General features: G+C 57.3%; 2 protein-coding genes across 3 annotated transcripts; both read right to left on the bottom strand.

Annotated features, from left to right (window-relative positions):
- Window positions 1-30,345: 30,345 nt before the first annotated feature.
- ACKR1 (atypical chemokine receptor 1 (Duffy blood group)) lies at window positions 30,346-33,092 on the bottom strand. Its single transcript, XM_077886918.1, has 2 exons — window positions 31,697-33,092; window positions 30,346-31,367 (listed from the first exon to the last, which is right to left on the bottom strand). The coding sequence occupies exons 1-2, from the start codon at window positions 31,718-31,720 to the stop codon at window positions 30,396-30,398; spliced, it is 996 nt and encodes a 331-aa protein (XP_077743044.1). The 5' UTR covers window positions 31,721-33,092; the 3' UTR covers window positions 30,346-30,395.
- Window positions 33,093-33,242: 150 nt separating this feature from the next.
- On the bottom strand, window positions 33,243-65,444 carry CADM3 (cell adhesion molecule 3). Of its 2 annotated transcripts, XM_077886916.1 has the most exons (10): window positions 65,293-65,392; window positions 46,081-46,182; window positions 43,978-44,118; window positions 43,383-43,535; window positions 42,607-42,744; window positions 42,138-42,308; window positions 39,948-40,038; window positions 39,364-39,533; window positions 36,843-36,968; window positions 33,243-35,462 (listed from the first exon to the last, which is right to left on the bottom strand). In XM_077886916.1, the coding sequence occupies exons 1-10, from the start codon at window positions 65,375-65,377 to the stop codon at window positions 35,344-35,346; spliced, it is 1,296 nt and encodes a 431-aa protein (XP_077743042.1). In that variant the 5' UTR covers window positions 65,378-65,392; the 3' UTR covers window positions 33,243-35,343. The 2 variants fall into 2 exon arrangements, with proteins under 2 accessions (XP_077743042.1, XP_077743043.1); XM_077886917.1 differs by lacking the exon at window positions 46,081-46,182 and having other exon boundaries at window positions 65,293-65,444.
- Between the last annotated feature and the right edge of the window lie 3,745 nt (window positions 65,445-69,189).

Raw genomic sequence — 69,189 nt, 5'->3', positions numbered from 1 at the left:
ACTTAGTAAGAGGCCCTCCTCCTGGGCGAAGCCTCCCGGGCCGGCCTCTGAAGGCCTCCTTCAGACCCCAGCAGCACCTGCACTTTGGCTTTGCTCATTCTTCTGTGCAAGGAGGCTTCGCTCCAAGCCATGCTGTCCGGCTGATTATCATGAATTGTCAATGAATGCAGCACCCACCAGCAGCAGCCGTGCTGGCATGCTTGGGTCCTGATGGGTTACAGGCGTATGTTCTTACCCTATTATGAAACTATGTCTGTGAACCTAAAAAAAAAAAAAAAAAAAAAGGAAAAGAAAGAGTACTCCTATTTTAAATGACGGCTGCCTTTGGGAGAGTGAGGGATTTTGTTAAGAATACCCTCGGGGACTGCTGGTCTTGCGCGCCCTCGCGGAGTAGAAGGCCCCTTTGCCACCTTAGTGGGTTCGCTGCCTCCCCCATGGGATGCAGACCCAAGCTCTCTCTAGTCTTCACTCTGAAACTTCCTTCTCGGGCTCACGTTTGTGGTCCCGAGCAAAGTCAAAATGTAGGAACTACTGTTCTCTCCCGGTACCCTGACCTCACAGGTGAAGCCTGACACACCTCACACCCGAGAAGCTGCATGCGGGAGCAGAGGGGCTCCCACAGGAGCGTGGGCACCTGGACGGGGCAGGAGGCTGTCGGCGCAGCCGCTACGACCGAACTCACGCTCTGGGACCAGACTCCATGTGAGACGATCAACTCCAAGAAGCCAAAGAAATGATGGGGCAAGGCGTCGTACTGCCCATAAGCGGTGAAATGGCTGTTGAGAAAATGTTTTTATTTATTGTTAATTCTTTTAAATTTTTAAGTTTTCTAAACTTTTTAAAATATTTTATTTATTTATTTGAGAGAGAGCGAGAGAGAGAGGAGCCCATGAGCTGGGGGAGGAGGGCCAGAAGGAGAAGCAGGGAGCCAGATGCAGGGGCTCAATCCCAAGACTGTAGGATCATGACTTGAGTCGACTGAGCACCCAGGTGCCCCGAGAAAACCTTTCAAAATCCAGGATCACCCCAGCTCAGTACTCGGTTATCCTACCCAAGAGTGCCCCACGTGTGTGAGTCACGGAAAAGTACAAACGGAGGCCCGCACCATCGAAATAGATATCTTATAAACCAAGTGGGAAAAATGGTAAATAAAATGATGAAGACTCACCTAGACGGATGTATCTTCGTACTATCAAAGCAAAAAATATGGAGAAGTCTGGATAAGAAATAGACACGGAATTCATAAAATATGTCTATTTCAAGAAACTTACCTTTCTTGCTTCATTTCAGAGAAGTCACTCATTATGTCCTTTTATCAACATTTCCATGTTATAGTTGTCTTATTAAGAAGCAATCCCTTGGGATCCCTGGGTGGAGCAGCGGTTTGGCGCCTGCCTTTGGCCCAGGGCGCGATCCTGGAGACCCGGGATCAAATCCCACGTCGGGCTCCCGGTGCATGGAGCCTGCTTCTCCCTCTGCCTGTGTCTCTGCCTCTCTCTCTCTCTCTCTGTGTGACTATCATAAATAAGTAAAAATTAAAAAAAAAGAAGCAATCCCAAATTACATGATTTTCCTTGAGTTGTTGCTGCTCGTACATAGTTTTTATTAATTTTAATTTCATAGAAAATTCGCTTTTCTGAGGCAGTAGCAACTGGAACCGACAAGAAAATGTATGAAGCAATATTTCCCTGGGAATGAACTATAAATTTTATGTATTATGCTCAAACATTGTGATGGGGTCAAATATAATAAATTACTATAGAGTATGTCACCAAATGTTTACATTTCCGCCTATCGATTACTATCACCTGCATCATAATTTTTTTCTTTTTTGATATCTTTTAAAGCAGTATCTAGATCCATACAGCATTACTTGGTTCTTTCAGAAACGTCAGTGCTGGAGGGGCACCTGGGGGCTCAAGGGGTCTGACTCTTGATCTCAGCTCAGGTCATGATCTCAGAGTCTTGAGATCAAGCCCCACGTCGGGCTCTGTGCTGGGCATGGAGCCTGCTTAAGATTCTCTCTCCCTCTGCTTCTCCCAAACGTCTCCCTCCTTCTCTAAAATAAATAAATAAATAAATAAATAAATAAATAAATAAATTCAAAAAATAAATAAATAAAATAAAAAGGTCAATGCTGGAATATTATTTAAAAACAACACAATGGCAATATGTAGTTATGTCTTTTAGTTGAGACTATACTATTATCATTGACAGACTTGAAATAGTCTTGATAGAGACTAATACCAGAATTTTTTATAGATGTATGTTTTCCTTCAGAGTTATGGAAATGCTTTTTATTTTTTTTTCTAATCGCTTTTATGTTGTTGGGGACATATTTCATATATGCCGTTTCTTTCGACTTAGAAAAACATTTTCTCTAAAATGTTAAGAAGTATTTCTTTACCCTTTAAAAATTACTTTTCATTACTTCTTATTAAGTAATTAATGTATTGTTTTTATTTCTTAGTTGATGTTCATAAGTTTCTTCTAACATTATTAATAGAAAGCAATATTTCTTAACAAATAACTATGTAGAACAGAAATTAAACTTAATCTTATTTTTTGTGGAAGATCATGATTTACTATTCTTAAAAAATTATTCATTTAAATTCAATTTAGTTAACATGTAGTGTATTATTAGTTTCGGGGGTAGAATTTAGTGATTCATCAGTTGCGTCCCAGTGCTCATCCCATCATGTGACCGCCTTCATGCCCATCACTCAGTTACCCTTCCCCCTACCACCCTCCCTCCCCTGCAGTGTCCCTCAGTTTCCTTGATTAAGCATCTCTTATGGTTTGCCTCCCTCTCTATTTTCATCGTATTTTTCCTTCCCTTCCCTTATGTTCATCTATTTTGTGTCTTAAATCCCACATAGGAGTGAAATCGTATGGTATTTGCCTTTCTCTGACTTATTTCACTCAGCATAATCTCCTCTAGCTCCATCCATGTCACTGTAAATGGCAAGATCTCATTCTTTCTGATGGCTGAGTGATATTCCATTCTATCTATAGACCACATCTTCTTTATCCTTCATCTGTTGGTGGACATCGTGGCTCCTCCCACAGTTTGACTCCCGTGGACTCGGCTGCTGTGAACACTGGAGTGCAGGTGCCCCTCAGATCACTGTGTCTGGATAAATCCCTAGTGGTGCAATTTCTGGGTCGTAGGGCGGCTCTATTTTCAACTTTTTGAGGACCCCCCCACACTGTTCTGCAGAGTGGGGGCACCAGCCTGCGTTCCCAGCAGCGGTGTGAGAGGGCCCCCCTTCCCTGTATCCTCACCAACAACTGCTGTTTCCAGAGTTGTTAATTTTAGCCATTCTGACTGTATGAGGTGGTAACTCGTTGTGGTTTTTTTTTTTTTTTAAATATTTTATTTATTTATTCATGAGACAGAGAGAGAGAGAGAAAGAGACAGAGGCAGAGGCACAGGCAGAGGGAGAGGCAGGCTACATGCAGCAGCCTGACGTGGGACTCGATCCCGGGACTCCAGGATCACGCCCTGGGCCAAAGGCAGACACTAAACCGCTGCGCCACCCAGGGATTCCCCTCGTTGTGGTTTTGATTTACTATTTGTTTTAGGACCTTCTTTTGTTCCCCTTAATTCTTCCGATACTTTACCTTATTTAACCTAAATGTAATTATTTTGACAGTGATCAGTAACATCCCCGTCGTGTATCCAACAGCAGTTTTAATGTCAATTTACTAGGCATTTCATCAAGATATTTCATCTTTGATCCAGAAAATATTGCATGTAATCTTTGATTTGTTCCAAAAATGTCATTTCTTTTGGCACAGTTGGGTGCATGTCTTCTAATGACATATTTAAACTATGCAATTTGTACGTCACCAAAGAAATCTTCTGAATTTTCACCTAAAATTCTGTCATAGATACATCAACTTGAATTGGATTCTGGTTTGCTCTGAATGTTCATATCGTGTCAAAATAACATAATGGCCACTTTCTAAGCTCTTCATCCAGTAAAGTGCAGGAAGGCTAGTCTTCCTCAGCTGTAACATTTGCCAATTTCACTAATGTGATTTTCCTCCTCTTCAGATGGGCAGGTCAAAATTATATCCGCTGTTTCCAAATGGTAAGTTCGAGTAATTCTCTTTTTCATTATCATTGTTTGTATTAGTAATTCAATTTTCATTCAGTAAGGGATAGAACGTTGTAGGCATTTTGTTTCACCTGTTAAAACTGTAGATTTAATAAGAATAGTTTTCGTATTTATATATATCATTTTCATAAATAATTAAATCTCTCACTAGAAATTGCAATATCATCATCAGAAATCTTATGTAGGTCACGCATGTCAGAAATGTGTTCACCTTCACTGTTTATGGTTCTAAATAGTTCGGCCTCTTTTTTTTTTTTTAGCTTTTTTAAATTTATGAGCTCAAATTTTTTTTTTCTCCTCTGGATTTATTGAGATATAGTTGACATATAATATTGTATAAATTTCAGGTGTACAGCATGTTAATTTGATACACTGACATGTTGCGAAATGATTACCACTATAGCTTATAGCTTTATTATTTTTTTTCCACTATAGCTTTAGATATCAGTTCCATCACGTCAGGTAATTACCATTTCTTTTGTGTGTGTGTGGTGAGAATATTTAAGATCTACTCTCTGAGCGCCATTCAAATATATAATACAGCATTATTAGGCATAATCTCCATGCTGTGCATTAGGTCCCCAGAACTTAGGAGGCTTGTACTCTGGCCAATATCTTCCCATTTCCCCCATTCCCAGCTCCTGGCAACCAATAAACTGTTCTCTGAGTTCTTATTTTTTTCCCATATATAATGATATCATACAACTATTTGTCTTTCTCAGCTATTTCACTTAGCCTGATGCCCTCAAGTTTCATCCATCATGTTGCAAATGACGGAATTCCCTCCTTTCTCATGGCTGAGTAATATTCCATCGTACACAAACACCACACATCTCGACCATTCATCCATTGACAGACGCTTGCAAATTTCTTAATTTTGATTTCTATCCTATTCTTGACTTCTTCTTACTGACCTAGGAATTTTTTAAATTTCTTGCTTTAAACTGTAGAGAACTTGGACATATTTTCATTAGAAATTCAAGCTTAAGTAAATGGGAAGGATTTTACCAAATAATGTATTTCTAAGAAAGTTATTTCTTTCTAAAATATTTAAGTGTATTAAAAAGTAAGTATGAATTGTAATTGATGAGTATAAAAATGATTAAGCATTATTTTAAGATGAAGGTTTTAGTCAATATTTGAAACTTTATTAGAATCATATTGAATATCAGGGCACCTGGGTGGCTCAGTTGGTTAAATATCTGCCTTCGACTCAGGTCACGATCCCGGGGTCCTGGGATCGAACCCCACATCGGGCTCCCTGCTCAGCGGCAAGTCTGCTTGTCCCTCTCCCTCTGCCCCTCCACTTTGCTCGTGCTCTCTCTCTTTCAAATAAATAAATAAATAAATAAATAAATAAATAAATAAATACATTTTAAGAATTATATTGAATATCTTTATAAAAGTAAAGATATTCAGGGGCACCTGGGTGGTTCAGTCAGCTGAGCATCCGACTCTTGATATCAGCTCAGGTCGTAATCTCTGCGTCGTGGGATAGAGCCCTGCATCAGGCCGAAAATGTTTGAGATTTTCTCTCTCCCTCCCCCTGTGCCCCCTTCCCCCACTTGCATGCATGCTCTCTCTCTCTCTCAATGAATAAAGTCTTCAAAAAATAAAAATAATAAGGGTGTTCATGATTCTAGAGTTCAATGTCTGTTTACTTGCAAATGTTGCAAATGTAAGGAATTAGCGCCGTGCTTCTCAAACGTTGGGTTAGCTATGAAGAGCTAAACGTAAGTGTAATGTGAGTTGCTTAACATCGCAAAACATTTCTCATGTGCCCGTGCTCACTAACCTGTGCTGGTTAGCGAGTCTCTGTGGAAACTACAAATTGGAATGCAAAGAGAAGCAAGAAAATGGACAATGGGCTCTATTGGGAAATGATCATCTTTTATACAAGAACTCGCTGCATTCATGTTATCGGAGAGGACAAATGTGACAAGTTAATTAATTTGTTTTGTTCTGTCCTAAGAGCCTCCGCCATTCAAAGCTCTTTTCATGCTAGACAGTATTCATCTCATAGTGCTGCAACCTACCAACTTAATGGTATTTAGACACAATTGCTTTTTATTTTGAAGACAAAGGACATGAGATGTGGAGAAGTGCTTCTCTGGGGGAGTTAAAGGTGTTAGTTATAAAAACAGATGTCAGGATCATCTGTCCCTTGGCCATTGCTGGACACTGGATCCCCAGAGCAGAAGCACTATTGTGGGTTTTTTTTTTTTTTTAAATAAATTTGCTCTTGACTGTGCTTATGATATGAGTCCCTCTAAAATCTGGGACCTGGGGGTCCCTGGGTGGCTCAGTGGTTTAACACCTGCCTTCGGCCCAGGGTGTGATCCTGGAGTCCCGGGATTGAGTCCCACGTCAGGCTCCCTGCATGGAGCCTGCTTCTCCCTCTGCCTGTGTCTCTGCTTCTCTTTATATGTATCTCTCATGAATAAATAAATAAAATCTTTAAAAAAAATAAAAATAAAATCTGGGACCTGGGTCAGGATCCCTTTTCCAGAATCAAAAAGTGTTGCTGATGTTAACAATTGTCTTATATAATTTACCTCCACTGTCAGGCGTAACATCAACAGCCTTCTATATCTTGAATTTCAATATCCTTTTCGGTTACATATGTTGGTTGTCATTTTTTTTTCCTCTTCATCTTTTTTCTTCTCTTTTGGTAACAACAACAAAAAAAATCTGCTTTTCTAGCAACAGCACCTCCTTGACTCTGGGCTGTGTTCAGGGGATGGGATTTTTCTGATTAGCAAACCTGGGTTATCTGCTTAGGACAGTCTGGGGAGAAGTGAGGTCCCACAGTCATGCTGGGCCTGTGACCCCATTGGCCCGTCAGGGTGGTTTCTGTACCCCAGACATGGCGAGCGGGTCAGAGATGGGCACAGGGCCCCAGCTGCAACATGGTTTTTCAGAGGTTGATAAAATTTCTGAGATTTCTCTACTTCAAAACTGTAAGCGCTAAGGACCACGTAAGCCTAGAGATGCCACCAACGTTTTTTGCTACAAACTAGAGAATGCCCACCTGAGGAAAAAAATAGCCCAGAAGAATAAAAGCCAGGAGATTAAGAAAAGACACCTGGTGATGTCATTTGAGCGCCTGGATCCAGCCTCATGTACTTTGGATTTTGGGTTATTTTTTTTTAATAATAAATTTATTTTTTATTGGTGTTCAATTTGTGGATTTTGGGTTATATGATCAATTACGTTCTTTTTATTCTTTTCTTTTTTCCTTATGTAATCCAGGTTGATTTTTGCATTTATAACCAAATGGTTCTGAATAACACACGACTGTCCTCCCACCTGGCTTCTGGATTTTTTTTTTCTTTTATGTACTTCCCTGTAGCAATTTCCGTGTGACTTCCCCACTCAAATCTCTATGACATTGAATAAAAGAGTGAATGAAGCTGACAACGACTTACTGATTTTTTCCCCATATATGGAAGCACTTATCAGATCCTCCACTATTTAATTAATTTCCTTGGGATGTGTATTATTCTCATGGTTACAAGTGAGGAAATAGCAGCTCACAAAATTTAGGCATCTTGCCTGAGGTCACACGGCAAGATTCGAGCCTGGAAACGCTGACTCCAAAGTCTAGACTTTCCTTCCTTCTCTTGCTCAATCTCCAAACAAACATTAAAACAAAAGCAAGAGACGTTGCTTGTTTGTTTCAGATGCCCTAGATCCAGGTATTTCTCAGTGGCTCCATGACTGTGTTCACCAGGTGTCCCCACTTACTTCTCTCCAAGAGATCCTCCTTGGTGTTTTCCTAGTTGGTTTAACAATGGACAGTTCTTACATTCCCGTTCATACCTCTTCGTGTTTTTAGATCAAATTAGACAATCCATAGAAAGTGTTTAGTGTGATGACTAGCACAACACTAGGCACTCAAAAAATGCTGTTGTTATTTTTTTTTTAAGATTTTATTTATTTATTCATGAGAGACACAGAGAGAGGCAGAGACACAGGCAGAGGGAGAAGCAGACTCCATGCAGGGAGCATGGTCATCTCTCCCATCTAGACAGGAGTTGGCTGGTGCTGTGCTTGCCAGACAGCTGAAGCTTTCTCCAACACGTGCCGTTTATCAGCGTCTCCAGGGAAATCTGGGGGTAGAAATGATGTACCTGCCAGGTTGGCATCGAGCAGGGTGATGGCTTTGGCTTCAGAATGAGGTGCGGATCCGAGAACAGGAGAGGGGAGGCGTCACCGCCTCCGTGACCCAGGGAAGCAAAGCAAATAGCTCTGGATTTGGAGTTGTGGGGGGGAGGGGAGAGCAGAAGTTGACACGGGGAGGCAGGATGGGGATGAGCATAGAGACCAGCTTTATGTGTTAGCAAATGCCGAACTGAAATCATAAAACCGTGTTTAAAATTATTCATCCAGACGTCGTCTGCATCCCGAGAGCTTCGCGTCTTGCGGTAAAGAGTCCTTGTCCTCTGAAACAGCTGCGGAGGGGGCGGAGCAGAAGTGGAGGGGAAAGGATGCGGTTCTGGGGCATGATCTTTGGAGGAACCATCCCTTTCCCCTCATGGGGTGGCGGTGGGAACGGGCTCAGAGGCAAAAGTGGCTGCAGGCCTGCTGTTTGGGGGCCGCTCTGGGCACCTACTTCGTCACGTGTTCACCAAGGATCGTGTGCCCTCTCCAGCCCAGATCGATGCCACCTGTTTCTGTGCCAACACCCTGAGCTCGTGAGCACTGAGCAGTAGCAAAGGGCTCTGTCCTGACTGAATCGTAGACGTGGGCCTGAGCCCTGCCACGGAGCTGAAAGCGTTTCCAGGTGCCCTCGGCCGTCCGTGAGGGAAGGCGCCCCCAGCCCGACACCCAGGGGCGAAACAGGTGCTCCTGTCTCTGTGGCACCCCAGGGAGGGAGCCAGGAAGCGTGCAGAGAGGGGCTCGGTCTGTTTCTGAACAAATCCTTCTCAGGCCAGGGTGTCCTGAAAATATGTAATAATTACTCAGATGAAGAGTTGATTGCTTGATTTATCAATTAACGACAACACTGCTAATAAGCTTGACTTTTGGCTTCTGTACGAAAGAGTTAGGACCATTACCCGGGCCCACCCAAAGATAAAATTCTCCTTTCTCCCAAACTTAAAGTCCTTGAGAAAATAGAATATAGTATATAGAAAACTCAGAGCTTTATGTCTCCCCATCCTGTCTCCAGGTTGTATCTAAAGACTCCCTAGGGACGCCCGGGTGGCTCAGCGGTTGAGCGTCTGCCTTTGGCTCAGGGCATGACCCTGGGGTCCCAGGATCGAGTCCTGCATCCTGCATGGAGCCCGCTTCTCCCTCTGCCTGTGTCTCTGCCTCTCTCTGTGTGTCTCTCATGAATAAATAAATAAAATCTTGAAAAAAAAAGACACCCTAAAAACAGAAAATAAAGTCAGAAGTAAAAAAAAAAAAATCATCTCATCTTTATCTGATTCCCTCAAAGGACATTGGAGAACATCCCATTCAGAATCCACAGGTCTAACATTTTCATAAAGAGCAGTTTCGCTTATGTTTTCATTAGTGGTTTCCATGTATTGTTTTATTTTACAGCCCCCTGCCCATGCTCCACCTCTCCTGGGGCACTGTCCTGCGTCCCCAAAGTCCTGTTGTGGGGGTGTCTGCTGAGGCACACATCAGAATTACCCAGAAAGGAGTTGTCAGCCAGGAACACAAGTTAAATTAGTTCACCAGGTTGGCTTCAAGCACTTCACAGAGACCTAAGCCAGAGAGCCTTGGAACCCCGTTAGTACAGAGGGTCGCCCTGGCCCCCAAGGTGAAGAGTGCTCAAAGCGAAAGCTTGGAAGAGGCTCGGATCCCATAATCAGAGACAGAAGACGAATTCCCCTGAACGACTGGAACCACCCACAGTGGCTGCAGGATCTTCCCATATACTCGGAGGAAGCAGCCACATTTAAGTGGTGTCAGTGGCAAAGCAGGTAACTTCGTGGGCTCTCTGGGCCGTAGTGAGGGGCTCTCACGCAAAGGCAACAATCGGGCGCTACCCTAAGTTGCCTTCTGCAGGAAGGATTACACGTGGAGAATGTGCGCCCCCAGCATTGACTTAGAGAAGTAGTTCAGAAATTCAGCGATGGAGCAATGGCCTTGACAAGAGGATGTCGGTTCACCTGTCAGCAGACACTGGATAGCATCATTCTGAGGAGCATCCCACCCTCTTGCTTCTCAATCCAACAATCATCGAATAATTGTGTTCTCTGCTTTCCAACTGTGTGACCTTAGGCAAGTCGCTTAAGTTGCTGGGCCTGTCTGTAAACGCTCAATGAGGGGTGCCCGGGGGCTCAGTGCCTGAGCGCCTGCCTTCGGCCCAGGGCGTGACCCCAGGATCCGGGATCGAGTCCCGCGTCGGGCTCCCTGCATGGAGCCTGCTTCTCCCTCTGCCTGGGTCTCTGCCTCTCTCTCTGGGTCTCTCATGAAGAAATAAACCTCTAAGAAAAAAATAAACACTCGATGAAAAGGCTGGGCTACATCATCCCTGTGCGACTTTCAAGGGTTAAGAGTTTGAATAAACTGGCGTCATCTGTAATTTTACCTCCTGAGCAGAGCAGCCCCCCGAGAAGCGCGGGTGAGAGGAGGCACTTTAAGTCTTAAGGTCTATGTCACGGGCGTCTTTGCCCGTACTAGCGCGCTGCCATCCGGTTTACTGCGGTGTGGACTGGCTGGCCCGGTCCACACGAACAGCACGGTGGCTCCCGTTGAGGATCATCGATGGTTTGCAAAGTGCCGTCACAGGAAGAGAAGTTAATAGGGCATCAGGACCAAAGGGTGTGGGCTTAGGGCGCATATTGCCCGGATTCGATGCCTTCACCATGTCTCCGTCACGTGATCTTGGGACGGTTAGTGGAGCCCTGTGGTGTCCCCTATACGGGACGGAATATAAGGTTACCTGCTTTGCGTGTCATTGTGAAGATGAAATCAATTAACGCATCGAAGTGCTTCGGGCGTCTGCACAACATGTGGCAAACGTCTAGGGACACCAGCTACGACGTTCACGGGGATCATCGTCCCGTCCCTCAAGCTTCATGAGACTGGACAGGCATTCCCAGTGACCGTCCCTGGAGAAGACAGGTCAGACTAGGTGCCAGGCATCCCCCAACTCGGGAGTGTCTACTGATGAGCGCGGGCCCCAGGCCTCTAGTTTCCAAGGGTGATCTCTCTACACACGGGGCTTCCCCGTAAAACCAGTGCCTGGACTTTGGCCATTGACTCTTCTGATGAACCTCAGTCCAGCAGAATCTACCTCCCGGGTCACATGGTGCAGCCCAGAGTCCCATCAACTATCATGAGGCTCAGCTTGTGAACCTGCAAACAGGGCTACTGGCTCTGTGGTTGCGGGGCAAGGAGGGGGGTGCGAACCCGTGTGTATTCCCAAGACAGCCCTGTACTCTCTTTCCATTGGAAGTAACTATCCTTTCATTTTAAAGGCCATGTCACCTCATGGGTGCTCTTCTATATGGCATCACGTAGCTCCCAGCACCCAGTGTGGAACTCTGCTCGGCTGCACCGCTCGCTCCTTGGGTAAACGGTCGCTGTCCTACTCTTTGTACCTTGTTGTGTGCTGTGACGTATTTGATGATTGGATGGATGGACAGGTGGACGGACGGACGGACGGACGGATGGATGCATGCGTGAAGTGTTGACGTATTCAAGGTCAGAACCAGGCCCCTGCAGAGAGGCATAATTTAATTCAAGCTTAAGTAAATTTTGAGCAGCGGAAATGTACCTGGCCCTGTACCAGATATTACAGGGGATCCAAAGCGTATGTCATAGTCTCTAAAAATTTTCTGGACAGGCAAGACTTATATCTATGAAGAAATTACACCTGAGGGGGAAAAAGGGAAATGATATAAGAGAGAACTGGCAGTCCTCGGATTAGAAGGCTCTTCCAAAAATTCATTTTTCGTTAGCGGTCTGAAATCTGGAGTACATTTACCTATGGAAACGTGGTCATAAATCGCGGTCTGTTCCCAATATTCACCCGCAGCGTTTCGCCGGAGAAGTCAAAGACAAAAAGGACGTCAGAATGTATCCGGTCAAAGCCTCTCATTTTATGGAAGATGCGATGTGACTTGCTCCAGCTCACCCGGTGAGTAACCTGAAGCTGGAATCTGGATCCCTTGACTTCCTATGAAGCTCTCGCTTCTGTACCGGTCAGTCCCGACGACAGAAAAGGCCATCACCCCGAGGGCGAGCTATATTTACGTAACTGTTGATCCAACACCCATCACGAGGCAAATTCTGTGAAAATGCCCCCGGTTTCAAGCACGTCCTGCAGGTTTCACGGCCCAGGCATTCCTCGGGCCGGCTCCGCTTCCCCACCCCTACCCCATTGGTCCTCATCGGGCCAATTTAGCAGCTTCCAATACGACCTCTGAAGTGATTCATCTACGACTCCTTAAAAATAAGCCAGATCATCTTATTATTGTGCTTGAAATCTTCCCATGGGTCTAAGTCGCCTCCCAGATGAAATGCATGGTCCCCAACTTGTTCTGCAAACGTCTCCGTGATCTGACTCCTCCCTCTCTATTGCTGCCCGTCTGCTACCGCCCGGCACACCTGCTCGCGTGGGGTCTCACCTCCTCCCCACTGCTGGCTGGTCCCTGGCTGCCTCCATTCTCCTCTGCCTCCAGGTTGCTTCAGTCCATCCCCTGAGCACAGGCCCTTGTGCCCCTTACCCCAGGGGCAGTGATACAAGGAAGTTCAAGACAATCCTTCCATCACCCTGGTAGGTGACCGGGAGCCTTTGCTGGGGGAGTCGAGCTGGGGGAGTCTGCGATGTTGCTGGATGCACTGCATTGACTGCAAAGCTGTGGATGACGTCCCTGGGGCAGAGCCCAGGGTGTGTGCAGCGGCTCCGGGTCCCCAGGTGACAGGTGTGTGCGGCTGGCTGGCCTTCGGGAGGACTGTCCCCAGTGTGCACTGCTGCAATGACCCTCTAGCGCAGCCAGCCCACGCGCTCTCCTCCCTGAGCCTTGGTCTTGTATCCTGGCTCTGTCAACTGCTTTCTCGGGGACTCAGGGCTCTGACACCCGTCTCCCTCATGCCCCCCTCGGGCCCCGCACATCTCCTCCAACCGTCCTTACACCGTTGGGGTGTTGGCCACTCAGGGCCCGGCCCTTTACCTGAAAGCCTATTAAGGGAGTTGCGGTCTGGGGCCAGGTCCTCCGGTACCACCTTTAAACCCAAAGATTGATCTTTTCCCCGATGAGGGAAGAGGCGGTCAGATTGGTGCCACGATGGTGTCTCTCTAATCAAAACGAAGTGGATGACACTTATTTACAACAGGGCGTGGTGCTGAGCCTGGAGACTCGGCTTGGCCTCGCCACTGCCCCGAAGCCGCTCTGAAGCCAGGGCCTCTCCCCTGCACCCGTAGCAGCGCAGCCACTGCGTGGGGCCGCGAGGCCTGCTTCCGGGCCCATTCCCAACATGCCTGAGCCTTTGAGAGCAAGGGCGATCCTCACTTGCCTTTGTGACCTAGATCCCAATGACAGTGCCCGACGCACAGTAGGTGCTCAACAGATGGTCGTTGCTGTTTCGTTGCACTTCACTGACGTCCTTTAACGCCTGGGATACAGGAGAGCGCCGACCCCGGCCCTCAAGGATCTTACAACCAATTTAACATTAATGATCACTACTATGAATAATGATCCTTTCCCGACGTGAGGGGTGGATGAGACACCAAGAATTGCTATGCAGATGGAAGACACATAGAAATATATTTAGCTAGCCAACAACTAATAGCTCGGATCAGCTGAATGGCCAGCTGTGATGATTCAGCATCAGTCAGGGGCTTCTAATAAGTCCAGCAGGAGCCCAGGTGTTCTATTTTCTCCCCAGGGTTCTGGATGAGGTCCACACGTTGTGGACGGGTGGTAAGTACTCTGACCCCACAGAGCCATAATCAGACGCCAAAGGGGGCGTTTAACAGATGCTCCTTTCAAATCAGCTCCATATCAAGGAAAAAGAATCCTCAAGTCTAGATAAGAATTGATTAAAAATAATAAATCTAGCCGAGTCTAAGGGCTGCAAGATGGTTGGTTAGAGGAGGGGAGTCTTTCGTGAACTTTCGCTCTTACAGAGGATCGGAGGCAGGCACGTGTGCAATTGGCATCTAGATATCACTCTAATCTCTTTTCTCCGAATTGCACAAATTGGCAGGGAGGTAAGATCTAGTGGCGATGAGGGACTTCCACTAGCAGGACATCTGCTGGAAGTCTCATGCAGAACATCCGATGAATTCTTGCCTCGCCCTGCTGACAGCTTAATCTCTCTGTAGGTAGAAAAAGCAGGGAGGGGGAAGCTGGCACTAGGGACTTAATATGACCAGTAAGGAAGACCTGGATGATGATGCACCTGTTACAGGACGGTGCCTGGCGTTTCCAGAAATAATAACCAATGGTAGGGTGGCCTCGTATGATCAAACATGGCAACCGTCTTGACTCCTTTTGGGAAACAGGCAATGTATGAATAAATGAATTTTTCTGATATATTTTTAATTTATTTATTCATGAGAGACACACACACACACAGAGAGAGAGAGAGAGAGAGAGGGAGAGAGGCAGTGACGCAGGCAGAGGGAGAAGCAGGCTCCATGCAGGGAGCCCGACGCGGGACTCGATCCTGGGTCTCCAGGATCACGCCCTGGACCGAAGGCGGCGCTAAACCGCCGAGCCACCCAGGGATCCCCTGAATAAACTGATTTAAATGTGCAGATCAGTGTACCCGCCCCCCCAGACACCAGGAGGACAGATTCCTAAAAGTCGAGAGCAAAGGATTATGATCTTGTGACCCACGATGCAAGATAGTAACGGAGCTCTGTTCTTTAATGGGATAGGCACTTCTAAGACATGAAATTCAAAGAAAATGATCATGAATTATCCCCATAAAGAAGAAAAGGCAGCTAACAAAACCCATGGGGCTTCTCCAAGAGCTCTTTGATGAGCTCAGATTGAATAAAGACCTGCACAGAAGTTGTAAGGAGGAAGGCGCAAGTCATGACAAATCCACAAGTTCGCGCGGTCCTGTGGGGACGCAACGCTGACGCCCAGGACTTACTGAGGACTGACCGGGTGCCAGGCACTGTTGTCAGCACTTCACTGACTCACTGATTCCTCAGAAGAGCGTGAGGAGGTCGCTGTCAATTCTATTTTATCTTCACAGATGAAGAAACTAAGGAACCAAGTGCTTAAGCCACTGGCCCAAGGTCAAAAACCAAGACAGAGCAGCCGTTGGGGTGCGAGGCCCGGAAGCCGGCTCCAGGGCGGGCCTCCCCGCAGCAGCTCCCAGGACCCCGCGGACAGGTGAGAAGAGGGAATGCGCGGGCCCTTGGCAAAATAGTGACTCCACGCGGCTTTGAGGGGGATCTTCCGTGTACCGGGGCGAGGAGGCCGACGGCGGGCTGGGTGAAGGTCACACGGTGGGAACCGGGGCCAAGGGACGGCAGCCCCTTCGGTGCTTACGTTATTGCCACGTCTCCAGAGCGAAGATATTTTGAGTTGGAGCAGATAGATGAAGCCGGGCTGTATCCTGAAGCCAAAGCAAAAAGAGAAGAATCTTCTAGTTGCTGCCAGGTAGTATCTGTCCCAGGTTCTGGGGCTGCTCGCCGGCCGGAGAGGACCCCAGAGCCACCTGTGCTGTGACTACAGGTAACGGTGCCCCAGTCGGGAGCGGCCGACGAGTGACAGTTGCAGGACACAGGATCCCGAGGACGGCCCAGTGCTGCCCTTGTCTCGTCTACTCCATGTGGTAGCTCCAATCGGGCTGGGTTCTGGACCGGACGTCTGGCAGGAACCACTCCCCACCATTCCATCCAGATCCAGAGGGGTAAACACTGTGTATGCAGACGCCCTGGTGGCCGAGGGGCTCCGCTGTCACGGCAGCTGTGACACTCGCGTGGCCCTCACACGCCTGCATCTGCGGTCCCCACTGTATTGCTCCGCGGTCGATGCCTGTCACCCGCGCGACCGAAGTCTGGAAGAGAATCCACCAGGCTTGCAGACCTGGAGCGGGACTGAGCCACAGGCTCCACTGTATGAGGGCAGTGGGTGTAGACGAGGGGTTAGACGGGCCCGGGGAGCCCTGTCGGGGAGCTGCAGGGCTGGGGCATCCCGGCGGCACAGCACACGACTCGGGGAGCACTCAGGTGGAGCCAAGGGCCGGACACGGTCCGTCACCCTCCAGGCTGCTCAGAGATGGCAGCAGCTTTCAGGTTCACTCTCCCTGAGAACACCACCGGCGGTGATAACGATAAATGGAGGGCGATGTGGGTTTAATAATCCTCCCGTCTGCCTTGGGTCAGCCTGTTAAAAAAAAAAAAAGAAAACTGGGGGCGCCTGGCTGGCTCGGTCCAGTGAGTGTCTTATTTCATTCAGCTCAGGTCCTGATCTCGGGGCCCTGGGATGGAGCCCTGGGTTGGCCGGTGGGGTGGGGGCCGGGGTGGGGGTGGGGGGTCTGCTGCTCCCTCTGCCTCTCCCCCACTCGTGCTCTCCGTCTCTCTTTAAAAAATAAATAAATAAATAGATAAAATCTTTAAGAAAAAAAGAAGAAGAAGACGGTTCAAGGCTGCAGAAAGAACAGTCTACGACCACATCGCTCCTCGTCTTTACGTCTTGCGACAGACTGATAAAACACCTGTCACAAACGGCGAGAATCCACCGGCCGTTATTTGGGAAACATTGCATTACGGGTTTTTTCAGGTTCTTTCCGATTCTGGAAGTCACCCCCAGCCCCAGAGCACGCGTTTTGGCAGCTGCCGGCGCCTGCCCTCTACGGCCCCCGGCAGCCCGGGCGCGTCCTCGGGGCCCAGCAACGGGTCGAGCCCTTTATGCACTAGACCAGGGCAGCCCCCGACAACCTGTGCGACGGGCACCTGCTAGTGCCCTCTCGGGGGAGGCTGAGCCTCAGGGATGCTCTGGGCGTGGCCCAGTTCCCGCGGCGGGGGACCCAGCCCTGGCTTCTGCCTTCAGGACTGTGTTACCCCGGCCGCTGCTCAGCACTCACACGGGGCGGGGGGGAGATCCCGGAGGGTGGAGGGGGTGCGCACCGGCTCCCGAGCTTCACGTTGGGGTCATCGCACTACGTCTGCCACAGGCAACAAAATCAGCGAGCGTTTGTTGGAGGCCTGCCCCGGGACGGTCAGGGAGCCAGGACTTGCGGACGACACGCAGAAGACACTGGCTGGTTGCCTGGTTGACCCGCAAATTCATGTCGGAGAACAGAGCATCCGAGACGTGGCTAAAACCGCTCACATTTAATTGCTGCGCTGAGTCTTCAAACCACAGGAATCGCCAGCAGAGATGAGGTTTTCTCTGACTTAACCCGAAGAAGGAAAGTCTGGACGTTTTCTTGCCTCTCGGGCTCCTCTGGGTGCCAGGGGCCCAGCCAGGGCCCAGCCTGGCCCTTCTCTCCTGTGTTCCCAACTACCCAGCCACACCTGCCAACCGTGTTGCCGCCCGGATGCCCAAGCGGGCTCCCCTCCGGCTCTTCTCGAGCCTCGGCACCATCACGCACGGCTGGGAACAGCACAGCGTGAGCCAAACCGTATGCAACGTGGTTGCAAGAAGGAGAGCCGAGGACCCTGGGGGGCAGACAGCCTGTGCCTGGCTTCCCGGCCTCTGTGTGCACAGTGCGCAGGCCGGGCCACTGTCCCGCGTGCCCGGGGGACCGGGGCGCTGCACTGCCTCGGCGACAGGGGACAGTGTGCCACTCGCCGGCCCAGCGGTGACCGAGCAGCCTGCTGTGAGGCTCCTGAGCCGCCCTCACCACCGGCCCTGCCGCCTGCCCCGGGACGCTGCTGCTACCCCCAGCACCCAGTGTTGGGGCTCAGGGCCCGTGGGCGGCGGGCGAGGAGGAAAGTGAGAAGAGCAACCTCCATCCATGACAACCCGAAGGTGGCAATAACCACAGCCACTTGAGAGTCGCCTGAGAATGAACGGCGTGTTCCTGAGCGGATATGCAAACACATGCAAATGTATGCAAATGTGCGACCCTCCTAACTATGTTCTCCATCTGGACATGGCCCCGCGGCGAGGCCAGAAGGAAGTGGGCTCCAAGGATGGATTCTGTCCAGGTCCCCCCCACCCCCTCGCCCTGCCCGGGGCTGTGGGGGTGGCCGGGGAGCACATCCTGTGCTCTGCAGGCCGCCTCGCCCCCCTCGCTGCGGTCTGGGCACGCGTGGGAGCCTGGGCAGGCTCCTATCTCTGGGTTTGAACCAGCGTGATGTGGAGACGCCGGGCCTTGGGTCCCCGAGCCCTTCCTTGTCCCAGCCCGGGCTGCGGTGGCTCCGAGCGAGGATCACAAGGACCCACCGGGGAAGCCTCCAGCTGGGAACCAAGAGGCCGGAGCCCGATTCACTTGTGGGTCCCTCCCAGAAGCTCAGAGCCGAATGTCTGGAATCTATGATGAAAAATATAGCAACAGGGCCGCGCTGCTATGACTCACCACCAGCTGGATGCAAGGGAGGAAGGAGCACACTTTCAAGTCTCCCTGGAACTCGGGCCTGGGTTCAAATCTTAGATTTCTCTGGTTCCCAAGAATGCATACTTGGACAAATTGCACGATTTCTGCTCTGAGGCCCCCGTTTTCCCCTTCAGGTACTTACCTTCTGTCCTGCATATGTCCCTGAATATGCACAGCAGACAAGCCCTGACCTAGGTTCTAGCAACTGAAAGATAAAGGGAGCAACGGACTCTGTCCTTTAAGACCCCTGCCTGGGGGTGGGGGCTGCAAACACACAAGGACAGAGGTGAAATGGCACAGGGTGACAGCTGTGATGCCCAAGATGCTTCGGGAGCCTGGAGCAGGTGCATCTAACTCAGCAACCCAGCGTGCAGGGACACAGACGATGGCTGTGGGTGAGGACACCTGAGACAGGTGTTGGAGGACAAGAAGGCACTGACCAGACAGAGGGGGGATGTACAGAGCTTCCCAGTCCCGTGGGACGGCCCCATGCAAAGGCCCAGGGCTTGACAGAAGGTGACCTACTTGGGGAACAGCCTGGGACTCCTCCTGTGTGGCCCCCAGAATGACTGGCCAGGCTGAGCGGCAGGTTCAGAGGTGGTAGGGAGGACCGTGAGTGCCCTGCTCCGGCCCGGCGTTCCTCCACCACGGTGAGAAGCCGGTGACGACTCTCAGGGGATTGACGGGCGTATTTTCGGAATCTGTGCTGCTGCAGGTGGAGTGGTCTCGGGGTGAGCCGGGCTGGGGCTAGGGAGGCCCGCCCGGAGGCTGGACATGCCCCAGGGGAGGTGGGCGTGTGCAGCCCCATCTACCATCCTGCCCTGCGAACCAGGGCTGCTGCCTGGCAACGCTGGGGGGCAGGGGAAGGCTGGCTCGGGGCCTCCACCCCGACCCGCCTCAGCTGCTTCAGTGTCTCCTGTGGGCCCTGGCCTCCTCGCAGCAACACTCCTGATAAATGAACTTGCACCAATGGTCGATTATTTAATTCCCGGTCCCCCTTAGAGGAATTCTGTGTTGAAAGGGGGACGCGGGGTGAGGGGCGGTGATTGCCAACAAGAGGCAGGCGTCTAAGGGCAGGCACCTTGGGGATCTGCAGGGTGGGGATGGGCAGCAGAGAGTGGGCTATGAGGGTTCCCCCCCCCCCCCCCGCCCACACTCACACCGCGAGGGGAGGGCGCCTCCCTCTGCCCTGACACAGCCTGCTGGGAGCAGGTCTGTGCCACCAATTGCAGTCGAAGCCGGGCCGCTGGGACCGGGACAGCGTGGCCTCTGCATAAAGGACACGGTGCCCAGACACGGAGCCTCGAAGCTGGAGACCGTGTGTGGCTGTGCACAGGGGCTCGTGTGAGCGCCCCCCTGCCCCGTGCGTGTGGTGCCTGAGCAAGAGGAGGAAGCTTGGGGTCCCCATCCCTTGGCGCTCAGCGGTGAGCGGGGAACACCTGAGGATGGGAGGTCCATGCTTCCGGGGCCGAGGGGCCGAAGAAGGAACGAGAACGTGGGGCTTTTCCTACTGCATCTAAAGTGTGTGCAGGGCCTGTCCCCGAGGCCTGGTAAGCCCTGAATTTCCAAGTTGAGTGTGGAAGGCAGGCAGGCCGGAGGCTGGAGGCCGCAGGGGCTCTGGGAGCTGGGTCTCCACCTGCGGGGGGTGGGGGGGCTCGGGATGAGGCAGCCCCGGGGCGAGCGTCCCCGCAGCGTGCAGTGCTCCTCAGGCCTCAGCGCTCACCCCAATTGCCCGGGATCCTGTTGAGGTGCAGGTTCTGATGGAGCAGCGGGGCCGGGGGACGGGGTGGGGCCCGAGAGCCTGCTTTCCCTGCTCGCGCCCGGGGCCGGCCTACACCAGGACCCCTGCCGTAGTCTGGGTGGCAGGGGCGCGGGGTGCATGTGTCACTGTGACCCCAGAGAGCCGGGGCGGCTGGCTGCCTGCCGAGTGGATGGGTTCTCCGCGCTGCTCCACGTCCCCGGGGAGCCTCTGAGGACACCGCACTCCAAAGGACGGAAGCCGCCGGCGAACAGGTGACCACACGTGTCGTCTTGGGGTCTCTGGGGCGTGGGGTCCTAAGGGCAGCCCAGGAGCGTCTGTGACACGGTCCGCGCAGCCCATGAGCTCACCCGTGGGCCAACCTGGGCACCCGGCAGCCTCCCGGAGCTTCTCGGCCCGCTCTGCTAGCCTCGGGATCCCAGGGCGAAGTGGGGCCGCGGGAAGGGGTGGGCAGCTGACCCCCCGCAGCCCAGCGCCCTGGTGGCCCAGCGCCTCGGCGGCATCCCCTGCAGGTGAGCGAGCGGCCCGAAGGCAGTGGCCGCCTTCCCAGGAGCCGGACTCCTTGCACAGCTCCGCCTCGGCCACTGGCCTCCCCTCGGGGCGGCCCTCCCTGCCTCAGCACCTGCTTCTGGCCCGGGGGTGGGAGGGGGACCTGAAGCTGGGAAAGCAACGTGACGGAGCTCACACCACCTAGACGCAGCCGCCCATGTCACCCCAGGGCCCTGAGTCAACCCCGGTCTCACGTGTACTTGCCCAGGGATCGGAGACACCCCCGAATCCCGGGCTGGGGCTGGGGCTGGGCACCCCGTGGAGTCCGTGTCCTCTGCTGAGTGGAAGGTATCCGAATTAAGGCCTTTGAGGCACGGCGACGAGGGGCGGGGGCACCGCCTCTATCTCTTTCTAAAATGCGCCTTTTGGGGCAGCCCGGGTGGCTCCGCGGTTTAGCACCTGCTTTCGGCCCAGGGTGTGACCCCGGGGTCCCGGGATCGAGTCCCACGTCGGGCTCCCTGTGTGGAGCCTGCTTCTCCCTCTGCCTGTGTCTCTGCCTCTCTCTCGGTGTCTCTCATGAATAAATAAGTAAAATCTAAAATAATAAAATAAAATAAAATAAAATAAAATAAAATAAAATAAAATAAAATAAAATAAAATAAAATAAAATAAAATAAAATAAAATAAAATAAAATAAAATATAAAAATAAAATAAAATATAAAAATAAAATAAAATATAAAAATTAAATTAAATTAAATTAAATTAATAAAATAAAATAAAAAAATTAAATTAAATTAAATTAATAAAATAAAATAAAATAAAATAAAATAAAAAATATAAAAATAAAATAAAATATAAAAATAAAATAAAATATAAAAATAAAATAAAATTAAATTAAATTAATAAAATAAAATAAAAAAATTAAATTAAATTAAATTAATAAAATAAAATAAAATAAAATAAAATAAAATAAAATAAAATAAAATAAAATAAAATAAAATAAAATAAAATAAAATAAAATAAAATGTCATTTCGGCTTCTTGGCTCTCCTTTCATGGGGACCCCTTGGTCCTGGCAGCTCACAATCTCTGGCCACACCTGGGTTTGGAGGGGAGTGGAGCTGAAGAGGCCACTCCTGGCCGCTAGAGGGACCCCAGGCACCAGCTACAGTGGGGGTTTTGTTTTGTTTGTTTGGTTGGTTTTTGTTTTGTTTTTGCAGCAATTTGGTGCCTGGGATGGTACCGACCTTCTGGGAAGATTCAGGTCAGGTGCCTATCTGGCTGAGAATCCCTTCATTGTTCTACAGACCAGGTTTGGACGAGACCAAAGTATCCCCGGGCTCTGAACCAGGGGACTCTTAATTCAAGGATCCAAGCAAAGGGATTAAAATCATCGCAGGCGGGACCCAGAGACCAGAATCAAAGAATTATGCATTTTGGTCCAGCTCTTTCATTTAACACATCATCACGGGGGTTTCAGAGGCTCCTGGCTCCAAACATTCTGATTCAGAATATCTCAAATTGAGTCAAGGGCCGTTGAAAGCCTCTCCTCGGGCGATTGGGATGCGCTGCCAGTTTGGGGAAAAAGCTGCTGGACGAGTCCTGGCGGCGTCCCAGGGCCCGGGACATCCCTCTACTGTGCTTCATGATTTGTTGCCACTCAGCCTGGGCCTGAGTCCCGTGAACTCATCCCTCAAATCAGATCCGTCCTCTTATCCTCTTGCAAGACGCCAGCTCTCGTTCTGCCGCAACCACATGTGAAAGCATGTGCGATTTATCCGGGTGTTGAGCGTCTGACCCTGACCTCTCACGTTTGTCTCCAGGCTGCACAAGGGCGAGGAGGCCTTCCCGGGAGCCAAGCACCCGGAGCAGTAGGGAGCTGTGCGTGTGCGCGCGTGCGTGTGTTCTAGGGGAATGAGAATGCCGCCGCCCGGCCCGTCACCTCTGATCCAATAGTGGAACGACTTTCTTAACATTCAGCCCAAATCAGTCTGTTCCTCCCCCCACCCCCGCCCCCAGGGTCCCGACTTGTAAAGCCACAGCTGACACTTCACGGATGCTCCCTTCGCAGGACAGCCGTTGGGTCACATGAGCCCAGTCGGGGGCCGCGGGCCTCCTCTGCTCCTTCAGCCCTCCCTGGCCACTAGGGGTGAAGGGGGGGGGTCTGTCCTTTTGTCCACTCCCCTTTAAAGGGCTCTGATCTGTTGGTGGGGTCCGCAGAGCTGGGCCCTCTGCTCCCAAACAGGCCTGAGCAGGGGCAGGAAGGAGCCCCGAGCCCCCACCCAGGCCTGAGCACCACGTCTCCACTGCAGCCTGAGTCTGCATTAGCTTTTTGGCTGCCACACACGCTACTGAATCATCTTTAGCCTGTGGCCAAGTGAAGCCTCTAAGTTGTTTTTGTTTTTTTTGTTTGTTTGTTTTGTTTTTGCAATAAAGACTTCTGTGGAGCCAGGTCTCCTCCATCCTGTTTTTGCACAATTGATTTTTTTTTTTTAAGACCTAGGTTTTGCCTTAATTTCTATTAGACCGTGTTTAATTTCTGCCATCCTCACGGATCCCAGTGGCCTGGAGATTGAAGAGGAGGAGAAGCAGGTGCACGCCTCAGAGCCCCCGCAGGCCGCCACCCAGAGAGTGTCCGGTCCTTCCTCACCTCGTCCTCGGGTCACAGGCAGAAAGGGGCCAACTGATTGGTAAAGAGCTTCCTCCTCGGCAGTTCCACAGGCGCTCCCTGTCCTCCGGGTCATCGCCCTCACTGTGTCATCCTTGCGAGACGTCCGCCTCTACATGAAGAACGCTCCTGGCCGCCACAGTGAGGCAGGACCACCCGCTGATGGGGGGCCTCCGGGATTTGCTAAGGGGGCTTTGGGTGTGAAACAGAAGCCCAGCCTGAGCAGTCGAGGTGACCAAGGGCTTTGCGAGGTTTCCGTGGGACCTGGGACCCCGGCACTTTAAGATCATCAAGGAGAGGGACAGCCTGGGTGGCTCAGTGGTTTAGCACCTGCCTTTGGCCCAGGGCATGACCCTGGGGTCCTGGGATCGAGTCCCACATCGGGCTCCCTGCATGGAGCCTGCTTCTCCCTCTGCCTGTGCCTCTGCCTTTCTCTCTGTGTCTCTCATGAATAAATAAAATCTTTAAAAAAAAAAAAAGATTATGAAAGAGAGGCCTGGGGAGGCCTGGGAAGTCCTGAGGACCGAGAATGGAAGGGGACGAGGAGGGATCAGATGGGGCCAGGGACACGCCGATGTCTAGGACTGTGCCTGAGTGGTTTCTGTGTCTCCTGGGACCTCATCCACTGCCCTGCACTTAGGAGGCACTCAATACCTCCTTTATTTTTTTATTTTTTTTTTTCAATACCTCCTTTAAATGAAATGAGCTACACACCCCTAAGTGCTTTAAAGGGTTTACCTGACCGCGTGCCCAGAGCTGCAGAGAGGATGGCTTGTCGCAGTGGGTGGGGTGAGCTACAGAAGGGTGGAGAAGGAGCCAGGGCGCAGAGGTGGGGAAGGGCTGGCGGGCCTGGGCGGGCGGGGGGTGCTGAGCGGAGCTGAAATGGAAGCGGAAGAGAAGGACCGATGACAAAGAAGCAGCCGGGAGGCCAAAGTGTCTCCCCAGGCCCACGAAGACCGTGGGCTCCCTCTCCGAGTCTGATTAAATCTGAGGAGGTGGCTGGACTCCGAATTTGATTCCGAGCCAGCGGAAGACCGCGTCCTTGAACCTCGGGGGCGTCTCTGGGGACTCACTTTTCCTCGAGGGAAGATGAAGGATGACAGCGGGTCTGGCTCTCCCCCGCTGCCCAGAGCTGTATCGCCCCAGAGGAAAGCGAGCGCCCTCCACCCTGTGGCCCCGGCCACTGTGGGGTGTCCCCGCGGCTGCAGCTGGCCCCGAGCTGACACAGAAAACACGTTCCCAGGCCAGAAATCTCTTTTTTTTCGTTCTGAGATTTTATTGAAATTGAAGTTAGTGAACACACAGTGCAATATAGGTTTTAGGAGTAGGATTCAGGGATTCATTACTGACATGTAACACCCAGTGCTCATCACAGAAAGGGCCCTCCATCAGGCCCGCGCCCCCACCCACCTCCACCCCAGGAGGACCAGTCCCTTCAGACCCAGACAGAGGACTAGGTGGCTGGGAGAGTCGCCCTGGAGGACTTGGGGGAGGAGCTCTCCCTGGCATTTGTTCTACAGGCTCCCTTCCTGCCTCTCTCAGGGGCCCGTGAGCTCACGTGGGTGGGGGGAACCCACTTTATTCCTATGAAAATAATTAAATCCCATATTCAGAACGTACTTACCACGGGCTATGTTCCAATCACAACAGAGGAAAAGCCTCTGCTTTCCTGACCCTTGTTGTGGTGGCAGAAGGGATGCGCAGGGCACCAGTCAGCTCACAACCCCTCTCTCTGGGGAGACATCACAGGTGAACTGCTGGAGGACCACCGAGTGCATGGGGCGGCCGAGGCTACATCTCCTTAGAGGTCAGGAAAGGTCAGCCTTGGAGAGGCAGAATTTGCAGTGAGACTCCAAGATTGGGAAGGGGCCCTAATCCTAACGCTAAACCTAACCCTACCACCTAACCCTAACCCTAACCCTAACCCTAACCTTAACCCCTAAACCTAACCTAACCCCTAACCCTAACCCTAGCCCTAACCCCTAACACCTAAACCTAACACTAACCCTAACCCTAACACCTAACTGTAACCCTAACCCTAACCTTGACCCTGAAACTTAACCCTAACCCCTAGCCCTAACCCCCAACCCTAACCCTACCCTAACCCCTAACCCTAACCCTAAACCTAATCTCTAACCCTAACCCTAACCCCTAACCCTAACCCTAACCTAACCATTAACCCTAACCCTAACCCCTAACCCCTAACCCTAACCTAACCCCTAACCCTAACCCTAACCCTAACCCCTAACCCTAACCCCTAACCAACCCTAACCCCTAACCCTAACCCCTAACCCCTAACCCTAACCCTAACCTTGACCCTGAAACTTAACCCTAACCCTAACACTAACCCTAACCCTAACCTTAACCCCAAAACCTAACCTAACCCCTAACCCTAACCCTAGCCTTAACCCCTAACACCTAAACCTAACACTAACCCTAACCCTAACACCTAACTGTAACCCTAACCCTAACCTTGACCCTGAAACTTAACCCTAACCCCTAGCCCTAACCCCCAACCCTAACCCTACCCTAACCCCTAACCCTAACCCTAAACCTAATCTCTAACCCTAACCCTAACCCCTAACCCTAACCCTAACCTAACCATTAACCCTAACCCTAACCCCTAACCCCTAACCCTAACCTAACCCCTAACCCTAACCCTAACCCCTAACCCTAACCCTAACCCCTAACCCTAACCCTAACCCCTAACCCTAACCCCTAACCCCTAACCCTAACCCTAACCTTGACCCTGAAACTTAACCCTAACCCCTAGCCCTAACCCCAAACCCTAACCCTACCCTAACCCCTAACCCTAACCCTAAACCTAATCTCTAACCCTAACCCTAACCCCTAACCCTAACCCTAACCTAACCATTAACCCTAACCCTAACCCCTAACCCCTAACCCTAACCTAACCCCTAACCCTAACCCTAACCCTAACCCCTAACCCTAACCCTAACCCCTAACCCTAACCCTAACCCCTAACCCTAACCCCTAACCCCTAACCCTAACCCTAACGCACAGGGAAGAGTGCTCCAGGCAGGAGAGATGCCAAGAGCAAAGCCTAGTATGGAAACGGGATTTGCCCAAAGAACAGAGAGTTCTTTAGGTCCCTGAACCTCCAGCTTCGTGAGCCGGGGGGTGGGGTGAGGTGTCCCTCTGCTCCCGGAAATTCCTGCGTTCAGTTTAACTCTGGGGGCAGTGAGGAAGGAGTCAATGCCAAATAGTGGGTGTGATATTCTCTTTTCCTCAAGAGAGATTTCATCATTTCCATGGGATCTTCCAAGAGACCTACGACCCCCCCTTCCCTGAGGGTTAGTAATCCTTGGCTTCGAGGCAGAAGAGCAGGCCCGGATCCTTCCGAGAGATGCACTTTGCAGCCACGCACAGTGTTTAATTCTTCCACAAGACGCGGGATGACTCAGGAAAAGAGTTCAAACCATCAGCCTAGAGGAGGACAAGGCTGGGCCTTGGAGCGTGGTCTGCGAATCTTAGGGAGCAGACAACTTTAAGTGTCCCCCAAAACGTGGTACAAAGAAAGGTGTCGGGACGGGGGGGTGGTTCCCAGGCACCTGGGCCGTGACTTATATAAGAAATTCAAGATTTTGCAAGGACTTCTTCCTTTCCTTTACACAAATGTGCCTAAAAGGTTTCCTAAATCTAAGTGTGACATAAAGACGGCTGAAATCCCCTATAGCTATGCCCCCCAAGCTCCCTAACCTGGCGCCCCAAGGGGCTCCCAGTCCTGGAGATCCCCTCTTCCCTGCACCAGGGAGTCGCACCAGGGAGACATGAAAGCTGACGCTCACTTTTGCTGAACTCATTTCTGGGCTGGCCCCACCCGCTGCGTGCCCCACATCCCTCCTGCCCAAATCACCCAGAAGATGTGCGGATTCGATTTGGAATGACTTGGACTTGTTAATTAACCTAAACAGTCACATTCGTCTGCAAGGTGCATTATTGTTAATTAAAGCTGCGATTCTCCTTGTGCCCAGACGGCGGGCTGCTGTTGTCAGAATAATTAGATAGCCTGCGATGGTTTTCATGCAAATCCCTGGCAATTAGAGCCGCGAGGAATTGGGTTTGAAATCCCACTGAAGTTTTCAATCAGAATCCCCCAGAGGGCCGCCTCTGGGCGAAGGCGATGACGGGGCTGGGGCGGGCGGTAGGGGACTCGGGACTGGGAGGAAGGGTGCGAGGCCGGTGCGGTTCCTCCAACCCCTGGACGGAGCCCGGCCCGGGACGAGCAAGTGCGGGCATCGCTGTGCCGCTCGGTCTTCCCCGAGCAGTGCGGGTGCCCCTCCGGGACGCGGCCTGCCCACCCGAACACGACATCCTGAAGGATTGTAGGGAACCAGGAGCTGGGTTCCTCCGGGGTTGCTGCAGAGATGCCAGAGTGAGGGAGGCCGGCGGCAGGCGGTGGCTGGGTTAGATGGCCTGGGGTGACAGCCTGGGGTGGCAGGTCCCCAGGAAAGCCTTGAAGGACCGGCGGAGGTCAGGATGAGGCCTAGAAGCCTCCCCGCCCCCCAGTGCAGTAGGCAGCGCCCACGGGGCCCTGGGGAAAGAGTGGGGCCAAGCGACAGGGCAGGGGTGGGATGGGCAGGAGATAAGCCCACGAGGCTGCCCAACCGCCGGCCTCTTATCAGCCACAGGCTTCTGCTTTGGCCTTTGCTTGGTGACAAACGCGATAGGGGGCTCTCTGGGCTTCGCTCCAGCAGAACCCCGTGGGCACTGTTTGCATCTGGGGGCCTGGGCTGGGGCTGGCGCGCAGCCGCGGGGGCCTGGGGTGCAGCCCAGAGCATCGGGGTGACCCTGGAGGGTGCAGGACGGAGAGCACCGGGCGCAACGCTCAGCCAGGCCAGCGGGCACGCAGGGGGGGTCGGGTGCCCTGGAGGATGGGAGGGGCGGGGGGCGGGGTCCCTGAGATTCACCGCCTCCCTCAGCCGGGCCAGCCGGGCATGCAGGGGCGTTGGGAGGGTCAGGGCACCAGGAGGATGGGAGGGCCGGGCGGGGGGACCGGGTCCCTGAGAGTCATCCCCCTGCCAGGCCCTCTGCACGCAGGGGGGCGATGTCAGGGCGCCCAGGAGATGGGAGGGGGCGGGGGGCGGGGTCCCTGAGGTCACCCCCCCAGGCAGGCCCTCTGCACGGAGCGGGGGTGGGGAGGGGGGCGCCCCGGAGGATGGATGGGGAGGGGCTGGGGGGGGTCCCTGAGGTCACCCCCCCAGCCAGGCCCTCTGCACGCAGAGGGTGTGGAGGGGGTGGGGGCGCCCGGGAGGATGGGAGGGGGCGGGGGCGGGGCTGGGGGCGTCCCTGGGAGTCTCACACACACTCACACTCACACACACTCACACACTCACACACACCCCCAGCCGCCCTTGCGAACCAACTGCCGTCGAGGCCTTGGCATAATTCAGGGTCGTGAATTGTCTCTTTTCCCCTGGTTCTCCCTCCTCTCCTCCGGGGCTCCCGGGGCTCCCGCGGCTCCAGGGGCCCCACATCCCGCCTTGCAGCTTGGGGCGCACCAATCAGCGGCCGCCCCGGGGTTGCTAGGAGACGGGAGGTGGGGCGGGAGGCTCCGCCCACGGGCCCTGGCCCTGCCCCAGCCCAGGGATGCACCCCCGAAGCAGCCCCACCATGCCCTTCCCGCTTCCCGAGCTGGGCTGGGGGAGGCCCCAACCCCGGGGGCGCCGGCCTGGGCACCGGAGTCGTCGGTGGGAGCAGATGTCCCCGCCGTGTCCTTCCAGCCACGACCCACCCTTGCAGAGAAAGCCTCCGGGATCACGATGCAGCCCGAGAGGCAGGGGATGTGGGGAGGAGGCACCCAGGGCAGGGGTACCCGTGGTGCCAAAGGTGGAGGGAGAGATTTGTCTCCGGGGGGAAAGGCTTGCTTCGCGAGGAGCCAGGGTTCAAAGGGGCGACTGGTAGAAGTAGAAGATGCACCAGATCGGGCCCCTCCCCTTGAAGCGCCCCAAGCCTCCCAACTCCTTGAGACTCCTTGAGTTTTCCTTCCCTGTCCGCATCCCCCCCACACACAGGGAAGACTGGGCCGGGAAAAGGAAACCTATCTGGTGAGGAGTGAGTCCTAAATCCTGAAACCACATCCTGAGAGCAAGGATGGAGAGAGGGGCAAAGCGGAGGGAGAGTCTGTGAGAGGGCACAGCCGGCTCGTAGGTGCCGGGGACCAAGGCAGAGGCGGCGCGTGTGGACGAGGCCTCACGGGCACGCAGCCAGCGTGGATGCGGGTCCCAACAGGTGGAGCCGGACAGACGCACACACGCCCGTGCCTACACATACATGCACAAGGCTTAGGGGCCTGCCGAAGCCTCGCGGACAGGACTCCTAGGAAGGGGCTTTTGGACTTAGGTTGACCCGCTCCCTGTAAGGGGGTTCCCGGAGATGCCCCCTCCCCGACCTCTAAGCAAAGCCAACAGGTGTCGGGACCTGGAAGGCGGAGAGCAAGGCCACAGGGGCCAGACCGGGCCGGGAGCCATGCTCTGGGCTCTTCTCTCTTTTCTGCTTTTCTTTCTCCGGTTTCTATTCCTGTTTCATCTGCCTTCTGGAGCAGATAGTCTTCCTTCTTCATCTCTTCCAGTTTTTCAGGTGTAGCTACTCCCCTTATACCCTGCTGGCCCTGCGCTTCCCCTTGGAGATGGCAGGGACCCCTCCCTCTAGAGAACATCTGCGCCCTGAGCAAGTTTGTCCATCGTCCGCTCCCTCCCCAGGCCAGCTAGAGGAACAGATGCCGGCAGGGACGTCTGGCCTGAAATGTCTCTCTCTCTCTCCATTCTCCTTCCTCTCCCCTACGTCCCCGGATAAAATAAGAAACCACCAGCTTCATAAAAGCAGCGTAGACTTTAATGCAGGTTGACAGGTGGGGAGAGAGCTAGGACTTGCCTCCCTGGGTGTGCAGAGGAGACGGCTGTCTTACCGGGAGAGGCAGGGAGGGCAGGGCTGTGCGAGCGGCCTGGTGGTAGAACAGGGCCAGGAGCAGGGGTGTGGCCACACAGTGCAGGATGGCCAGGGCTTCCGCCAGGTGCTGCAGCAGGTCCAGGGCCTGTTGGGCCAGGCATGTGGACAGTACCAAGGTCTTGGACCTCACCAGAAAGTCCAACCCCTGAGTCACCCCGTGAGGCCACCAGAAAACAAACCAGGCCCACAGGACATTAACCCAGGGACAGGGCCACCTGCCCAACGTCTTCGTCAGCACCTTGGCTCCTAACAAACCTAGTGGCAACACGGTGAAGAAGGCAAAACAGGCCAGAACGTGCAAGATCTGCAGAGACCGGTAGCCCTTGCTGAAGGACACGGAGCAGAATCCGCGGGAAGTGTCACTGGCTAGGGTGACCGGCAACCCCAGGAGGACAGCCACGGCCCAGAGGCCCACACTGAGCCTCAGGGTGAGGTGTGGGACCCGGCCGGCACACAACTTGGGGCCCAGGCAGGCGTGGCACCCTATCAGCAGAGCCTGGGCCAAGGCCGAGCTGTACCAGACCAGGTGGGCCAGGTGGCACAGGGCTGCGCTCTGGACGGTGTTCAGGCCCGGCGCCAGGATGGGCACCACCACACTGAAGAGAGTGCTGCCCACGGCCAGCTGCACCAGGACGGGCCGGTCGGGACAGACCTGCCAGTGGAAGAGAGGCCTGAGGAGCGCGAAGAGGACCACTCCCCCGGCGAGGATGCCCAGGGCGCTGGCGACGATGAAGAAGGGCAGCGAGGAGGCGTCCAGGAGGCCACAGGAGCGGCAGGGGGCAGCGGCGTCCATGTCGCTGTAGTTGTACTTCAGCTCGTAGGACTCATTAAACTCATCCCAAAAGTCGTCCTTGAAGATGAGGTCCGTAGAGGCCTCATCCGCCGCCTGGAGGACAGCCCCAGAGGGGACAGTCAGGTCACCCGCTTACCCCACTGAAGAGCCCCTGGGGAGGAGGGGAGGCTGGCCCGGAGGAGTGGGCGCGGCAGGGACCGCGGGGCAGCACCGCCAGGGGCCCTGGGAGCCTGAGCGGGAAGAGCGGGGACGGGGCTGGACCAGACTCTGATTGCAGGACAGGCTCGGGACGTGGGCGCCAGGGGCCTGCGTGGCAGTGCGAGGACCATGACCGGGACCCAAGGCACCAGAGAGAAGGGGAGAGGCACGGCGGTGCGGAGGCCCAGGGGCAGACGGAAGGGGGGGCGCGGCCCCGCACCTACCTGCTGCTGCAGACAGTTCCCCATGGCCCGGGAGCTCAGGGCAGGCCTGGGGCTGCGAGCGTCCTGCCGGTGGCTGCGGCTCCGAGATAAGTGCCGGGGGCTAATGAAGGCCACCAGTTCTGGGCAGGGCCCTGGGACCGGCGGGGGGAGCCGGGCATTCAGGAAGCCTTCGCCCCACGCCCATGGCCTGCCCACGCCTCGGGCCCACGATGGGGCACCAGCCCCACGCTTCCTGTTTGCGACGGATTCCTGGGGGGACCTGCCCTCGGGAAAGGAAGAAGGCGGCCAGCGAGAGCGGCTGTTTTCCCCGAAGGTGGAAAGGGAGGCCCCGGGGCCTGGGGGTTTCCAGCAAGGACGGAATCTTCAAGCAGGAGGAAGGAAGGGAGGTCGGGGGTGACTTGTGAGACAGAGATAAGCGCGGTGCTGGGAAGGCGGAGGGAAGGGGCCGCCGGACTCTCACAGAGTCTCCATCCCCTTGAACCGGATCCAAGGAGAGGGAGCTCCAGGGCGACCTGTCTGCGGGAGCGGGTGCGAGCGGGCCTGAGGCCGGCCCTGTGTGTGGCTGTGCGTCGTGTGCACACCCCCCAGGGCCAGGGGTGGGCGGGTGTCCGGGCGGGGGGTGCTGGGGGCAGCCGCGGAGGCTGCATAATGAAGCTCCCCCGGGAGCCATCGGGCGCCCGTCTAGCCGCCCAGGGGCGCAGGGCGAGCATTTTCCCGACCGCGCACAGCACGGGGCCTGCGTGAAGCAGGCTCAGGGGGACCATGGGACAACACACTTTGACATGGGCCGGCGGCCTGCGGGGTACAGCGCGCTCGCGTGTCCGTTGGGAGACAGAAAGGCCATGGGGCTCTCCGCCCGCCTGGAATCTCAGCCACGCCGCCTCCTTCGGGGCCGGGGCCCTCTGGCTGCGCGGGCCCCGGGCCAACGCCTCTGCTCTTCTGGGGCCCCTTGCCCTCCCTCCCGGTCTCTCTGCTTCTCCGTGATGTCTGCTGTTACTCCCAGAGGTGGGGAGACCCCCGGGGCTTTGGGAAGAGTGGGTGAGGGGACACGGCTTCATGCCCACGAGGCATGGGGCGTTGTCCACTCGGTTCACCAAGACACTGTCCCGCCCTTATGCAGGGGTGCACAGGCCGGGACGCACAGACACACGAGGCGCAGCACCCATCATCCAGAGTCCAGCTCCAGGGTCGGTTCAACGTGAGCGAGCGAGCGACACAGTGGCTCTGGGGGGGCGGGGGGCTGCCCTGCAGCGGGGTCGGCCGTGTCTCTGCCTCTACCTCCACCTACCCGGGCTCAGCCGGCACAGGGCAGCGGGGCGCGGGCAGGTGCCCCCCACCCTGAACACGCTGGGAAAAGTGAGGACCCGGCCGTAGGGGGTGACCCCCTTCTCTCCCCGAGCGTGGGGGGGGGTTCTGTGGTTTCCCAACAGAGATGCCCTTGGGAGAGGGGGTGGCAAGGTGCGCAGCAGGTGCGCGGATGCCAGGCGGGGGCGAGACACGCACACGGCCCACGGGGGCAAGAGCAGCAAGAAGGAGGCAGCCGGACGACACGGATAATCCAGATATATTGAGGGTGGCCCCTCTGAGATTAGCACAGGAGAGTTAGAAAGATTATAAAGATACACGACCCCCTCCCTGCTCCCCCCACAGACAGACGCACACAGCACAACGCCCCACCCCCGCCCCCGTACAAATATGGCTTCTGTGTAATATGGACAGAGTGGTTCAGCTCAGAGAGGAAAGGTCGTTTTCCCAAAAGCGGGTGCTGGGAGACGGGGAGCCGCCAGGCCGGGGGCCCTTGCTGCCTTACTGCTGTGGGGGGGCTGGGCTGAGGTGGGGGGGCCTGGGGCGCCCAAGGGCCCTCCGCAGCGGCCTGGAGACCCGTGAGGGTGTTACCTGAACTGAGGGGCGGTGGGCGGGCGGGGAGGACGTGCTGGGGGGTGAGCGGCCCTGGGAGGGGGGACAACCTTGTCTCCACGGCAACGAAGGAAGACAAAATCATAGGCAGGGACGGAGGTGGGACAGACTGAGGTGTGGCTCCCCGCCCCGCGCCCCGCCCTGCCGCCCAGGGTGCACCCAAGCCCCGCCGGCCGTCCAGGGGGCACCCAGCCCTGCCATCCAGGGTGTGCAGCCCTGCTGCCCAAGGTGCACCCAAGCCCTGCTGTCCAGGGTGCGCCCAAGCCCTGCCATCCAGGGAGCACCCAGCCCTGCCGCCCACGGTGCACCCAAGCCCTGCTGTTCACGGAGCGCCCAGCCCTGCCGCCCAGGGTGCCTAACCCTGCCATCCAGGGAGCACCCAGCTCTGCCGCCCAGGGCGCGCACTATGGGGAAGGCAGGGACGCGGCCCTCCCAGGGTCAGCGCCAGGGACAGGCCTGAGGGGTGCATAGCAAACATTGCAGCACTGACTCTGTGGCTCTGAGCAGAGAAATCGAGGCAGGGGCGGATGCTCTGTGTTTTCGGGAGAGACAAGGTGGTCAGCTGAGCAAAACACGTCTGGGGACTGTCTCTTGCACGACGGGCGGGCGGGAGCCACGGCGCAGGGGAGGTAGGCAGCCGGGCCGGGACCCCACGCCCCAAGCCCTCCTGTGCCCTTACATCCCCCCGCCCCCCGCAGGCCCAGGCCCTCCCTCTGGTCGCACACACACGTGCACATACACACAGACACCAGCACGGACACGGTACCCACGCACTCACACGGTTCACATTACTCCCCTCGTTTGGGCAGGAAACAGCTCAGCGCAGTGAAGCTCCGTTTAGTATTTTTGTTGTTATGTCTGCCTGGCTGCTGAGGGGTCGGGACGGGGTCGGGACGGGGTCGGGGCACGGGCAGCACGAGACGGGACGAGGGGATGCCGTGCGACGGTGGGGCTGGTGGGAGCCAGGGCCGCTGGAGCTGGAGCTCAGAGGGGCTGCCTGACTCTGCTCCCCGCCCAGGGCCTGGCTTCCTCCGCTGTGGGGCGCGGGGGTCACGGCCACGTTCCAAGCCCCCCAGCCTTCCCCAGCAGGGCGACCCTGCTCAGGGGCCTGCGTCCTCCCGGGGTGGAAGCCCTGGGCCCCTGCATGGCTGCCCTCCAGCTGCAGGTGGCGCGGCCTCCGGGCCCCGCAGGTGGCAGAAGAGGGGGGACAGGGCGGCGCATAGCTCCAGGTGGGGGGCTAGCAGAGGGGACGCCCCCTCCAGCCTCTGCTCACGACCGCCCCGTTCCCCCACATTCCCCCAGAAGGCCAGGAAGCCGCTCTGTGGTCGAGGCTGGGGGGCCCACGCCGGCCCGGCTCCCGACCTCACCCCTCTGCCCTGGCTCTCCTCCTAACGCTCCAGGGGTTTTTGCTTTCCTCTCCCAGGGCCCCTGCCCCTCCAGCCTGGAGACGGATTTGATTTGGGATTGTTATAAAAATAATAATAACCCAAACGCAGAGAAGCCACGGAAAGGGCTGAGGGCAACCCTCCCTCCCTCCCGCCCTCCTCCCTCCCCATTCCAAACCGAGTACAAAACCGCACCCAAAGCAGACATTCTGTACAGGGGGGTCGGGGGGGCTGGGGAGCAAGCGGGAGGGGCGGCCCAGGGGTCGCTCTGTACAAGTCCAGGTTGGTGATGGCCCCAGCAGTGCCCGCGGGCCCCTGGGGGACGTGGCAGGTGGCTGGGCGCCTCTAGATGAAATATTCCTTCTTGTCGTCCCCGCCCGACTGCCCGCCTTCTGCATTGATGATGGCCGTGTCTGCGTCTGGGGCGTCGTCGGAGCCTTTGGCCTCGTGTGTCAGGTAGGTTCCTGGGGATGCACAAGCACCTCCTGTCACGGCCCGCCCCTCGGAGGCCCCGCCCACCGGGAGGCCCCGCCCCCAGGAGGCCCCGCCCCCAGGAGGCCCCGCCCACCGGGAGGCCCCGCCCATCAGGAGCACCGCCCCTCGGAACCCAACCCCTGGGAGGTCTACACGCCTCCGAGGCCCCGCCCCTCAGAAGACCCCGCCCCTCGGAGGCCCCGCCCCTCCGAAGACCCTGCCCCTCGGAGGCCCCGCCCCCCAAAGACCCGGCCCATCGGAAGCACGGCCCCTCGGAACCCCACCCCTGGGAGGCCCCGCCCCTGAGAGGCCCCGCCCCCGAAGACCCCGCCCTCTGGGGGCTGCCCCTCGGAGGCCCCGCCCCTCGGAAGGCCCCGCCCCGCCCACCACACCTGCTCCCGCCCTCCCCCCACGGACCCAATCTGCATCTTGGGGCCAGCATCCATCACCTGGCACACCTCATGGATGAATGAATGACTGCTGCCCTTAATTAGACTCCCAGGTATGAAACAGGGAAAAAAAATCTGTGTATGTGTGCATCTGTGCATGTGTATACACACGTGTACATATGAGTATAGGTGCACCTGTGTTCTGCATGTGCGTACATGCACGTGTGCGTGTCACGTATGTGTAGACGTACCTGTGTATATGTGTACACGTGAGTACATACACGCACGTGTGTGCTCACGGGCATGTGTGTGCACCTGTGTGCATGTCTGCACCTGGGTGTATAAGCATGTATGTGCACCTGTGTATGTGTGTGCATCTGCGTATGTGCACACACGAGGAGTACATGTGCCCAGAGGCGTGTATGTGTCTGTGTGCGCATGTGTGTATGTGTGTATACAGGAAGACAATGAACCCATGATCCTGCCAATGACGGCGTAGTACGTGCGGGGGCACGAGGGCACCGGGCTGGGAGTATATGCATGTGCCTGTGTGTGTACATGTGTGCCTCCCTATGAGCATACATGTACATGTGAGTATGTGCGTGCCCGCGCACACACACCCTAGATGGGCACGGGGAAGCTGCAGGTCAGCCCCTGAGCGGGCCGCTGAGACCCGGGCGAGAGCGTCTGTGAGGAGAGCGGGCAGGCGGCATGCAGGAGAGGAGAGGGCTGGTGGGGACAAGGGGCCAGGCAGGGGATCAAAGGACAAAGAGATGAGAAAGGAAGCGGGGCAGGAAGTGGTGGGACCAAGTGGCCTTGGGGTAGGTCGCCACCTAAGGCAGGAGCCCCCGGAGGCAGAGGGGTGATCGCCAGCGATGGGGCGCAGGGCGGCCTGGGGGGGCCTTCGCGCTGTGCTGGCTCCCGCTGCCTCCCCCACACCCAAGGGCCAACCCGGGCTCCGGGCTCCCCGCGGCCTCTGACCTTTGTGCCGGATCAAGTAGTGGCCGAGGAAGATGAGCAGGATGAGCAGCAGGAAGACGATGAACGCCACGATCCCGCCGATGATGGCGTGGTAGGTGCTGGAGGACGAGGGCACCGGGCTGGGGTCTGCAGGGAGGGGGCACAGTCAGACCTGGGCCGCCCTGTCTTAGGGCGCCTCCGGCCTGGCAGGGACCACGGGGCCGGGGGACACGGGGAGGGCCGGCAGGCGGAGGGCCGGTGTCTGCAAGAGTCATCATTGGAAACAAAACCACGTAGCCGTGAAGAAAAGGGACAATCTGCCTACACTGGGCCCTTTAACCTGTGCCCGCGGCAGTGAAGCTTGGGTCAAAGTTCATCCCTCTGACACCCACGTCGCCTCCCGTCCTTGTACTTTCAGGGCTTGCAGACTACTCCTTCCGGCTCCCCAGGCCCATTTGCCATTCAGAGCTGGCCTCTCCGGGGTGGGGGGCGCCCCAACCTATTCCGTGTCTCCCCGAGACCAGATGGGGGGGCAGTGAAACCCCGATGAAGCCAAGAATCGGGAACCCGGACGGCACCTCACAGAAGGTCGTGCACTGTGGACGCCGGGTAAAGAGCCTTGCTGCTTCTTGGCGGAGGAGTTTGGGGTTCCAACTAAATCTCAGTCCTCCGGGATGCGTCCTCCGGGAGGCCTGGGCTCCAGCTTCACGTAAGCCCCACCATCCAGAGGTTTGTGGGCAACGCAGAGACGCCCTCCATGGGGGTGCCTCCGCCCCCCTCCTACCCACTCTGTGCTTCCTCCCGGAGGAAGCGGAGACATCGGATGAGAGAACCCGCCCCCCACGGCGGCACCTATGGGGGCTGGATGCTCAGAGCGCACGCCGGGCCAGGCGCGCTAAGGACAGCACCAGCCTCGTCGGAGTCCCAAATGTCCGAGGAGACAGTGCCCAGGCCCAGGACACGGTCCCGATGTGTCCAAAATCACATTAGCCGGAGCCGTGACTCTCCCACCCACGGGAGCACTACTGTTTTCCCACAGACTCAGCTCGAGTCCTGATGCCTCACCGACTCCTTATATATTCTGTCGTTCCTACCTTATGTCTCCTCAAGCTTGACTGGGCCAGCTTTTTGGTTCCTTGCCTGTCTACGCCTAATTTGAAAAGAAAACATTTATGTTCTGGTTTTTTTATGCTCCGCTTGGGCGGGAGGGAGAGGGTGAGCCTGGGGGCGCCGTGATACGATGGGGTGGCTGTGAGGGTGTCACATGGAAAGAAGCAGGGGGAGGTCACCCCTGTCCTTCTCCCAGGCTGTAGGTGACACACAGTCCACATTAAAAAAAAAAAAAAATTCATCCAGGATAATTGTTCCAGGGGCTCTGCAAACGGAAATGCCTTAGAAGAACGCGGCTTCCCGTGGCCCCAATGACCTCTGGGGTCCTTCTCTGTTGGAACTCCGTTTTTATTCCTTCCAGGCGGGTGGGATCAGGACTGCTTAGCAGACTCCTGGAAGGAGGTGCACGACCTCCTCCTACCACCGGGTGTCAGCACTGGAAGGAGATGCGGTCAGACAGGCCTGGGGCACGGGGAGGCGGGCCAGCGGGAGACCAGCCGGCTGACACTGGAGCTCAGTGCGTTGCCGTTGCTGCCGGCACCTTGCAAGAGCTCTGCTGGTGGTGCTGAGGCAGCTCTCACAAGCTGAGGCCTGTCCCCGGAGTCAGAATCACCCCGTCTGCACAAACACCCTGGTCCTGAGGTCTCAGGTCTCTCACCCACGGGAGGCCTGAGTGCCATCAGCTCACCGATCTAATGGACATTTACAATATGGGAGCTGCTGCTGTTCCCCCCGACAATGCATTTTTCTTAATCTGAGCTTGTAAGGTTTTCTGGAAGGACCCCACGGCCACTGGGATCCTCAAAAATTCTGCAAACTCTCCAACAGAGGGACCTCTGGGCCAGCCTGTCTCTGCTCCTGAGTCTGGGTGTTGCAACCACACCGTTGGGAAGAACTTCAGGGAAGAAGCGTCACTAGGGTCTCCAGAAGATATGGGGTCAGAGGAAATGCCCTGAGTGTGTCTCAGCATAGTATGAACGTATCTCTGAGTTCTCCCTGGACCACCGCACTGTGCCCAAGCTCTGCAGACAGGAGGTGACGGCGGCAGCACGTGTCCCGTGGTGTTCACGGGAGAAGCCGCCCTGAGACAGCCCACTGGAAAGGGAGAACCCCGCACCTGCCCTGGAAAGACTCTGGAGCCTCTCCAAACGGCTGGAGTTCTTGCCGCCTGGTGAGTGCGGGGGCGGGAGGACGGCGTCAAGGGACCACCAGAGCCAAGCAAAGGCCGATGACAGCCTGCCACTCTGCTGATGTTTTCCACATCACACATTCCAGAGTGGACCTAGAGCCCAAGGCCCAGGCCCTCCCGTGGTGGGCTCTCGTCCCCTCACTTGTCCCCCAGGCACAGCCAGCGGTGCTCTCAGGAGATGGAGACACAGAGCGTGGGATGGCCAGAGAGGGCGAGGGGGACGCGGAGGGCTGGGGGGCTCACCGTTCACGTTGAGCGTGTAGTAAGCCTTGTAGCTGCCCATGTTGCTGGTGGCCGTGCAGCCGTAGGTCCCGCTGTCGCTCTTGTTGAGGAAGGGGAAGATCAGGGCGCTCTCCTGGGTCATCTTTAGTGGGGGCACGCTGCCCTCCTTCTCCCACAGGTACTGCTGGGGGCTGTGGAGGTAGAGAAACCACACGTGTTTGGGAGAGAGCCGGCCAGGGGACTGAAGAGAGACAAGAAACAACTGGGCGCAGGAAGTCAAGGATGGTTCAATGCAGGCTCAAGGAGTACAGGGGCACCGCACGAGCTGCTTGGGGGGTGAGCTCTTGGGGTTCAACTTGAGGATGAAGGCCATTTCCTAACTTGTGTCTGATTAGGAGTCGATGGTTCCTACGGGGACCTCAGGGGCAGCCAGGGAGGGTCCCCCTTCTGCTGCTTTGCAGGAGAAACAGTCGGGGGACGGATGGTGCCCAACAGGGTCGGGGAAAGTGAGAGGCTGACGGTAGGGAGCAGAGAAGGAGGCTCTGAGGGAGGACCACGGTCTAAGGTAAGGAGGAGTGTCAGGGCCAGGAGGCAGGTTTTCTTACACGGGATTGCCACGACCCTCACAGTGTAGCAACAGCTTCTGGCCCTCGCGGGGATGTGGGGGGTCTGGCCTGATCTTCGCCGTCGGTGTGTCTGTGGAGAAGCAAATGGTGTCAGTGCAAAAACTGCCACACCATCTAGGAGAGGCCCGCAATCCCGCCACCATCCAGAGGTGCGTTATGGCTTCTTCCCCTAGATGTCTCAAGAGCTTGCGGGGCTGGGGACAGAGACCTCCGCCCACTACCTCTCTCTAGCAAAGTCCACTACTGCTACTCAACATGCGTGGGATTCGAGCTGCAACTTCGTAGAGGTCCGATTTCTGAAGATCTGTCTCGGGTGGGGACCTAAAGGATGTCCCAACGGAGAGCGCAGAAAGGGTCCTTGGCTCACCTGTGCCTACCCCATACCTGGGCCTTAATACGCATTTTTGATAGAACCAGCGAATGGGCACTGGACCATCTACTGAGCTCGCAATCTCTCAATCCTCTCTGCTCCGCCCGGGAGCTTAGCTGGAAGCAACACTTGAGCACAAAGAATCCGTTTGGGTGGCGAGTCCAGAAGCCAAGTAAGAGCTTCCCGACAGCAAGAGAGAGGGGTCATATTTTGGCTGCAAAAAGGCACTGACACAATCTAGATGAGTTCGGTGAAGGAATAATGGCATCTGCCACCAGTGCCAAAGGGCTGCTCGGAGGCTCGGTCCAGATGGCCGCGTGGAACAATACAACCAGATGCCGGTTTAGAACAACAGATAAAGAGGCCGAGCTTCCCCTCAGGACAGAGCCAACCTTAACAGCCAGCTAATGAACGTGTTTCTGTCAGATGAAACGGGACGAAGAGAATCAGGCCAGGTGAGCATACGGGTGTCTCAGGGCCCCTCGGCCGTGTGAACCTCCAGCACGGCGCCTGGAGAACAGCATCTGTTGACTGACTGCTGATCGCAGTGGGGCCTAGAGAGTCCGTGCAGGTGGTCTGCTCCCAGACGGAGAAGTCCACGGGGTTCGGGCCCAGGGCCAGACACCCCACGCTCATAACCAGTGAGCAGCGAAACACCTCACAGCGACGCAGGACTCTGAAGTCTGCAAAGTTCTTTCATAGGTGTCTCTCCCTTGGCCCTCAAGCTAACTCCAGGAGGAGACGGCAAGCCTTGGGGGGAGAGGCCCCGCTGGTCAGCGGTGTCCCCGCAGCTGGGATTGCGTCGCCCGCCTCCACTTGAGAGTCGTCAAGTGGGCGGTGACCCCGCCCCACGCCCGCCTCCCCTTCAGGTGTCAGCCGCGGGCCAGTGACTGATTTAGGGAGCGCCAGGGTGGCTCCTGGGTCTCTATAAAGAAGACTAAGTGCTCGAGTTATTTTAGGGAAAGGCCCAGCCTCCAGGTCAGTTAGGACAAAAATGCACTAGTTGACAACTCCCTACCTTCTCTCCCTTTGTACTTTCTTTTCTTTCTTTTTTTTTTTTTTTGGCTCCCCCTCTCAGGAAATTTACAGATTTCCGTAGGTGAGGCTGAAATTTTCCAGGGCAGATCCCACAGAGCGACCAGGACCCCTGGAAGGGCTCCGAGGAGTGGCCGCGACGGTGGCCATTTCCGGTGAGAACCCCCAGGACGCTCGCAGAGGCCTGCAGGGAGAAGCTGGGATCCTCACAGCACGGCGGTCGGTCCAGCAGGACGCCGTGCCCACGGCCACATCCCCCTTCTCGTGGAGCACACGGAGAGCCGAGCGCGCGGGTCAAGCCACTTTCCCAACCTCAAGCAGCCCGTGAGGGGCGGGGGCAGGGGCGAGGGCGGCACCTGCACCTCCTGACTCCTGGCGTCTCCAGCCACCCAACGGTTGACCATCTAGCGGCGTGACCCTGGCCTAGCTCAGGCCTTGGTAAACTTGCCCCGGGGCCAAACCCTGCCAGCTTCGTGTTGTTGTAAATAAAGTTTTATTGGAACACAGCCACGCCAGCTCGTCCACACACCCTTGACGGCTATCTTCCGGCCGCAAGAGCAGAGTTAGGTAGTTCAGAGACCACGTGACCCCCCAAAGCCTGAAGAATGTGCCCTCGGGCCCCTCAGGGGAAGGCTCCTAAGCCTCGGGTCCAGGGCCGTCACCCCCCGTTTCATGGCTTGTCTGCCTCACGGATGGACGGGGACTCCCCCCCCCCCGCCCCATCTCATACCTGATTCTTCTTCACCCCCAAGCCCACGACCTACATAGAACTTCGATGCGTTGAGAGGTGGATCTGTCGGCCCCCTTTAGAGATTCGTGGTTCACAGAGCATACGATGTCCGCCCCGTCGTCCTCCCGGGAGACCTGGAACGTCACTGAGCTGCTCACGGTGAAGGTCTTACCGTTGGGATCTTCCTGAACGCGGGTCGGTTCTCCTGGAGCGCAGAACAGACGCTTGCACGCGCATACACACGGACACGCAGTGAGCCCGGACGTGCGGGTACAGCGCGGGCCCCACGGCACACGTCACACGGCCGGTTGCAACTCAGGCAAACTTAGAAAGTCACAAAGCGGTAAGCCCTCCCGCGCACTCACACGAGCGTGCACACGGTATCTGCCCTCCTTCTGCACCATGCTGATGTGCACGGACGCGGACATGCAGACACGGGGCCCGCTCTCCTCCCTGTCCCCCGGCTGCCACCTCGCACGGGCCCTAAAGCGGAGGGAGCTTACCGTGGAGCTCCTGGTCGCCCTTCCGCCAGGTGAGCTGGGCTGCAGGTTTGCTCCCAGAAGACTGACAGCTCAGGGTGGTTGTCTCCTTTTCCCGTAATGATGACTTGTAGCCAGTGATGATGGGCTTCTGCGGGATGCCTGCCATGGAGGGGGGATGGCCGAGATAGAAGGAGAGGCGGCATGAGGTGACCTCGGCCCTCCCTGCAGAGATGGCCTCTCTGGGGGTCAGGATGCCAGCTGCCTGCTTTGCTTCAGAATGAGTAGAGGCCTAAAGGGATCCTCTTTCTCTTAGGTCTGCTCCCTAAAGACGGCAGGGAAGGCCCAACACACAACCTGACGCCCCACCGCACAACTGGCTGAAGAACTGGCATGAAGCCCAGGGGAGCAAAGAAAGAAACCAAAACGTGGGACCCGGGGAAGAGCACAAAGCAGCTGCGGGCCTTGCACATCAGACTCGGATGCTGCAAGCACCTGTCGCGTTTCCCTCGCCATCCTGGGGGCTCCGTGGAAGAGACATGGGCATCCGTCTGTTCCAGGTTAGGAAATTCGGGCTCAGAGAGAGTAAGAGATTCCTCCCAGAGCAAACGGTAAGGAGAGGAGAGAGGATTGGAACCCAGGGCTCTTTGCATGTCATTCTAGCTCAAAGGAAGAACAGACCCAAGTTTTCCAAAAGGCCTGGAGCCTCGCCGGGCCCCTGGCTGCCCCAGGGGCTCACCCAGGAGCAGGGTTTGCATGGAAGCACACCGTGGAGCCCCCCTGGGGCCGGGGAGCCTCACCAAGCACAGTGACGAGGGACTTGGCGGTCCTCACGGGCATGGTGAAGATGGAACAGGTGTACTCGCCCTCGTCCGCCAGGGCCACGTTGCTGATGCTGATGCTGAGCTCGTGGGGGGTAGATCTGACCAGCTGGATCCGATTGTCGCGGAGGGCTGGGGACATCGGGAGAACAGGAAGCAGGGCTTTGACGGGCACTCTTCACATTCACCTTCCCGCCCCAGGCTGGCGTCTTTGGGAGAAGGGCGCTAGCGTGCATTGGGGCAGGGGCGACTGCTCCTGAGTTGGAGCGCTCTTTACGTGGTCACTCTCCCGAGCCCTTGGGCACAGCAGCCTCGGAACACTCAGAAAAGTAGGCTTGAGTCTTGCAGGGCAACACTGACACCAGGTAAATCTTGGGGCTCCTTTGGGGTGTCGCCCTCGGGGGACCCTGTGGGACCGTGCGTGGCTCCGGTCAGAGCTGTGACACCGCGGTTTCTCCGGAGCCAGCAAGGAGCCCCTGGCTTGCCTTCCCCGGGCCCAGCCTCCCAACCACGGGCTCTGGATCCCGGGCCCCGGCCCACGGCTCCCCTGGAGCGAGGACACCTGGGACACTACCTCTCTTCTCTCCAAAGTAGAGAGTCTGCTGGGCAGGGTTAGACCACTGCAGAGACGAGTCCTCGTGATCTTTCACTTGGCACTTGAGCACCACGGTGCCACCGGCCACCACCGTCTCATCAGACGTCCAGGGCTGGCTATCTGCAGGAGTATGAGAGGGTTAGCTTCCCGAGGACGCCCTGGCCCCTCCTCCCGCTTCTGGGCCACTCTGCGCCTCATCTACCCCAGACCATCCAAGGCCCGGGTGTCTGCGTTCTCCTAAGGCGTCGTGGGGGAGGGAACAGAGGTGGCGGGGACCAGGGACGGGGACACAGACCTTCTCGCCTCTCGCTTGGAACACACAGAAGAACAGTGGCTTGCTGCATGTTTGCTGAGTGAACTGACGGGGCCACCAGCCCCGAGAGGAATAAAGGCGCCCAGCTCTGCACAGAGCCCTGCACACGCATCTTCCCTGATGCCGTTCACTCTGAAAGCACGCACACGCATCTGTCCCTCTACGCGCTGCCTCCCTGCCTCCGCCCCCTGGGAAGAGCACGGACAGGAGAGGCGCTCGAGGCTGAAAATCCCCAAACTTAAGGTGAGCAGAAGGCCAAGCCCGCCTTGGGCCCCACGTTCGTTTACGTAAGAGGTAGCTGATAAAACTGTAGAACAAGCAACACAAAAGATTTAAAAAGAAAAGAAAGAAAAGCTGAAACATTTTGGCACAGACTTTTCAGTTCCTCCCACAATAGCTTCCCTTCATCGTCAGCTCACATTCTTTCGGTACCAGGACAACCGGCCTCTCAACACACAAACTCAAATCACCCCCCTCGTGCTATATTTGAGAGTAAGGGATTAAGGGTTTTTTTTCCCCCTTCTATGTGATGGAACAGACCTTCTCGCCCCTCTCTCCTTAGTCAAATTAAACACCGAGGACAAATAAGACACCGTGCGGATGCGGCATCTGACTCCCCGATGTGCCTTCCCGCTGGCCTGGCCGGGAGCCCCTCACCCAGCATGGCTCCGTGTCCCCCACGGCATGGATCCTGCTCCCAGTGCTGATTCCCTCATCTCCAGGACTGACTTTCTGGGACCCCAGAGAGAGCAGCGACCTCCATAGGACTCAAGCAACCCGACCTCCCCGCTCTGATTTCTGAAGCATCCGCAGCCTCTCTTCTGGGGTGCTAAACTAGTTAAGCAGCATTCTTCTTCTCTCCATAGGAAGCCAAGAAGCCTACTTCCTACATTCCCTGAGTGATTTTAAAGGCTCCGCATTCTCCCTATGCCCCTGGCCTTCCCGCGGCCCCGTTACTCCTCTCCTTCTCGGTCACCGGAGCTCCATTTCCAAGAAATGCATGACGAACGCTCCTAGCAGAGAAGGGGCCTTGAGGAGAGAAGAGGGTGGCTGTCTCCACACTGGAGCCCAGAGTCTGGCCGCTGGTGCTGGTGCTCAGACTCGTAACAGAACTGACAGGGGATCTTCAGGATCATGGAATCCAATCCCCTCGTCTTACGGATGCAGACAATGAGGCCATGGAGGTGGAGTGATTGCCTAGGCATCGATCGGTGACTCCAGGGAGGACTACACCTCTATTCTTCAACTCTCAACGCAGTGGCCTATTCATGGGGATGCTCCTCAAGTGCAGTCTAACTTGAAAATGTAAACTATGATTTTTAAGAGCCAGGGACTGCGCTGCCTGAGTAAACTGGGGTGTGATTTATCCCTTAAGCATCTGAACAAAAGGTTCGGGGAAACCTTTCATCCACTGCTAGCCACATACCAAGTTTTGACGGGTAATCCTGTTAACCCTGGGTCCCTTTGAAGAACTCTATGTCGATTGTGCCTTCTAGGCACCTCCTTATTCCGAGTTAATACACTTGTAGCTGGAATCATTTTATTTTGGAGGAAAGGTGTAGAGGGTCCAGAGGTCTGTGTACTGGAGCAGGGGAAGAGGTGTAGGTGCGAGAGAAGTCGGTGGTGTGGAGCTAGAACTAAAATGTTGGATGGAGCTGTGCGGTAATGAGGGGAGTGAGAACACAGGGCAGAGGCAACATGAGCGGGAGATGATGTGAGGATGGTTGAGGGAACCGAGGGACATTGAGATGAGGGGCCTGGATTCTCACCTTGACTGGCCAGCATGTCAGGGCTGCTCCAGACTGTGGAGCTGATGGCCTCGCCGAGTGGGGCCAGAGTTCCCAGCTCCAAATCCTGCTCCTGCCAGTAGCCTGGGGAGAGAATCTCCATCAAGGATGAGCCCTACATACTTGCTGCCACCGCCTGGGATACTCTGGTTGTCAGGGGTGGGGGTGGGGAGAGGACAGGCCCTGGATGAAAAGCAGGTTCTCCAGGTACCTAAGACAAGGTGGGTTACTCGCCAAGGGGAGACGTTCGCTAGAGTCCTCAAAAAGGAAGTGAGCTCTTCCTCCCAAGGGGGGGCTATGAAAGGAGGATGCTAACTTATCTTTTCTTTAACCAGTCAGCCACACAATGTCAGAGCCAGAAGAGATCTTAAAGATCCTCTGGTCCAGTTCTCCCACTTTGCAGATGGGGACCATGGAGCCTAGAAAGGTTCAACGTCACTTGGTGAAGGTCCTTCCAGAAAATGAAAGATAAGCACAAAGATTTTTCATTCCTTAACCAGGACTCTTTCAGGTACTCGGTCCTGTCTACTAACACGACAACAGATGTAGCCATCGGGAAACACGCTTACTCTTCCTCCTTTGAATAGACCCGTGAAACACACACACACACACACACACACACACACACACACACACACGCTGGTTCCTGTTGTGCAGCGTGGGAGCAGAGAGCAGGGACTTGCCCAAGGTCATGCACACAGGAGAACAAAGACTGGGAATCAAAGGCCCGATCCCGAGTCCTGAGCTCCCTGACTTTCCCGCCAAGGCCCCGGGGGCTGCAGGCAGGGGTGGGGGAGGGAGTAGGGGGTGGGGGAGGGAGCAGGGGGTAGGGGAGGGGTGCAAGGTGCCATCTGCCAGCGGTCGCGGCCTGGGCTGCCCCGCCTGCCCCCGGCCCCCGGCCTTCCCTGGCCGTGCTCCCCGCCCCCCCGCCCCCCGCCGGGCCCCCGCGCTCCCCGAACCCGCCGACGGACAGAAAAGCCCGCCTGGCCAAGCCGCCGAGGCTCCCGCCGCAAGCCCCGGAGCAGCCAATCAGCGGCGCAGCGCTCCGTGACGTCATCGGCTGCTGGGCAGAGTCCGCAGCGGCGGCGCGTCCCGGGCCGGGAGTCGCGTGAACTCGGCGGGCGCGGCGGGACCCGGGGAGGCCGGCGGGGCGAGCGCAGCCTGAGCAGGGCCCGGAGACCGGGGACGGGACCCCGGGGCACCGCAGAGCCGGGAGGAAGGGGGCAGGGGGCAGGGGGAGAGGGGGAGAGCGGGGGCGGGGGGGAGAGCAGGGGAGGGGAGGGGAGAGCGCAGCCTGAGCAGGGCCCGGAGACCGGGGACGGGACCCCGGGGCACCGCAGAGTCGGGAGGAAGGGGGCAGGGGGAGAGGGGGAGAGCGGGGAAGGGGCAGGGAGAGCAGAGGAGGGGCTGGGAGGTGAGAGCAGGGGAGGGGAGGTGCGAGCGCAGCCTGACCAGGGCCCGGAGACCGGGGACGGGACCCCGGGCACCGCAGAGTCGGGAGGAAGGGGGCAGGGGGCAGGGGGAGAGGGGGAGAGCGGGGGCGGGGGGGGGAGAGCAGGGGAGGGGAGGGGAGGGGAGAGCGCAGCCTGAGCAGGGCCCGGAGACCGGGGACGGGACCCCGGGCACCGCAGAGTCGGGAGGAAGGGGGCAGGGGGCAGGGGGAGAGGGGGAGAGCGGGGGCGGGGGGGAGAGCAGGGGAGGGGAGGGGAGGGGAGAGCGCAGCCTGAGCAGGGCCCGGAGACCGGGGACGGGACCCCGGGCACCGCAGAGTCGGGAGGAAGGGGGCAGGGGGCAGGGGGAGAGGGGGAGAGCGGGGGCGGGGGGGGGGAGAGCAGGGGAGGGGAGGGGAGAGCGCAGCCTGAGCAGGGCCCGGAGACAGGGGACGGGACCCCGGGCACCGCAGAGTCGGGAGGAAGGGGGCAGGGGGAGAGGGGGAGAGCGGGGAAGGGGCAGGGAGAGCAGAGGAGGGGCTGGGAGGTGAGAGCAGGGGAGGGGAGGTGCGAGCGCAGCCTGACCAGGGCCCGGAGACCGGGGACAGGACCCCGGGCACCGCAGTGTTGGGAGGAAGGGGGCAGGGGGTAGGGGGAGAGGGGGAGAGCGGGGAAGGGGCGGGGAGAGCAGAGGAGGGGAGGGGAGAGCCTAGCCTGAGAAGCGGCCCGGAGACAGGGGACAGGACCCTGGGGGCATCGCAGAGCCCGGAGGAAGGGGGGCACGGGGCAGGGGGAGAGCAGGGGGGCGGGGAGAGCAGAGGAGGGGCTGGGAGGGGAGAGCAAGGGAGGGGCGGTGGGAGCGCAGCCTGAGCAGGGGGCCCGAAGAGAGGGGGCGGGACTCCGGGGACACCGCAGAATCGGGAGGAAGGGGACACGGGGCAGGTGGAGAGGAGGAGAGCAGGGAAGGGGCGGGGAGAGCAGAGGAGGGGCTGGGAGGGGAGAGCAAGGGAGGGGCGGTGGGAGCGCAGCCTGAGCAGGGGGCCCGAAGAGAGGGGGCGGGACTCCGGGGACACCGCAGAATCGGGAGGAAGGGGACACGGGGCAGGTGGAGAGGAGGAGAGCAGGGAAGGGGCGGGGAGAGCAGAGGAGGGGCTGGGAGGGGAGAGCAAGGGAGGGGCGGTGGGAGCGCAGCCTGAGCAGGGGGCCTGAAGAGAGGGACCCCAGGGACACCAAGGAATCGGGAGGAAGGGGACACGGGGCAGGTGGAGAGGAGGAGAGCAGGAAAGGGGCGGGGCAAGAGGTCTCGGCCCCAGAGTGCGCCCTGGCGGGTCCTCACACGCATCCTCCAGGAGATTGGGGGAACCCTGTTCCCTCCAAGAGTGGGGGCCCCAGGCCCCCCCAAGGGCGGAGGGAGAGTGTGGGGGGCGGTCGGCGGGAACCCCGGGGCTGCGGGCACAGTGGGCAGCGGGGGGACGCAGGGGTGCAGAGCGGAGAGGAGGCTGCGGATGCCCGGCCCGGGGCCGGGGCGCCTGGGCGCAGGGCTCTCCCCCTCCCGGGCCGGGGCCGGGCCGCCCCCCTGCCCTCCCGGACTGCAAGGCTGGAGGCCGCCTGACCTGGTGAGTGTTTCATCTTCTTGTCCCGGTTGTGCATTTGTGGGCGCGGACGCCCGGTTGGAAAGCCCGATTGGGGTGCTGGGGGGACAGGGGGAAGCCAGAGGGGGTCCCCGCCCCCCAGTACCGGGACTGTGCGCACTAGTAAGCACCAAACAGGCCTTTGCTCACAGGGACGGAGGGAACGGCCCGTGTACTTGGGCACAGCACCCCTGGGTTTGCAGGTGGACCTCAACGTGAGCACCACCTAGAGAGGGAGGCCGCCCAAAGGGACCGCCGCTGCTTTTAGACAGGAGGTCGCAGTCGCCACCGCTTCCCTCCAGGCCCACAAAGAGCAGCCTCTCGAGAAGCCTCTCTGTCTCCCTGGGGGCCCTCAAAGCTTTCTCAGCAGCTCCCTTTCCTCGCGGCCTCTCCGCCCGTCCCCGTCGTATGGCGGCCGCGTGCTCACTTGGCAGTCCCCCCATCTCAACTTGGAGCGGCTGGGAGCTGGGGCCTGGCCCTACTCGCCTTTGTATCTTCAGCTCTCAGTGCTTGAAATGGGGTCTGGCCATTCCCGGGGTACACCTGGCGCCCTGCTGCGTGTCCCCCCCCCCACCAGGCAGAGGAAGTACCTGCCCAGCAGCCCAGCAGCACGGATGTGGTCTCCACTCTCCTGCTCCCCCCCCCCTTTTTTTTTTGCTGCATTCCCTCAATTGCTTTTCTCCCTGCTTCTATTTCTTTCGTCTCTCCCCTCCTCCTGCATTTTGCGGGCATTGCCTCCCCCTGTATGGGATGAATACTTGGAATGGTGACCACACCGAACCGTTCGGATGAGGGGACTGATAACTAACACCAATAGTGTCCAGGAAACGGCATAGATCATCTCCGTCCGTCCCTGAACTCACTCTGGTTTGTAGTGTTTTTAGAAGCCGGGGAACAGCGAGCTGTGTGGCGTTTGTTTATTTTTTCCTTTCCCTGATGGGGTGATGTGCTCCCTCCAATTCTGAAAAGCACTTGTGATCTCATGCCTTCTCTTGAGAACTGTCTGTTAGCGTGCCTCCTAGTTTTCTCACTTCTTAGGACGTTGTACACCCGTAATGGGAAGTCCTGATGGCCACTCCCCCGGCAGCCGCCGATGAGAATGCTATTAACAGAAACAGGTGTAAGTAGCAGAGATGGTGGCCGGGGCCGCCCAAGCCTTGTGCCTTTGGGTTCAGACTGTGCCGATCATTTAGGACCCCGGCTTCGATTCCTTCTGTGGACCCCAATGAGCAGGGGAAGCTCAGGAGCGCTCCGGAAGGGCGGCATGGCCCTTGCAGTGGACACAGCGGACCTTCTGCTCAGAGCCATCGGCCCACAGAGCCACCTGTTTGGGGGCCCAGGCTACTCATAGGGAAGAGCAGCGAAGAGATTCCATTCACGGGCCTTACTGTCTTCCTGCTTCCCCTTCGCTGACATCCCATCCTTTGCAGATAATATCCAGCTGGGTCGGGCTGGCGTTGGAGACCCTGGGCAGCCTCATGCCACTGCGCCTTCCAGCTTTGTCTTTTCTTTATCCCACGCATATCCCAGACATGGTGCCTTTCTGAGTTTTCTAAGGACCCTTGGCTTGCCTGCCCAACCCCTTGCTACCGTAACCCTGCGGATAATGCCCTCCACCCATCTTCACACATCTAAGCCCTTCCCGTGCCCACAGCCTCCTTTCTGTGCCGCTTCCCGGGAGAAGTCTTCCTTACTGTTCCAGACGGAAATCCTTTCTGGCTTCTCTGAGTTGCGACACTTAACTTTTCTTAAGTTGTGCTGCGAGTTTGGAGTTTGGCTTCCCCCACTAACTTACAAAAATTCCGCAGCTAGGGGCTGACATCTGATTCACCTCTGTATCCCGCACGGGGCCCTAATGCAGCGTATTGCACGTAGAAGGGGCTTAATAAATACATATTTAATAAATGAGTCAAAGACGCTGGGCATCTTCTGTCGTGAGAAGTAGGCTCAGCATCTGGAAAGAGCAAACCAAACGCGAGGAGGACACAGGACAAAGGAGAGGGTAGACCGTCCAGAGGCTGAAGCTCTAGAAGCAACAATATGGTGGGAATTGTATTTATTGATCACCTCGGGTGTGTCAAAATCCAAGTTAGGTGCCCTAGAATCGTTATCCAGTACAGCCCTCCTGATAGCTAGTGCTATGCACGTGTTAAGGGCGAGTTGACCAAGACTCGCAAAAGTTAAGCAACTCGTCCACATGATGGAGCCACCAAGTGTCGGATGAGACCCCTCGGACTGCAGAGCCCAGGCCTTGTGCACATCTCTGCTGCCCGCCTTCCTCTGCAGGCGCGTGCATTTTGTGTGTGTGGGGGGGCGGGGCGGGGGCAGGAGTTCTAGGGGAAAAGATTCCTTCCCGCGTCACTGGCCAGGGCTGGCTCACCTCGACAGTGGTCACACTGCTCACCTGCCATGTGGTCAAGGTAACCAGTGTAGCACGCTGGGAATGGGGGCTTGTGGTGGCGATGGGATGGCTTGTACCCACTGAATGTCATCTTTAATTGGATTTCCTCATGTGGCTCATTGATACGTCCGGGGGCTGCTTCATTTACCCCCAAGAGCTTCACAATGTGGGGCTTTTGAGCCAACCACGTGGTAAGAGGTGTCTAGTTAAAACTAACAGAATCCCTTTACGCTTTCATAGGACTCCAGTGTCTGGGCCGAAAACAGAGTGAGCGTCTTGTTTGCTCTCACTTGCCTTGGGGGCTTCTTAGTTCTTGGTTTATTTACCAAGAATTTCCAGGATCTGTAGGACTCGTAGCATCGTAAAGGACAAAGTAGCCCTTTCACCCACCAGTGTCCTTCTGATTGATTGTTCACATTAAGAGTAGCAGAGGTGGGAATTGGAGACCTACCAGCGTGCCCTGGAAAGCACAGTATCACCTGTGACTCACTTTTTCGCTCATAACACGTGTCCTCACGTGTAGTAAGTGCTCAATAAATATTTATTGAATAAATAAATGAGCGACTCGAATGAATGGCAATGCAGCATGTCTCCTGTCTGAGAGATGCTAGGAGGGACGGCTAAGAGAAGGTGCCCGTGTGAGCCCCGACGGCTCGCCTCGCGTCTTCCCTGCCTGTCCATTCTGGGAATCTACGGGGCATTGCCCTTAGGCCCCTGAGCAGGGTTACAGGTGCCCGTGTGGGATGGTGGGACAGGGACAGCGTGCTCCCCTCTTGCCACTGCTGGCCTTGCCGGCGCCTTGGTCCAGAGCTTCCCTTCCCTGACTAGAGAAAACCAGCTCCCTGAGTAGGAGTTGATGATGATGGTGATGGTGATGATGATGATGATGAGTCAGCATTTCTAACTCCAGAGTTAAAAATATTCTTCATCCCAGCCTACTTGGTATTCCTCACGACTACCATGACAGGTGGGTGGAGGAGTGTTATCTCCAAGGGAAAAACACACTGGGGGCTGTGGCCCAAAATACTGAAGGGACCCACTTTTAGGATCGTTTACCCACACCCTTTGCCAGGCTCCCCGGCCCCGGTGATCTCGCTCTCGTTCTTCCCCTGCCCTGAGCTACTAGTGAATTCTTGTGTGTATTCGGTTCACACACACGGGAGAGAACGGGCCCGGCAAAATCAGCTTAAGGACTCAGGCCCTGGAGCCCTGCATTTTGCCCAGAGCCACAAGTTTCTTTAACAGTGAATGTCTGATTCTGCACTTGGAGGGAAGGAGGGCCGGGCCCCTGTGAGTCCTGACCTACATGGTAACTGCACGAGGTGGGGGGAGTCACTTTTTGACCCAAGGGACTTTAGAACACAATACCCTGATCAAAAGAGGACTCCTTTTATGCTCTCACAGTTGCTCTCGGGCTGCCGGGAATTGTGTTACTTCCACGGGGGTCACCCTGTCGCGTCCTAATCTAAGGCGCTGAAGGCCTGAGTGTCGAGAAGCCTCTCCTGCTTCCACCTTCCAGTCCCTTCTAGCTCTGCTCTCGCCTGAGTTCTCAGCTCCCCACTTCTTTCTGAACTACACAGTGCAGTCAGACGGCAGCTGGGGCCGGAAAGGTGGAGTCCGTCCATCATTTAGGATTGCCTGTCTTTTCAGGTGGATTTTCTGCTCTTTCTGCCGCTCCTCCTCCGGGATGGGCCTCTGTCCCCTCACGGGCTGCAGGACGTAAAGGATGCCCCAGCTCAGCTCAGCTCAGCCAGCTCCACATTTGCTGGGGGACTCAGTTACGCTCCAGCGGCCCGCCTCCCTCACCTGGCCTCCCCTCCACCCACCGAGACCTTGCTCCTTCCTTGTTCCCTCCCTCCGTTCTTTCTGTTGCTGTCTGGCTTCTCCTCCTGGAGCCTTGTTTATCTCCTTTCCCTCTGGCTCCCAGCAGCCTCTCGGGCCCACAAGGCACTACTCTCTCAGCTTTGCTGTGCTGTCCCAGGAGGCATGCAGGGTATAAGTGAGAATAGATGGTAAATAGGGTGGGAAACGGAACTTGCACGAACACAAGTGCCTATTCCGCTGATTTGCCCCCGTAGCTTGGTGAAGCGTGGCCGAGAGGTTTGGATTGGCAGAACCAGGGATCCTACACCCTTAGATAATCCCAGAGATTTGGGTTTGGAAGGGGCTGATCCAGGCTCCAACAGGTTTATTACTGAACGTTGGCAGATGCCTTCTGCTTCCATCCTAAGCAGGTCATTGGAAATGAAAGGCTTTTGTTTCCTGGGCTTGGAATGGTGTGTGGCTAAGCTTTTCCAGGCTGAATGAGGAGGAGGGAATCTTTGGGTTAGTTGGCTGGCTCGCCTGTGGTGGGCGTGAGGGTGGGGTTAAAACAAAAAGCTTATCTATGTGTTAACCCTCTTTACACTAAACAACAACAACAACAACAAAAACCAACAACCAAAAAACTCCCCAAAACACCAAAAGCAAAACTTACTTATTACAAATATTTTGTTTTACACAAACGTTAGGGAAAAGTATCAAACTACTGTATGTCACGAATAAATATATTGTGTGTATTTCCTAAAACCCAGACACCCATTAGCAGTCTGGTCACTTTCTGCTGACCCCTAATGGCCAGAGGTGGTTAATCCTGGGATCTTTTTGATTCTACCACATGGAGGGTGGGTTCATGTCCTTTCTGATGCCCTTTTACCAAAATTCAGTAATTCCCCTCTTCCTTCTCTTGTGCCTAATCCTCCCCCAAATATGTCCCCCTCTATCATTCTTAGAAGCAAAGACTTTGAGGGGCACCAGGGTGGCTCAGCAGGTCAAGCATCTGCCTTCGGCTCAGGTCATGATCCCCAGGTCCTGGGATCCAACCCCATGGGGAGACTGCTTCTCCCTCTCCCTGGGCCACTCCTCTCTCTCTTTCAAATGACTAAATTAAAAAAAATCTTAAAAAAAAAAAAAAACCTAGACTTTTAGAGTGGACAAGAATCCGAAGTAATATCTAGTGCTAATCTCATTTTAAAGAAGAAAAATCCAAAAAAAAAAAAAAAAAAAAAAAAAAAAAGAAGAAGAAAAGTCCAGGGCTTAGAGAGGTTGAGAAACTTGAACGAGGCCACACAGGCAGTCTGCGGGGCCTGCGGTTAGAAGCCCGGCTCCTGTGGCTACTGTCGTTGGATGGCAGCCTGTGGGCCAGGGCATTTGGAGGCGAGGCTGCCAGCTAGTGTGATTTTACTTTCGGCGACATCTACCCTCTCGGCTCCACACCTGTCTGTGTGTGGTAGTGAGCTCCCCAGCCCCTGGGAGACCTCACGGGAGGTAAGGCCCCTACATACCAGGCAGGTGAGAGGCGGAGTGAGGTGGGGTACGAGCTCCTGCAGCTGTGACGGGCGGCGTCTGTACAGACGCTGGGCCCCCCCAGCTGCTGCAGGTCTCCCCGGTGAGGACCCGAGGGGCAGAAGGCGCTCGTGCCCTCAGATGTGAAAGGGGCTGAGTGAGGACAGGCTGTGTGTGTGCATGCGTGTGCTGGCCGCTGGCGGTGGGGAGGCGCGGGCTGCTGGGCCGGGGTGGGGGGGATGCTACAGGAGGGGAAGGAGCGCAGGAGCATGTCCTATTCTTGAGCTCAGGAGAGAGAAAACTCTGGAGGCAGAAGTGGGCTCGTGGTAGGCTGAGGGGCCCCTCAGAGACTTCGTTAAGATTCCGAGGAGCAGGGACTAGGAAGTGGGTGGCAGAGAAGGAGGTGGGGACAGCTGTTGCTTTGATTTGCTATTGAGTCAGTGTTCTCCGTGCATTAGCGCTGGGAGGGAGCCCTGGGCTGGCCCCCAACAAAAACAAGCCCCTCTGCAGCCAATACTGCATCCTGGCGGGAACTGCAGTTGGGACACAAAGGGGAAGGGGATCGGGACCCCAGAGCGCCCCTTCCCCAGCTTTAGCTTGTTGCTTCCAGGCCCCAGTGTGCTGTGCACAAGCACATACGGAGTGTTCTGGGCTGAGTGGCTGGAGGGCGTGAGGCAGAGTGCAGAGGCTGGCTCCGGAGGTGGGGAGGATTGCCATGAGAGCCAGAGCGGCTGGGTCTGTGCAGGGGCCGAGGCACCTGCCGGGTCTCAGGTAAGCAGGTGAGGCCCGGTGCACCCCCCCTCCCCCCTTGATGGTAGCACCGGGCCACCCGAGGAGCGTCTGTTCACGCCACCTCCTCGCTTGCTTCCCACGCGCTCACACACCCATAAATCGGGTCAGGCCTTCGGGGAGCCTGACTTGGTCTGAACTCTCAGGCCTCCCCCTGCACCCAGTGCAGGCACTTCCCACCCCTTCCCCAAATTTACCTTGCTGTGCTCACAGGGATGGAACCGAGCTGCGGAAAGCCCTCCCACCTTAGAACATACTTGGGAAAGGAAACAACAGAGGCGGTGAACGCAGACTCCCATCTCGCCCCCCGGACAGCGTGCATATGGCAGAGGAGGGACTGGGGCCCGCAAGGTCACCCAGGGCTGGGAGGGGGCGGTTGGGGATGAAGACGGGTCCCCCGACGCCCCAGTCCTCAGTCGGTGCTGCGGGGCCTCGATGCCTGCCTCGGTGCATGGGGTGGGGGGCTCCCTGTCTCATCTCTCAGCCTTGACCCCTTGGTGGCAGGCGGGGTGGGGGGGCGCGAAAAAAGTTTAATCTGTTAGAAGTCAGGCGAGAACGCATTCATCTCTGCTGGCTCTGATTTTACGGACTTGTTTTCACTGTTTCCCTTCACTGGGTGATTGGAGTCAAGGTGTGGATGGCAGGTTCAGGGCAGTGGAGAGAGCATTACATGAAGACAGATGTGTTCCGCTCTGCACACCCACGCCGCTCCGGGCCCCCTCCCGCAGTCCTAACAGATTTAGTCTCTTCCCTTCACTTTTCTCTCTTAAAAAAAGAAAAAAATTCTGTTTTCCAGAGGGTGGCACCTTATTCAGTTAGCCTTACTCGGAGCCCTCCGTGCTTCTGTGCAACAGACACCGTCTTCCGAGCCTACGGACTTGGCGGTCAGCGCAGCGGGACCTCCAGATCTCCTGTTCCTCCCTGAGACCCGCGCTGGGTACCCTCCCTGATGAGGGCAGACGCCCCATTTTGGTTCCCCGTGGTGCATCTGTATTCCGGCCTAGTTCCCCTCCTTCTCTCGTTCAGCGTGTGTCCCTTAACACACATGACACACTACACTATTCACTATTCGCCTCTCTGTTTTTATTTTCTTTCTTTCTTTTTTTTTTTTTCTCCTGACATAAACACAGCTTTTCTTATGACCCAGATACAGGGCCCTTCTTCTCCCCAGCCCATTATTAGTCAGAAGCCCTTACTTCCAGAAAACCATATGGCTCAAACTCAGAGATTCTCCCCCAAAGCAGAATTTAGGCTCTCTCTTCTGCTCAGACTCCCCAGGAGAGGGCCAGAACCCTCTCCCCTCCCAAGGGCTGAGGCTCAGGCCATCTGTCACTGACACTGGACTCCAGGGCTTGGAGACCAGAAGAGGGTTGGCATGAAGCAGCAGTTGAGGATAAATGGGAATATGTGCGGCCCGGGCGCTTAGTGGTGGTGGTTTTTATATTTGTCTGAGACGATGGGACGGAGATGGGAGGAGAAAACATAGAATATGTGTTTGGAAAGATGTCATCCTTAGGAATTAGAATAAGAGTAGGAATGAGTGCAACTGTCCTGCTGTCATTTTTGCATCCACTGAGGGACAAATGATTAGGAGCAGATGGTAAAACTGGCCCCTTGTTCCATAATAAGGAAAGGACTTGGCTCTAGGCTCTTGAGAGCTTGACCCAAGCTGTGCTAAGTCTCAGGTTACTTGTCATCAATGTATTTGCTAGAGTCTTGCTGCCGGGTTTCTAAGAAGTAGCAGGTATTTAAGTCAGAGACTCAAGAAACCAGTTCACCCTCTGGACCTTTCAACCGGAGGTTTTGGCTGGAATTCTAGAATCAGGACTGGAAGCAAAGAATCAGGGCAACAGAAGACAAATCAATGTTGGAAGCCAGGATTTGCATATTCACCATGAAACCCGGTACTGGGGGTTCGGGATCTCCAGTCGGCCCTGCTAATGTCTGGGATTATATAAAGCAAGTGCAGAGCTAAGTAGTGGTTGGCTCGGAGATGAGTGGTGGAGATAGCAGCCTCCACTCCCTGTTCTTTTTGTCCCTAGGGCAAGGTGATGCATCTGACCTTCCCGACCCTGAACGGGAAGTAAATGAGCCAAAGGTGCTCATAATTAGCAATCAATACACAATTAGCGCAGGTCTGGCCGGGGGGTAAGGAAAAATAAATCCTTAGAGACACTGCATTTTAGTTCTTTATATTATTTAGCGTTCCTATCATTCTCCTGGAGATGTCCAGGAGACAGAGAGGGTTAAGGAATCCCAGAGGGGAGACCTTACATAGAAGAAATGATGCAGGTTTTGGGAAGAAAAAAAAAATTGCCGGAAGCTCCGCATTAGGATCCCTTCTGCAATATGTCCGCTGTTCATGAGAACAGGGGGGCTCAGGGGGACGGGTGGATAGGAGATACTCCAGCTGTTACTGTAACCCAAATTCTGCCTTCCTGAAGGCTCGCTCATGGAGATAAATCACTTCCATTACCTGTCCTTGAGGAATGAAGTTTCTCCTTGTTTCCCATGAGGAGATGGAAGAGGGGCCCTGGAAATCCATCCTGGGAGCCTGCCTCCCCGGTAGGTTCTACTGTAGGTCACTCGCCGGCATTCGCCATTCTAGGAACTAGTACCAAGCAACTGATAATGGGGGGGAAAAGCAGCCTTTAGGGGAAGATGAGCTCGTGCAGTTCTGATGTGACGGGAGGAACAGGCTGTCTAGTCTCAGACTGGCAGGGGCTGAGCATTCTCGGCTCCTTGCCGCATTTGACGTCATCGGCATTGGCAGATACCCCAAAAGAGTAGCAGAGTCCACTTTAAAGATACGTCTCTCCTGAGACGTGGCCAAGGACTTGGGCTCTGGGATGAGATGCTCGTATTTAGTTCTGTACAAGGTGGTGGGAAAGATGGGGAACCTGAGTCAGGGTGTTAGTACTTGGTTTCTGTGCCCCTCGTACGTGAAGTTCCTCCATTATCGGCTCAGGTGTCCCATCATCCGTACGCGTTGTCTTTGTGTTTACTGCTAAGGTCGAGGGAAAAGGGGAAGTAAGCAAAGCACCGTGACAGGACAGTTTGAGCCGGCCGGCCGTCAGGCTCAGAGTGGCACGGGGAGGGGCCTGCCGAAACCGGGAACGGCGCGCTTTGCATTGCACATTCGCAGCGTCGGTGTGGTACTCGCCGTATGTGAGCAACAGCGTCTCAGCCTGAACCATGACTGTGTTGTGGTTCTGTTTTGAATTTGTGGCTCCGGGATATGGCAAGACACCCAGTTCTCCGGAGGCCACGTGAGGTCACCGTAGGCCCTAGTCCCCTACATCTGCTCAACCTCGGTGTCGCTTGCTCGTCCTGTGCCCTTGCTGCGGTTGTTTAGACGGCCGTGAGGACCTCTCGTGTCCCTATCTCAAGGTCTGTGCCCCTCGTCCTGGTGGAGCGGATCGGGGCTCGTGGCCAAGACCCTGCGTGTCTGTGGTGGGTGTGTGTGGGGTGGGGCGAGGATGCGCGTAGGAGGGGTGGAGGGTTGGGAGGCTGGAGGGAGGGCAGGACCACGGAGAGCAGCAGGAGCAGCCGCAGAGGCAGGTGGGGGCTAGCACCATGGAGAGCTCAGCGCTCCCGCTTCCCTTCCCGGGCAGGGGCTCAGACTCGCACTGAACCCACAGACATGGGAGACATGGGGCCGCCGCTAGCATCGCCCTGTGCCCCTCACTTGCTCTCAAGGGCCTCCTGGAAGCACTCTGTTCGCACTTGCCACCTGTACGCCCAGGATCCTACAAGAAGTGAGGCCCACCCGCCGACCGAGTTAACCACCGCGAGCAGCCTCAGTAATCAGCGACAATTACCTAGGTGTCCGTGGCGGTGGATGGGGCTTTAATTTGCTAAGTCAATCGTGGATTAAAGCATCTCCTAATGAGGGAAACAAGGCCACGGGACCCGTGTCCCCTCAGAGACACTGGGGCGTGGGACAGCCGTGGGGTTTCTCACCCGTCACCTGTCTTTCGGGGTCACGGTGCCCTGAGGGACCCCGGATGGGCGTGAGTAGTGCCGTCTTCAGGGCGTGTGGGAGAGAGGAGTGGATCACGCCTCTTAGTTGGGACATCTGGTCAGTCTCTTTACACTTAGAGAAATTTTGGTAAAAGGACACATCGTTCTCTCTCCCTCTCTCCAGTACTTGTTGCTGCAGTGAAGAATAGATGCGTGGCTTTACTAAGCCTCTATTTTGCCAAAACCTCAACAGCTTCATGTGTTCGAGACTCTTGAAAGCTCGGCTGCCCGGTGCTAGGAGGGGTGGGTCTGCTTGTTACAACAGGACTGGGCTGGGGGGTCAGGAACCCCGAACACCAGCTGGTTCTGACTTTATAAAGAATCCGCACTACTGCCGACCCCAGAGGAAGAGGCAGGTCGTTGGCCCCAGAGACTTATTCTTCTCCATTTTACAGTTGCACGGGACTTACTTATTCTTAATTTGACTGCGTTTTCAGTGACCTGAATCCTTATCTGATGGTTTGACTCTCCAGGCTCCCTTTCGGAGGCTTTGTTTCTCTCTATCCCCTATAAGCATTCCCGTGGGGACTGCTGTTCTCAGAGTTTATGGAGAGACCTCCAGGACATGACCTCATCCAGGAAACAGAATGTTCCAGTATATGGGCCTATAGCCAGGCATTAAACGGGAAATGTTAAATTTTAACACGAAAGATGAAAAGGAGAAGATATGATCACCCAAACCTCCTAATGCCTTGGGGTTTTTTTTTTTTTTTTCTCTCTCTCTCTTTTTTTTTTTTCCGTTCGTGGTCAGCATGGAGGTAACCCAGGCCACCAGCTGCCTTCGGGGAGAGTCTGGAACCTAGGGGACCAGCCTTAGGCGACATTCCATCGCTGAGAAGCGGATAACAAAACGGGGACCATAGAACCAGTGAGCAGGAGGCTACAAAGGTGACGACTCACAGTGCCCCCAGCTCCGGCCTCCTCCCCCCACCCCTGCTCCAGGGGGTCATCTCTCTGGTGATAACGGTGAAGATACTATCCCTAGCCCGTGACTAAGCCACAAGCAGCTCTTGATTTCCTTCCGCCCGTCCTGTGGACTGCAGGAAAGTTGCACCGGCGAGGAGCCCCGAAGCCAAGTCTCGGGGTTTGCAGGGCAATAGCACAGCCGCGCGCAGGCTGCTGTTTCAGAGTGACCGGAACACCCGAAAGATGCCATCTGTGGAATTTTATGGCTGCAGAACTGTGAGTCACTCCCCGAGTGAACAGGGAATGTTTCCAGCAAGGCACTCTTGAAATTAGACTTGGGCCTGCAGCCTCGGTTGGAAGAGGAAGGAGACAGAGAGAGAGCGTCTGAGGGCAGTGGGCTGGCTCCCTCGCCGGCGTCCCAGGGGGCGGAGGACCTCAGGCTGTGGGAGCGGGACGCCCGGGGTGGGGGGGTCGCCCGCAGGGGGGCGGCGGGGGCGGCAAGAAGGGTGACAGAGCCACAGGTTCGTCCCCTCCCTTTCCAGAAGAGTAATTCTCCTCTCATCGGTTTTTGCTTATGTGAGAGAAGAATGTCTCAGCTTTAAAAATGGAAGTGAGCAAAGCACTGTCCTGGAAGAAGCTCCTCTGAGCAGCAGTGGTGCCTTAGCCCCCCGCCCCCCGCCCCCCAGGGGGAGCTTGGTACTCTGGAGAGCCAGTGGACGTGCTGCGGCCCGGGCCCCTCATCACACAGACTGCTTCCTCCGTGGGGAGGTCCCGGAGCCAGGGAACCCCCCCAACAGAGCCAGGGAACTGCCCCCCCACCTGGAGCTGGGGAACCCCCTCCGGAGCCAGGGAACCCTCCCCTGAAGCCAGAGACCCCTTCCTCTGAGCCAGGGACCCCTCCCCTGGAGTCAGGGGCCCCTCCTCCAGAGCCAGGGAACCCCCCCCCCGGAGCCAGGGAACCTCCCCCGGAGCAAGGGACCCCCACCCGGAGCCAGGGAATCATCCCTGGAGCCAGGGATCCCTCCCTCAGAACCAGGGAACCCCTACCCCGGAGCCAGGAAACCCTCCCCTGAAGCCAGGGACCCCTTCCTCCAAGCCAGGGACCCCTCTCCTGGAGCCAGGGAACCCTCCCTCGGAGCCAGGGACGACCCCTCCCCTGGAGCCAGGGGCCCCTCCGGAGCCAGGGAACTGCCCCTGGAGCCAGAGATCCCTCCCTCGAAGCCAGGGACCCCTCCCCTGGAGCCAGGGACCCTCACCCAGAGCCAGGGAACCACCCCTGGAGCCAGGGACCCTTCCCCTGGAGTCAGGGACCCCTCCCCTGGAGTCAGGGAACCACCCCGGAGCAAGGGAACTCTCCCCTGAAGCCAGGGACCGCTTCCTCCAAGCCAGGGACCCCTCCCCTGGAGTCAGGGAACCTCCCCCGGAGCCAGGGAAGCCCGGGAAGCCCCCTCCGGAGCCAGGGAACGTACGCCCTCCTCGAGGGCACCCTGGGAGAGCTCAGGACGGAGCAGGTGAGCCAGGCAGGCCCATGGGCAGCCGTGGAGCCAGCGCTCTCTGGACTTCTCCGGCACACTGGGCGTGAGCCCTACGCTGGGCACCTGGCCAGGGGGCTGGAGAATGGACGGCGGCGGACAGAAGGTCACTGGGAAGGGAACGACAGTCGTGTGGGGCGGCACAAGGTTAAAGGGCCACCAGCGGAGGCCTTCAGGCTGTCCGCCCGGCCGGGATGCTCGGTGAGCTCACAGGCTGGGAAGAACCCAGGGAGGGGGGACCCCAGGAAGGCGGCTCAGCGTGTTGAATGGCCACGCGCTCACCGGACAGCAGCATGGCCCAAAGCAAGCTTGCAGGCCTCCAGTCTGCCGACCCTGGGGTTGACCCTGGGGATGCCGCTGGGGGCCGGGACTCGCGGGGAGGGGGGGAGGAAGGAGCGGGCGGCAAGCGGAATGGCCACGCTGGTCCTGGGCCTCCGGCTGCAGCCTTGGTGGCCCGGCTCCCCGAGCGCGTCTCGCCCTCCCCGGCCTCTCAGCGCCTGTTCGGCCTCACGAACCCTACAAAAGCTGCCCACCCCAGCCGCGCAGGGAGTGGTTTCCCTCCTTCCGCACGGAGGTAGCCACTGCACCACACGCCCCGGAGCACGCGGGCAGCAGGGCCCTGGGGAGCGCTGTCCCCCCACTTTCACACTGCAGCCCCTTGCCCTGGCGCACACTACGGGGTGGGCCGCGGGCTGCCTGGCTCCCTGCCTGGGCCCCTGGTCAGGGTGGCCGTCCACGCCCCGAGCATCAGATCTCTGCCACTGCCTCCCACCTCAGAGCTCGCCTTCGTGGGTCCAGAAACCAAGAGGCACGATTAGGCGAGGTAAAGCCTGCGTGTGGCCGTGTGGCCTGTATAGCAGTACGACCCGGGACGCTGCGCACAGACGGATGTCAGCCACCCCGACCCGACCCACGATGCTCTCCAAGGAAAAGAGGCCTCCTCGGACTCTTGCTTGGGAGCGAGCCTCCCTCCCCATCCCTGACTTGCCGAGTCTCCTCTGGAAACTCCCGATCCCCAAATTCAGCGCCCAGCATGCCTTCCCCCCAGCGCTTGGAGATATGACAACAGAGGGTTTCAGCCTTACTACCCCCTGGGGTAAGGGCCGGGGCCAGACAGAGTACTGTGTCTGGGGAGGGGAGACTTGGCTAGCACACGGCTTTAGTCTATTCTTCTTCAGTGGTCTGTCCTCGAGCTGAAGCGCTCCCGGCTCCCGGGGTGACCTCCCTCTGTGCAGGTCCCAGCCCAGGGTGGCAGTCTGCCCTCTGAACAGGTGCGGGGTGGGTCACACCGGCTGTGCTGAGCGCACCTGGCAGGATGAGACGGCCCCGGGGCTGTGGCCGCCGAGACTGTGAGAGTCAAGGCCCGGTCGAGGCCCGGCGCTGAGGCCCACACAGCGGCAGCCTGTCCTTGCCTCGCACCCAGCCGGCCCTTGGGACTCCCCTCCCCTCCTGGGCGAGGGAGCGGGCCATGAGCCTAGTCCTCTGGGGAAGGGGGATTCCACGGTGGGGAGGGGCTGCTGTGTGTGGAGACTCCAGCAGGACTCCCTTAGGGGTGTTGATGGGCACAGGCTGAAGTCAGTAGGCTGTAGGGGCGGGGATCCCCGGTGTCGTCCTACGGGCCGGGCTGATGCTCCTCCATCATGATGGGGACAGGGCTGGGGGGCAGGTCAGGGGAGATGGAGCACTTATTCCTCCGGCACCCTGGCTCCCTGGCTCGTCGCCTGTTTTCTTCAGATGAAATTCTTTACATCATCCTCCCCAGTTTCACCCCTCCCCTCTCCACCCCCGCCCCGCCCTGGCCCCGTGCCCATCCCTGCTGGCCACTGGGTCCATAGCCCAGGAGCCGCCTCCCCTTTCTCCTCCCCTGCGGTTCTTTCTGTTTCTGGTTGGCATCTGTCCGGGCATAGCCACCACCCTCCCCCTCACTCTCCCCACATCCCTTTGCTCCGCAGAGGTCCCGGCCCGGCCCCCTCTCCCCCTACCTCTCCCCCTACCACAGCCCGGCCCTCCTCCCACTGGGCGACTGGGCGGAGGAGACCAGAGGATGCATTCCGTTAGTCCCTCCAGGCCTGCCCTCCCTCCTCCCTCCTCCCTCCTCGGGGGACCTGAGGCTCTGAGCCGCGGCTCCCTTCCTGGGCTCCCTACAAACTGTCCCCTGCCACCCCATGAACCTGCAGCGGGGCTGTAAGGAAGCCGAGGGGCCCCCACGGCTGCGCTGACCTACATAGCCAGGGCCGGGGCGGGAGGGGCCCTTCCCCAAGTCCCCTCACCCTGGCCCCGCCTCCCTGCCCCCCCCCCCCCACTGTCTTCCTTGTGTCTCACCCTTACAAACCCAGGGAGGCTTGAGTTCCCACCTGGGGCCAAGGGGCTCAGGCCACCTCCCGCCCCCTCCCCTCCAATGTGGCAAAATCAGTGCTTAGCCCCGGGCAGCTTTGGGTTTTCTCCGGGCATCCTCCTCCCCAAACGTCTTGGTTCCTTCTGCCCAGCCTTCCCCCACCTCCTCCGCTCCTGTCTGGGCTGCTTCTCCCAGCTGCTGCCACCGCCACGGGGACCGCCATCCCGGCCGCCGCCACCTCCCCGCCCGGTGTTGTTGTTTTGCTCCAAGGAGGAGCCCCCACCCCTTCCTTGCCCACGCCCCCCTCGGCGGCCTCACCCAGGCCCCCTTCCCGGAGCTGCGCCGCGGGTGGGTGGGGGTGGGTGGGGGTGGGTGGGGGCGGGCGGGGGCGCGGCGGTGTTTGCACACAGCAGGTTCGGGGGTGCACGGGCTCTGCGAGCCCTCCAGACACATCCACAGACCCCGACACACGCCCTGACTCCGCCGGATCTCACTCCGCCCCCAGCGCACACGGACACAGACACACACGGATGCTGACACAGAAACGCAGAGGCAGACGGCGGCACCGACGCGCGCAGCCAGACACGCGCACACGGGACCCCCGGCCCCCGAGCTCCCGGAGCCCCCCGAGCCCCCCGAGCCCCCCCGAGCTCCCGGAGCCCCCCGAGCCTCCCCGAGCCCCCGGCCCCGGAGCCGCGCGCGCAGCCAGGCGCGGAGCAGGTGCACGGCCGCCCCCGCCCCCGCCCCCGCCCCCGCCCTCCGAGGGCCGCCCCCGCCGCCCCCGCGCAGACAAAGCGCGCGCCCCCGCCCCGCCCGCACTCACCGTCCTGGGAGAGGTTGGCCCCCCCGGGCGCCCCGCGGCAGGCGAGCAGCAGCAGCAGCAGCGGCAGGGCGGGGCGGGCCCCCATGGCGCGGCCGAGCCTCCCGCGGCGCCGGGCGGGCCTGGGTCCCCGGGGCGCGGGGCGCGGGGCGCGGGCGGGCGGCGGGCGGCGGCGCGGACCGGTGGGCGCCCCGAGCCGCGTCGGAGCCCGGGGCCGAGGCGGGGACCGGGAGGGAGCCGGCGCTGCTGCAGTCGCGGGGATTAAATAGGGCGCTCGGAGCAAACCATTCGGCTGCGGGCGGAGGGGGGGCGGCGGGGGGCTGGGCCGGGCGCGGGGGGGCCCCGCTGCCGCATTCCCCGCCCCCCGCCTCCCTCCACCCCCCCTGCGCCCTCGTGGTGCCTTCCGCCTTCTCCCCCGGGAGCCCCGCCAGCCGGGCGCGGGTGCGGGGCCGAGGGAGCGAACTGGCTGGGCGGCGGGGCCGCGCGCACCCCTGTCGGCTGGGGCGGAGGGGGCGCCGGGCAGGGCCTGGGGCCAGCTGGCGGGAGCGGCCGCTGCAGGCCCCGGTAGGGGCGCGCCCACCGGCCCCGCGCCCCGAGCGCGCCCCCAGTGCGCCCCCCGTGCGCCCCCGGTGCGTCCTCCAGTGCGCCTCCCGGTGCGCCCCCGACTGCGCCCCCCAGTGTGCCCCCTCGTGCACCCCTCGGTGCGCCCCCCCCCGTGCGCCCCCAGTGCGCCCCCGACTGCGCCCCCCCCCCGTGCACCCCTCGGTGCGCCACCCCCGTGCGCCCCCCGGTGCATCCCCCAGTGCGCCCCCGACTGCGCCCCCCAGTGTGCCCCCTCGTGCACCCCTCGGTGCGCCCCCCCCCCGTGCGCCTCCCGGTGCGCCCCCGACTGCGCCCCCGACTGCGCCCCCCAGTGTGCCCCCTCGTGCACCCCTCGGTGCGCCCCCCTCGTGCGCCCCCAGTGCGCCCCCGACTGCGCCCCCCCCCGTGCACCCCTCGGTGCGCCCCCCCCGTGCGCCCCCCGGTGCATCCCCCAGTGCGCCCCCGACTGCGCCCCCCAGTGTGCCCCCTCGTGCACCCCTCGGTGCGCCCCCCCGTGCGCCCCCCGGTGCGTCCCCCAGTGCGCCCCCCCAACCCCGTGCACCCCTCGGTACGCCCCCCGGTGCGTTCCCCGGTGCGCCCCCGACTGCGCCCCCCGGTGCGTCCCCCAGTGCGCCCCCCCCCCATGCGCCCCCGTGCCTCCCCCAGTGCATCCTCGAGTGCGCCCCCCCCCCGTGCGTCCCCCAATGCGCCACCGACTGCGCCCCCCGAGTGCACCCCCCTGCATCCCCCTGTGCGCGCCCCCGTGCGCCCCCCAAGTGCGCCCCTCAGTGCGCCCCGACGGCTCGGCTGTGCCCTTCCCCTGACACAGGCATCCTGGCCCCGAGCCCCTGTCTGTCCAGCAGCAACTGGCGGAGGAGGCGATCTCCCTGGAAGGGCTTCTTCCCGCAAAACCGCAGGCCAGGGGAACCCACACCTCCCTCCATCCCTCCATCCCTCATCCCTCATCCCTCATCCCTCTTCCATCCCATCCATCGCCAGGCTCCCCTTCAGGCTCCTGCCCCACCAGGCTGCCTGCAGAACAACCCTCCAGTTGGCCTCCTTGTTCTTCCCCCCGCCCCCATATCGATGGTCTCCTCCTTCTTCATCTTTCAGAGGACCTTGTTCTTTCTTAAATTTTGAGAACAGGTTCTCCAGTGAAGGGTCTCTGCTGCATGCCCTCGGGGAAGATGCCTTCTTTACCAGCCAGGCCTCTGCCCCTAAGGCCAGGTACAGGATGGAGGAAAGAGGCGGGGCCTTGGCCCTTGCTCTCCTCTCCCCCTCCTATTGCCCCATGTCCTAACCACCACTTGCCAGTTTTCTACTATCAAGTGTCCGCGTAACCTTGGGAGGGCAGTTAACACCCCATCACTTCAGCGTCACCTGTAGAATCAGGGGTTGGACCAAATGTTGGTGAAGAATCCTCATCTCTCTAACTATCTAAAATTCTTTGACTCAGGGCAGCCCAGGTGGTTCAGCAGTTTAGAGCCGCCTTTGGCCCAGGGCCTGGAGACCCGGGATCACGTCCCGCATCAGGCTCCCTGCATGGAGTCTGCTTCTCCCTCTGCCTGGGTCTCTGCCTCTGTGTGTGTGTGTGTCTCTCTCATGAATAAATAAATGAAGTCTTTTTTAAAAAGATTAAAATAAATAAAATAAAATTGTTTGATTCAGAGAGTCTCAGATTTAGGAATGTGCACCCAAAAGCTAAAGTTGCATCAAAAGTCCTCCCCTTTCTGCGCTGCTGACTGCCTCGCCGTGCAAATCCTTAGTGTTTGGGCAATATCCCCCCTCTCCGACGGGCTTTCTGGGCCCTCTGTGACGGCCTTAGTTCAAGGCCGAGGATGTGGGGAAAGCTCTGTATCACTGTTAGTCACTGGCGGACAGGCCGATGAATATCCCCTGGGAGGCTCTTTCACGATGGTCAGAATGCTCCTCCGTCCTGGTCTCTGGGAGAAGAGACCCGCCTGCCTCTTGCCTGTTTCCTGAGGGTCTGGGTAGTTCTTTAGAGTTACTTGCAGAAGTTTTTGGCCACCTTGGGCTGTCCAACTTGCTTGCTTTCCCATATTTCAGTGCCTCCAAAGCCTTCTCCCTGGGGAGGCGTCTTAACATCTCTGAGACACTAAAATGGAGGAGGAGTGCGGTTGAGGCTTGTGCAGACCAGGATGCAAGAGACAGGAGAGGCTAGAAGGGAAGATGGGGCCTTCTGAGCGTGGTGGGACCAGGTTGGCATGAGTTTAGGGGAACAGAGGGAAAGAAGGAGTGAGTGTGTTTTCAGAGAGGATGGGGCTTCAGAGGGGAAGGATCCGGCTCTCCTTGTTAAAGGGTCTTGATGGCTAAAGAGCATTATCTTTGGAGCTAGAAGAAGCCTTAGAGATCATCTGAGTGGGCTTAAGGGAAGACAGGTTGGTGTCGCGAGAGGGACGTGTGGGATGGGACAGCAGGATAGGGGATTAGGTCCCAAGCTCCTCTAACTAATCATCTTTTCCATCTGCTGCTCTGCCGTGAGCCCCTCCGGCCTGTCTTTCTTAATTCTCTAACCACTGCTGGCCTGGCCCCACCCTCTACTCTAACTGCTGGGGCGCGGCTGCTCTGCTGGAGGAGGACCCGGGGTGGGAGGAGAGGGGAGAGCTGTTTGGGAGAGAGAGTATTAAGAGCTAGCAAATGAGACTCTGGAATGCTCTTTTCCTACTGGCTCCTTTTTCCCTTTTCTGCATCATCAGCATCAGTTTGGCAGCACTTTAGGCCTTGGGAATAGGAAGCAGACACTGGCTTTTAGAATCATAGAATGAAAGAGTATTAGAGTCGTAAGCAACCTTCAAGATTACCTAACCAATGGCCCTTGGTGGACGGGCGAGGAAGATGAGGCTCGGAGAAGCTAAGTGACTTCTTCCCCATGCTCCCACAGGTGCACACTTAGGGGCTTACCCGCCTCGGATAGGGACGCAGATAGATAGATAGTCCCCTCGGGGCAGGGGGCAGGAGGCACAAGGGGACGCCCCGCCAGCACTTCCGAGCCGTGCACACATTGAGGAGGTGCACACTCCTGCGCGTCCCCGGGTGAAAGGGCGGTTTCTCCTGCAGCTGTGGACGTCTCCGTCGGGAACGACTCCGGGCCTGTAACCGTCCTAATGCCCTTTGTACACATGTGCACGCCCGGCATCTCACTCCTGTTCACTAGGAGCAGAGTTTGCAAAGCAGGACTGACCTACAGGGATCATCCCCATCACGTAACTAGGTGAAATAAAAGTATCCATGTTGGATTGTGATCTCTATGGTTACTTTGCGCTCTCAAATGCTGTGGCACACACAATGTGCATTTCC

Source organism: Canis aureus, chromosome 38 (genome assembly GCF_053574225.1).
Source record: "Canis aureus isolate CA01 chromosome 38, VMU_Caureus_v.1.0, whole genome shotgun sequence".
NCBI classification, from domain to species: Eukaryota; Metazoa; Chordata; class Mammalia; order Carnivora; family Canidae; genus Canis; species Canis aureus.
The sequence above is the reverse complement of the archived record's forward strand: the minus strand, read 5'-3'. Positions and strand labels throughout refer to the sequence as shown.

What these genes read in the sequence shown, in the direction of transcription:
- CADM3 (XM_077886916.1), bottom strand. Translation starts at nt 65,377, where the DNA reads ATGGGGGCCCGCCCCGCCCTGCCGCTGCTGCTGCTGCTGCTCGCCTGC. An exon ending in CTACTTTGGAGAGAAGAGAG is followed by an intron (nt 43,536 to 43,977) that starts GTAGTGTCCCAG and finishes CGATGTCCCCAG; the next exon opens with CCCTCCGCGACAATCGGATC. An exon ending in GAGGGTCGTGGCAATCCCGT is followed by an intron (nt 39,534 to 39,947) that starts GTAAGAAAACCT and finishes CTACCTCCACAG; the next exon opens with CCCCCAGCAGTACCTGTGGG.
- ACKR1 (XM_077886918.1), bottom strand. Translation starts at nt 31,720, where the DNA reads ATGGGGAACTGTCTGCAGCAGCAG. An exon ending in GGAACTGTCTGCAGCAGCAG is followed by an intron (nt 31,368 to 31,696) that starts GTAGGTGCGGGG and finishes GCTGTCCTCCAG; the next exon opens with GCGGCGGATGAGGCCTCTAC.